The sequence below is a fragment of the Bombina bombina genome, chromosome 2, assembly GCF_027579735.1.
Source record: "Bombina bombina isolate aBomBom1 chromosome 2, aBomBom1.pri, whole genome shotgun sequence".
NCBI lineage: Eukaryota > Metazoa > Chordata > Amphibia > Anura > Bombinatoridae > Bombina > Bombina bombina.
This window is the reverse complement of record NC_069500.1, coordinates 451,445,666-451,517,754: the sequence shown is the minus strand read 5'-3', so window position 1 is coordinate 451,517,754 and position 72,089 is coordinate 451,445,666.

The window sequence follows — 72,089 nt, the reverse complement described above, 5'->3', positions numbered from 1 at the left end:
TTCTTATCTGTCAGAGCAAAGAGTAATGTTAACACGAATAAGTATATTGACTCTATTGAAACGGAATCTTCTTGTGTGTCCCTAGTAGATTAAATGCATAAAATAGCTTGATATCAAAAATCTATATGTAAGATTTATGAATAATATCACGTAATGCGTATCACATTTCAAATAGCAAACCAAAAAAGGGGGGACATTGTTTGCAATATTTCAGCCAATATTATCACTATAGTGCAGATCCTGCCCATAAGTGGATTAACCAAATTTAATTGCATTTTTTCAACAAACGATAATAAAAGAATAATGTCAACACTAATCCACCAATTGACTTAAATTGAACACACTATTCTTATTTATAAAAGCAAAGAGTATTGTTATACAATCATAAGATGAAATATGCTAAAGTGTATCTCTTATTACAGTGGTTAGAATCATAATTTATTTTGTACTGTAATTTCCCAAACGTCATCTGCTACAAGTATAGGACTATCATTCATGCCAGTATGGTAGTTTATCCCTATATAAGTTATTACAATAGTGTTACTGTTCCTTCTGTCATGGATTATTGATCTATATGCACATTAAAAGTCACCTATTGTTCATTTACAGGAATGCCGCAAATCCATCCTGTTCGTTAATCCCATTGGGTGTAAGGGTATTAAGCCAAAAAATCCAGCGGTATTCAGATTGGAGCAGCATTTGTTCTATATCTCCTCCTCTTATGCCTCTCCATGTATATTGATAGAAAATTTAAATTTTAATTGCGTTTTTCAAAAAACGATCATGAGAGAATGATGTCAAAACTCATTCACAAATTGACTTAAATAAGACACACTCTTCTTATCTGTCAGAGCAAAGAGTAATGTTAACACGAATAAGTATATTGACTCTATTGAAACAGAATCTTCTTGTGTGTCCCTAGTAGATTAAATGCATAAAATAGCTTGATATCAAAAATCTATATGGAAGATTTATGAATAATATCACGTAATGCGTATCACATTTCAAATAGAAAACCAAAAAAGGGGGGACATTGTTTGCAATATTTCAGCCAATATTATCACTATAGTGCAGATCCTGCCCATTAGTGGATTAACCAAATTTAATTGCCTTTTTCAACAAACGATAATAAAAGAATAATGTCAACACTAATCCACCAATTGACTTAAATTGAACACACTATTCTTATTTATTAAAGCGAAGAGTATTGTTATGCAATCATAAGATGAAATATGCTAAAGTGTATCTCTTATTACAGTGGTTATAATCATAATTTATTTTGTACTGTAATTTCCCAAACGTCATCTGCTACAAGTATAAGACTATCATTCGTGCCAGTATGGTAGTTTATCCCTATATGAGTTATTACAATAGTGTTACTGTTCTTTCTGTCATGGATTATTGATCTATATGCACATTAAAAGTCACCTATTGTTCATTTACAGGAATGCCGCAAATCCATCCTGTTCGTTAATCCCATTGGGTGTAAGGGTATTAAGCCAAAAAATCCAGCGGCATTCAGATTGGAGCAGCATTTGTTCTATATCTCCTCCTCTTATGCCTGGTTTTATAACCTGTAATACAGAGACTTTTAGTTGTGGTCTAGGACCATGTTTCTTTAAGTAATGTCTTGCTACCGGAGTGAATGTTTTATTTTTACCTATATCAGTAATGCAATTTTTAATGCTATTGATATGTTCACCTATTCTGGTGCGTAGTTCTCTGGTCGTAATACCCACATATCTCAAACCACATTCACATAGTAAACAGTAGACCACATTTTTGGTCCTACAATTAGCGAAACCAAGCATCCGTTTGGTTCCAGCACGTGTAGAAAATTCTCTTTCATCATGTATATATTCGCAGAAGCTACATGAGCCACAAGCATAAGTTCCACATAATCTTTTGGTACTTGGTTTTTTCCTAATAAAATGACTCTGTACCAGTTTGTTCCCTATTGTTGGTGCTCTGCGCTAGCTGGTGTTAATTATTTGGCCTATACAATTAGCTAACACTGGATCTGATTTCAAGATGTTAACATGTTTATTAAGTATCTCATGAATGTGCTGATGTTCTGAGTTATAGGGTTATAGGTTGTAACGAATCTTACAGTATCATCAAGTTTTGTATTTTTCTTTTTAGGTATGAGTAAGGAGTCTCTTGAGGTTCTTTTGGCATGTTGGAATGCCAATCTTATAATTTTTCTTGTATAACCTCTCTCCTTCAGACGCAATTTGAGCTCTTTCGCTCTTTTCATGAAAACAACATCATCTGTACAATTCCTCCTGATTCTGAGGAATTCCCCAGTAGGAATTGCTCTTTTAGTTTGTGTAGTATGACAGCTGTCATATTGTAGCAAAGAATTTGTTGCTGTCTTTTTTCTAAATAGATCAGTTTTCAGCATATTTCTCTCATCTTTATAGATCATGACATCCAAGAATTCAACTTTGGACTCACTTGTATTATAGGTCAATCTTAAATTTAGATCATTAGTATTTAAAATTGATATGAATTCTTTAAATTTATTTATGCTGCCTGTCCAGATGATAAACAAATCATCTATATAGCGACTCCACATGCTTATGTACTGTGTGTACTGTGACATATCCTCTCCAAAAACTATTTCACGCTCCCACCACCCCAAATAGATGTTCGCATATGTGGGGGCACAGCTAGAACCCATAGTGGTCCCCTGTGTCTGTAAGTAAAATCTGTCATTGAATACAAAGTAATTGTGTTTGAGGACAAAGTGTAATAATTTTATTATAAAATCATTACGTTCTTTTTGTCATTAGCTTGCATGTCCAAGAAATATTTTACTGCATCACAGCCTTTGTCGTGTTTGATAGACGTATAGAGTGACTCGACATCACAGGTTATTAATAGAGTTTCTGTGTCAACTGTTATGTCATTTATCTTCCCAAGTATGCCCATTGTGTCCCTGGTATAGGAAGGGAGGGAAGTCACTATATCTCATAAATATAGGTCAAGAAATCTACTCGCTTGTTCACATAGACTCCCTATACTCGAGACTATAGGTCTGCCTGGTGGTTTTGTTCTATTTTTGTGAACCTTAGGTAAGAGATATAGTGTTGCAATTTTCGGATTCTTTACTTCTAAGAAGCAATATTCCTTTTAACTAATAGTGCCGTTCATTTTGGCTTCTGTTATTAAGCTCTTATAATTGTCAGGAATTGGATTGTAGGGTTTGAGAATAACAATTTATAACATTTCTTATCACTAAGTTGTTTGTTAGCCTCCTGTATATACTCCTCCTTGTCCCAGATAACTACATTCCCAACCTAGGGACATTTTATGCTTGATATGCTATTAAGGGTATGATCCATCCCATTGCAGAACTGCTTAGCCTGGATGCAAACTATATACTGGTATCTCCAGATGTAGTCCAAATGGGCTTTGTGTAGAAATAAAAAAATAGCTGAACTAGTCACTCTCCAAACAAACTTTGAGACCTTTCCATTAAAATAAAGTGGACAAAGCAGTGCTATTTATTGGCAAAGTGCACAATAATACCTTAGTCTAATGAGTTTACTATGTATTTACCTGTATTTATCAGAGAGTACTAAATTGTCTTTATCTGCTAGATAGAACTTTGTGCATAACTATATCTTAACTTGTTTAAATAGAGCTCTTTTAAATGTTTGATATACATTTTTTTGAATGTAATGTTTCTCTAAAGCCTGGGATAAAAGCTGGACTATAATATACAACAAGCTATTAGAAATATCTATGACTATATACCTACAGCAGCAGTCATTTTCAACATCAACAGGCAAATATAGGCCGGGATTTTAACTTCTTGGGGGCCTCAGTTAAACTATAGTTTCATTTGGGTAAAGGGTCTATAGTTTATCACAGGTCAGAGATTTACTTTATTCCAGATGCTAACATGGCACATATTTATCCAACTGTGCAGAAACAAAATTTAGAGAAACAATTGATGATGATAATCAGCTAAACAGTTCAACATGATAAACCTTTTATTCCCTTATCATCTGTTGTTTCTGCACACTTGCTGATTTCAGTGTCAATTTTACTTGTGATTAGTTTGTAACAACCAAAAGGCAGGATGCTTCATCTGCCAGATCTCTACAGTTGAAGCAAGGTTTATATCTCTATGGATCATTTGAGTTCTGTGATTTAATTCTGCTATGAATCTGTGACTCGTTGAAAAGAAATGCAATACAAATGTATGTTTTTATTCCTCTGTGTGTGTATAGATTACAAGTGGAGTGTAATCAATAGCTCAAGGTGCGCTATCCATATCGCAACCCTGCACTAAAAATAGTGCACAATCTGCTTTTACATGTCAATGGTTGACAGAAAATCTTAATGCAGCTGACATTTTTCTAACGTACCCTAGGTCAGATAACAAGTGACACCTTTTTTTTTTTACAATATATATCTTTAACTATATAGCTATATGAATATATAGGTTGGTGTATATAAATATATATATATATATATAAATATAAATAAATAACACTTTCTTCTAAGTGAATAACATTGTAATGTAAAGTATTTACAGTAAAAACACAGTTAAAAACATTGAATATTAAAATTGTCAAAAAACAAGAATTTTCAATTGTTAAGATATTCGAGTGGGAAGTAGTCATGTCCCGAATAGTTCGCTGGCGAATAGTTCCCGGCGAACATAGCTTGTTCGCATTCGCCGGGGCGGGCGAACATATGCGATGTTCGGTCCACTCCCTATTCGTCATCATTGAGTAAACTTTGACCCTGTACCTCACAGTCAGCAGATACATTCCAGCCAATCAGCAGCAGACCCTCCCTCCCAGACCCTCCCACTTCCTGGACAGCATCCATTTTAGATTCATTCGGAAGCTGCATTCTTAGTGAGAGGAGGGACAGTGTAGCTGCTGCTGATTTAATAGGGAAATCGATAGCTAGGCTAGTGTATTCAGTGTCCACTACAGTCCTGAAGGACTCATCTGATGTCTGCTGTAAGGACAGCACCCCAAAAAGCCCTTTTTAGGTCTAGAACATCAGTCTGCTTTTTTTTTTTTCCTGTGTAATCTAATTGCAGTTGCCTGCCTGCCAGCGTGTGTGTCAGGCTCACAGCGTATACTGTGCCCACTTGCCCAGTGCCACCACTCATATCTGGTGTAACAGTAGTGTACATTTAAAAAAAAACAACACTTTTTTGACTGTGAAATAATAGCAGTCAGTTTCCTTCACACGTGTGCGTTTCAGGGCCTGCCAGGGCACAGTGTCACACCAGTGCAACTCATATCTGGTATAACAGTAGTGTACATTTAAAAAAAAAAACACTTTTTTGACTGTGAAATAATAGCAGTCAGTTTCCTTCACACGTGTGCATTTCAGGGCCTGCCAGGGCAAAGTGTCACACCAGTGCAACTCATATCTGGTGTAACAGTAGTGTACATTAACCCCTTAACGACCGAGGACGTGCAGGGTACATCCTCAAAAAAAGGCAGTTAACACCTGAGGACGTACCCTGAACGTCCTCGTCTGAAAAGCAGTTGGAAGCGATCCTGCCTTTTTTTGAGGATGTACACTGCACGTCCTCGGTCGTTAAGGGGTTAATGTACACTACTGTTACACCAGATATGAGTTGCACTGGGAGGGGGGGAGGGTTAGAGAGCTGTTTTGGGGGGGATCAGGGAGGTTGGGGGCTAAGGGGGGATGCTACACCACAGCATATGTAAAATATGCAAAACTTTTATTTTAGTACTGGCAGACTTTCTGCCAGTACTTAAGATGGCGGGGACAATTGTAGGGTGAGGGAGGGAAGGGAGCTGTTTGGGAGGGATCAGGGGTCTGATGTGTCAGGTGGGAGGCTGATCTCTACACTAAAGCTAAAATTAACCCTGCAAGCTCCCTACAAACTACCTAATTAACCCCTTCACTGCTAACCATAATACAAGTGTGATGCGCAGCAGCATTTAGCGGCCTTCTAATTACCAGAAAGCAACGCCAAAGTCATATATGTCTGCTATTTCTGAACAAAGGGGATCCCAGAGAAGCATTTACAACCATTTGTGCCATAATTGCACAAGCTGTTTGTAAATTATTTCAGTGAGAATACTAAAATTGTGAAAAACTTTAAGTTTTTTTTTTAATTTGATCGCATTTGGCGGTGAAATGGTGGAATGAAATATACCAAAATGGGCCTAGATCAATAATTGGGGTTGTCTACTAACCTACACTAAAGCTAAAATTACCTCAAAAAGCTCCCTACATGCTCCCTAATTAACCCCTTCACTGCTGGGCATAATACACGTGTGGTGCACAGTGGCATTTAGCAGCCTTCTAATTACCAAAAAGCAACGCCAAAGCCATATATGTCTGCTATTTCTGAACAAAGGGGATCACAGAGAAGAATTTACAACCATTTATGCCATAATTGCACAAGCTGATTGTAAATAATTTCAGTGAGAAACCGAAAGTTTGTGAAAAAGTGAACGAATTTTTGTTTTTGATCGTATTTGGTGGGGAAAAGATGGCATGAAATATACCAAAATTGGCCTAGATCAATACTTTGGGATGTCTTCTAAAAAATATATATATACATATCAATGGATATTCAGGGATTCCTGAAAGATTTTAGTGTTCCAATGTAACTAGCACTAATTTTGAAAAAAAGTGGTTTGGAAATAGCAAAGTGCTACTTGTATTTATGGCCCTATAACTTGCAAAAAAGCATAGAACATGTAAACATTGGGTATTTCTGAACTCAGGACAACATTTAGAAACTATTTAGCATGTTTTTTTTTTGGTGGTTGTAGATGTGTAACAGATTTTGGGGGTCAAAGTTAAAAAAAGTGTGTTTTTTTCCATTTCCATTTTTTCCTCATATTGTATAAAAAAAAATTATGGTAAATTATAAGATATGATGAAAATAATGGTCCATTTAATGGCGAGAAAAACGTTATATAATATGTGTGGGTACAGTAAATGAGTAAGAGGAAAATTACAGCTAAACACAAACACTGCAAAAATGTAAAAATAGCCTTGGTCCCAAACGGACAGAAAATGGAAAAGTGCTGTGGTCATTAAGGCCTAGATTTGGAGTTCGGCAGTAGAAGGGCTGTTAACGCTCCGCGGGCTTTTTTCTGGCCGCACCATAAATTTAACTCTGGTATCGAGAGTTCAAACAAATGCTGCGTTAGGCTCCAAAAAAGGAGCGTAGAGCATTTTTACCGCAAATGCAACTCTCGATACCAGAGTTGCTTACGGATGCGGCCAGCCTCAAAAACGTGCTCGTGCACGATATCCCCATAGGAAACAATGGGGCTGTTTGAGCTGAAAAAAAACCTAACACCTGCAAAAAAGCAGCGTTCAGCTCCTAACGCAGCCCCATTGTTTCCTATGGGGAAACACTTCCTACGTCTGCACCTAACACTCTAACATACGTACCCCGAGTCTAAACACCCCTAACCTTACACTTATTAACCCCTAATCTGCCGCCCCTGCTATCGCTGACCCCTGCATATTATTTTTAACCCCTAATCTGCCGCTCCGTAAACCGACGCAACCTACGTTATCCCTATGTACCCCTAATCTGCTGCCCTAACATCGCCGACCCCTATATTATATTTATTAACCCCTAATCTGCCCCCCACAACGTCGCCGACACCTGCCTACACTTATTAACCCCTAATCTGCCGAGCGGACCTGAGCGCTACTATAATAAATGTATTAACCCCTAATCCGCCTCACTAACCCTATCATAAATAGTATTAACCCCTAATCTGCCCTCCCTAACATCGCCGACACCTAACTTCAATTATTAACCCCTAATCTGACGACCGGAGCTCACCGCTACTATAATAAATGGATTAACCCCTAAAGCTAAGTCTAACCCTAACACTAACACCCCCCTAAATTAAATATAATTTAAATCTAACGAAATAAATTAACTCTTATTAAATAAATTATTCCTATTTAAAGCTAAATACTTACCTGTAAAATAAACCCTAATATAGCTACAATATAAATTATAATTATATTATAGCTATTTTAGGATTTATATTTATTTTACAGGCAACTTGGTAATTATTTTAACCAGGTACAATAGCTATTTAATAGTTACCTAGTTAAAATAATAACAAATTTACCTGTAAAATAAATCCTAACCTAAGATATAATTAAACCTAACACTACCCTATCAATAAATTAATTAAATAAACTACCTACAATTACCTACAATTAACCTAACACTACACTATCAATAAATTAATTAAACACAATTGCTACAAATAAATACAATTACATAAACTAGCTAAAGTACAAAAAATAAAAAAGAACTAAGTTACAAAAAATAAAAAAATATTTACAAACATAAGAAAAATATTACAACAATTTTAAACTAATTACACCTACTCTAAGCCCCCTAATAAAATAACAAAGCCCCCCAAAATAAAAAATTCCCTACCCTATTCTAAATTAAAAAAGGTAAAAGCTCTTTTACCTTACCAGCCCTGAACAGGGCCCTTTGCGGGGCATGCCCCAAGAATTTCAGCTCTTTTGCCTGTAAAAAAAAACATACAATACCCCCCCCAACATTACAACCCACCACCCACATACCCCTAATCTAACCCAAACCCCCCTTAAATAAACCTAACACTAAGCCCCTGAAGATCTTCCTACCTTGTCTTCACCATCCAGGTTCACCGATCCGTCCTGAAGAGCTCCTCCGATGTCCTGATCCAAGCCCAAGCGGGGGGCTGAAGAGGTCCATGATCCGGTCAAAGTCTTCATCCAAGCGGGGCAGAAGAGGATCTTCCATCCGATTGAAGTCTTCATCCAAGCAGCATCCATCCGGAGCGAAGCGGCAGGATCCTGAAGACCTCCAGCGCGGAACATCCATCCGGCCGACGACTGAACGACGAATGACTGTTCCTTTAAGGGACGTCATCCAAGATGGCGTCCCTCGAATTCCGATTGGCTGATAGGATTCTATCAGCCAATCGGAATTAAGGTAGGAATTTTCTGATTGGCTGATGGAATCAGCCAATCAGAATCAAGTTCAATCCGATTGGCTGATCCAATCAGCCAATCAGATTGAGCTTGCATTCTATTGGCTGTTCCGATCAGCCAATAGAATGCGAGCTCAATCTGATTGGCTGATCGGATCAGCCAATCGGATTGAACTTGATTCTGATTGGCTGATTCCATCAGCCAATCAGAAAATTCCTACCTTAATTCCGATTGGCTGATAGAATCCTATCAGCCAATCGGAATTCGAGGGACGCCATCTTGGATGACGTCCCTTAAAGGAACAGTCATTCGTCGTTCAGTCGTCGGGCCGGATGGATGTTCCGCGCTGGAGGTCTTCAGGATCCTGCCGCTTCACTCCGGATGGATGCTGCTTGGATGAAGACTTCAATCGGATGGAAGATCCTCTTCTGCCCCGCTTGGATGAAGACTTTGACCGGATCATGGACCTCTTCAGCCCCCCGCTTGGGCTTGGATCAGGACATCGGAGGAGCTCTTCAGGACGGATCGGTGAACCTGGATGGTGAAGACAAGGTAGGAAGATCTTCAGGGGCTTAGTGTTAGGTTTATTTAAGGGGGGTTTGGGTTAGATTAGGGGTATGTGGGTGGTGGGTTGTAATGTTGGGGGGGGGTATTGTATGTTTTTTTTTACAGGCAAAAGAGCTGAAATTCTTGGGGCATGCCCCACAAAGGGCCCTGTTCAGGGCTGGTAAGGTAAAAGAGCTTTTACCTTTTTTAATTTAGAATAGGGTAGGGAATTTTTTATTTTGGGGGGCTTTGTTATTTTATTAGGGGGCTTAGAGTAGGTGTAATTAGTTTAAAATTGTTGTAATATTTTTCTTATGTTTGTAAATATTTTTTTATTTTTTGTAACTTAGTTCTTTTTTATTTTTTGTACTTTAGCTAGTTTATGTAATTGTATTTATTTCTAGCAATTGTGTTTAATTAATTTATTGATAGTGTAGTGTTAGGTTAATTGTAGGTAATTGTAGGTAGTTTATTTAATTAATTTATTGATAGGGTAGTGTTAGGTTTAATTATATCTTAGGTTAGGATTTATTTTACAGGTAAATTTGTTATTATTTTAACTAGGTAACTATTAAATAGCTATTGTACCTGGTTAAAATAATTACCAAGTTGCCTGTAAAATAAATATAAATCCTAAAATAGCTATAATATAATTATAATTTATATTGTAGCTATATTAGGATGTATTCTACAGGTAAGTATTTAGCTTTAAATAGGAATAATTTATTTAATAAGAGTTAATTTATTTCGTTAGATTTAAATTATATTTAACTTAGGGGGGTGTTAGAGTTAGGATTAGACTTAGCTTTAGGGGTTAATCCATTTATTATAGTAGCGGTGAGCTCCGGTCGTCAGATTAGGGGTTAATAATTGAAGTTAGGTGTCGACGATGTTAGGGAGGGCAGATTAGGGGTTAATACTATTTATTATAGGGTTAGTGAGGCGGATTAGGGGTTAATACATTTATTATAGTAGCGCTCAGGTCCGCTCGGCAGATTAGGGGTTAATAAGTGTAGGCAGGTGTCGGCGACGTTGAGGGGGGCAGATTAGGGGTTAATAAATATAATATAGGGGTCGGCGGTGTTAGGGGCAGCAGATTAGGGGTACATAGGGATAACGTAGGTGGCGGCGCTTTGCGGTCGGAAGATTAGGGGTTAATTATTTTAAGTAGCTGGCGGCGACATTGTGGGGGGCAGGTTAGGGGTTAATAAATGTAATACAGGGGTCGGCGGGGTTAGGGGCAGCAGATTAGGGGTACATAAGTATAACGTAGGTGGCGGTCGGCAGATTAGGGGTTAAAAAATTTTAATCGAGTGGCGGCGATGTGGGGGGACCTCGGTTTAGGGGTACATAGGTAGTTTATGCGTGTTAGTGTACTTTAGGGTACAGTAGTTAAGAGCTTTATGAACCGGCGTTAGCCCAGAAAGCTCTTAACTACTGCTATTTTCCTGCGACTGGAGTTTTGTCGTTAGAGCTCTAGCGCTCACTTCAGAAACGACTCTAAATACCGGCGTTAGGAAGATCCCATTGAAAAGATAGGATACGCAATTGACGTAAGGGGATCTGCGGTATGGAAAAGTCGCGGCTGAAAAGTGAGCGTTAGACCCTTTAATCTCTGACTCCAAATACCAGCGGGCGGCCAAAACCAGCGTTAGGAGCCTCTAACGCTGGTTTTCACGGCTAACGCCAAACTCCAAATCTAGGCCTAAGGGATTAAAATAAAACCTAGAAATTTGACTGTGAAATAATAGCAGTCAGTTTCCTTCACACGTGTGCGTTTCAGGGCCTGCCAGGGCACAGTGTCACACCAGTGCAACTCATATCTGGGGCGCGATCCGATATAGATCGTAGTTTGCGGTGCAAGCGAGAGAACCCCCGCTGCCCGTAGTTTCAGCTCGCAACTCGAGCTATCCTATATACCCCGCCATCAGAGGCTAAAGTGCCGTATGCCTGACAAACCAGCGATGTCCACAAATCTGCGTAAGTACAAATTTCTGGAGTCGCCAGTGACTTACGGCACTTTAGAAACTGCCGGCGCCTACAAAACCTGACTAAGTTATAAAATCACCCGTACTGTCTAACATGCCTCCCAAACATAGCCCAACACGTCTAACCCTCTATCCGCTATCCCCCCCCACTATCCTAACAATAAAAAATATATTAACCCCTAAACCGCCGCTCCCGGACCCCGCCGCAATCCCGAATAAAGTTATTAACCGCTAAACCGCCGCTCCCGGACCCCGCCGCCAGCTATATTAAATCTATATCCCCCTAATGTGAGCCCTTACCCTGCCGCCATCTACCTTACCTACCCCCTAAAGTGAGCCCCTTACACCGCCACCATCTACCTTACCTACCCCCTAAAGTGAGCCCCTCACACCGCCGCCATCTACCTTACCTACCCCCTAAAGTGAGCCCCTTACACCGCCGCCATCTACCTTACCTACCCCCTAAAGTGAGCTCCTACCCCGCCGCCATCTATTTTAAAATTATTAACCCCTAATTTAATCCCCCTACACCCCCGCCAGCTATATTAACTATATTAACCCTAATTATATTAGGGTTAATATAGTTAATATCATTATTATATTATATATATTAACTATATTAACCCTAATTATGTTATGCTGCGGAGCACTGAAGGAGAGAGGTGTGATCACATTATGATGTCAGTTTCACTGAGCTAAGTGCTAAAGCAAGAGACTTTGTAGTTACAGACTTTGTTGTCCACATGCTTCTTTTATATAAATGAATCCCACATGGGACTCCAATAGAGAACAGTCTCTGCCTCCTAAATAACTCCCTTAGGAGCTACAAACCATCAGCCTGTGAGACAACTGAGAAATACCCTGAGACGAAAACACTACCATATTGCAAAGATTCATCGAAGCACAAGATACAGGAAGTTCCTAACCCAGGACTACCATACACAAGGCTGCACAAAAAGAACAAGCACAGACAGCGGCGGACCACAGATCCACACCTATACCACATGACTACTCATTACCTCATATGATTGAGGTACCTTCCGGTAAGAAGACAGTAATACTACTTTTTTTGCCTGGGATTTACTGCTTATGAATTAAGAGCATTGACCTTTCTTATATATATATTGTTCATAATGACTCAATATCACAGACTATAAAATCATTTCTCTATTAGATTGTATTTTAAAGGGTAATACCTGTTTGAAGCTGCGCAGAAGTACTTTGATTTTTTCTCTTTCATCGCCATTAATATAGTTAATATTGTTATTATATTATATATATATTAAGTATAATAACCCTATCTAACTCTAACATCCCTAACTAAATTCTTATTAAAATAAATCTAATTAATATTAATATTATTAATTAAAATATTCCTATTTAAATCTAAATACTTACCTATAAAATAAACCCTAATTAATAATTACATTGTAGCTATTTTATGGTTTATATTTATTTTACAGGTAACTCGGTATTTATTTTAGCTAGGTACAATAGCTATTAAATAGTTAATAACTATTTAATAGCTACCTAGTTAAAATAATTACCAATTTACCTGTAAAATAAATCCTAACCTAAGTTACAAATACACCTACACTATCAATAAATTAAATAAACTACAAATATCTAAACTAAAATACAATTAAATAAACTAAACTAAATTACAAAAAATAAAAAAAAGATTAAAAGATTTTTAAGCTAATTACACCTATTCTAAGCCCCCTAATAAAATAATAAAGCCCCCCACAATAAAAAAAATTCCCTACCCTATTCTAAAATACAAAAGTTAACAGCTCTATTACCTTACCAGCCCAGGGCCAGGGCCTTTGCGGGGCATGCCCCAAAGAAATAAGCTCTTTTGCCTGTAAAAAAACAAACACAATACCACCCCCAACATTACAACCCACCACCCACATACCCCTACTCTAACCCAAACCCCCCTTAAATAAACCTAACACTACCCCCCTGAAGATCTCCCTACCTTGTCTTCACCCAGCCGGGCAGAACTCTTCATCCGATCCGGGCGATGTCTTCAATCAAGCGGCAGAGAAGTCTTCTTCCATCCGGGCGATGTCTTCAAGCAAGCGGCAGAGAAGTCTTCTTCCATCCGGGCGATGTCTTCAAGCAAGCGGCAGAGAAGTCTTCTTCCATCCGGCGATGTCTTCAAGCAAAGCGGCATCTTCAATCTTCTTTCTTCGCTCCTCCGCCGCAGAGCATCCATCCGGCACGATGACTGAAGGAGGAATGAGGTACCTTTAAATGACGTCATCCAAGATGGCGTCCTCAAATTCTGGTTGGCTGATAGGATTCTATCAGCCAATCGGAATTAAGGTAGAAAAATCTGATTGGCTGACTGAATCAGCCAATCAGATTCAAGTTCAATCCGATTGGCTGATCGAGATTGAGCTTTCGCATCTGAGAAATACGTCATAGTGAAGGGTGTTATGCTGTAAGGACTTTGGCTACAATACGGATACACTGTTGCAATCCATTGCCATCCTGCTAAAATAACAGAGTGTAACTTGTAAATAGTAACAATCTTGCACTGTAAACCCGAATGACCATTATTTCTAGATTGTATTTTTTGATTTTATATATTTTATATTAAAAATATTTTAATTGGAAGCGGTTCCAGTTTGGTTCGTTAAGGCTTTACCTGATAGCCTAATAATTCGGGTCTGTGTTGAAAGAGGAGCTTGATATCAGCTCCCACAAAGTGTGAGTAATATTTCAAATATCGATACCGGAGTTTTAGATATATAAACAATATCACACTATTTTCTTATTTCTTTTCCTCGGAGATCCGGGAGTGTGTGAACGAACATCCAGATATCAACTCAGCTGATCCTGACAGCTTTGTACTCAGGACTGCCATTATACCTCAGCTGGTGATAGCTCAGGCATATGTGAGTAGACATTTGCACATGTCATTATAATTGTTAATAATCTAACAATACTACTCTATGTTCTGTTTTTCTTCTTTTTTGAGGAACTGAAGATTATTTTATAGGTATTTAGATTTAAATAGGAATATTTTAATTAATAATATTAATATTAATTAGATTTATTTTAATAAGAATTTAGTTAGGGATGTTAGAGTTAGAAAGGGTTATTATACTTAATATATATATAATATAATAACAATATTAACTATATTAACCCTAATATAATTAGGGTTAATATAGTTAATATATATAATATAATAACTATATTAACTATATTAACCCTAATATAATTAGGGTTAATATAGTTAATATAGCTGGCGGCGGTGTAGGGGGATTAGATTAGGGGTTAATGTGTTTAATATAGGTGGCGGCGGTGTAGGGGGATTAAATTAGGGGTTAATAATTTTAAAATAGATGGCGGCGGGGTAGGAGCTCACTTTAGGGGGTAGGTAAGGTAGATGACGGCGGTGTAAGGGGCTCACTTTAGGGGGTAGGTAAGGTAGATGGCGGCGGTGTAAGGGGCTCACTTTAGGGGGTAGGTAAGGTAGATGGCGGCAGTGTAAGGGGCTCACTTTAGGGGGTAGGTAAGGTAGATGGCGGCGGTGTAAGGGGCTCACATTAGGGGGTAGTTTAATATAGCTGGCGGTGGGGTAGGAGCTCACATTAGGGGGTATGTAATGTAGCTGGCAACGGTAAAGGGGGATCACATTAGGGGGTTATACTTTTAATGTAGGTGGCGGCGGGGTCCGGGAGCGGTGGTTTAGGGGTTAAATACTTTATTAGGGATTGCGGCGGGGGAACGCGGTTGACAGGTAGATAGACATTGCGCATGCGTTAGGTGTTAGTTTTTTTTTAGCAGGTAGTTTAGGGAGTTACGGGGCTCCAATAGACAGCGTAAGGCTTACTACGCCTGCATTTTGTGGCGAGGATAAAATGGAGTAGAATTTCTCCATTTTTGCCACGTAAGTCCTTACGCTGTATATTGGATACCAAACTGCGCGGGTTTGGTATACCTGCCTATGGCCCAAAAAACTACGGGCGAAGGCAGAAATATACGAGCGTAACCTCTAGGTTACGCCATATATAGGATACCAAACCCGTGCAAAATTCGGCGTCGCCAGCTTTTGCGGGCGACACTGCATATCGGATTGGGCCCCTGGTGTAACAGTAGTGTACATTTAAAAAAAAACTAGAAATTGGACTGTGAAATAATAGCAGTCAGTTTCCTTCACGCGTGTGCGTTTCAGGGCCATCCAGGGCATAGTGTCACACCAGTGCAACTCATTATCTGGTGTAACAGTAGTGTACATAAAAAAAAAACCTAGAAATTTTACTGTGAAATAATAGCAGTCAGTTTCCTTCACATGTGTGCGTTTCAGGGCCTGCCAGGGCACAGTGTCACACCAGTGCAACTCATATCTGGTGTAACAGTAATGTACATTAAAAAAAAAACTAGAAATTTGATTGTGAAATAATAGCAGTCAGTTTCTTTCACACGTGTGCATTTCAGGGCCTGCCAGGGCACAGTGTCACACCAGTTCAACTCATATCTGGTGTAACAGTAGTGTACATTAAAAAAAAAAACTAGAAATTTGACTGTGAAATAATAGCAGTCAGTTTCCTTCACGCGTGTGCGTTTCAGGGCCTGCCAGGGCACAGTGTCACACCAGTGCAACTCATATCTGGTGTAACAGTAGTGTACATTAAAAAAAAAACTAGAAATTGGACTGTGAAATAATAGCAGTCAGTTTCCTTCACACGTGTGCGTTTCAGGTCCTGCCAGGGCACAGTGTCACACCAGTGCAACTCATATCTGGTGTAACAGTAGTGTACATTAAAAAAAAAACTAGAAATTTGACTGTGAAATAATAGCAGTCAGTTTCCTTCACGCGTGTGCGTTTCAGGGCCTGCCAGGGCACAGTGTCACACCAGTGCAACTCATATCTGGTGTAACAGTAGTGTACATTAAAAAAAAACCTAGAAATTGGACTGTGAAATAATAGCAGTCAGTTTCCTTCACGCGTGTGCGTTTCAGGGCCTGCCAGGGCACAGTGTCACACCAGTGCAACTCATATCTGGTGTAACAGTAGTGTACATTAAAAAAAAAAAACTAGAAATTTGACTGTGAAATAATAGCAGTCAGTTTCCCTCACGCGTGTGCGTTTCAGGACCATCCAGGGCACAGTGTCACACCAGTGCAACTCATATCTGGTGCAACAGTAGTGTACATTAAAAAGAAAACTAGAAATTTGACTGTGAAATAATAGCAATCAGTTTCCTTCACGCGTGTGCATTTCAGGGCCTGCCAGGGCACAGTGTCACACAAGTGCAACTCATAACTGATGTAACAGTAGTGTACATTAAAAAAAAAAAACTAGAAATTTGACTGTGAAATAATAGCAGTCAGTTTCCTTCACACATGTGCATTTCACGGCCTGCCAGGGCACAGTATCACACCAGTGCAACTCATATCTGGTGTAACAGTAGTGTACATTTAAAAAAAAAAATACAATTTTGACTGTAATAGATTGAATAGCAGTTAGTTATCTGCAAGCGTGTGTGTCAGGCCTACAGCGTCTACTCTGCCAACTTCTGCCAGTGCACAGTGCTACTCATATCTGTTGTCACAGTAGCTTGCATGCATAGTACCACTAATCAAAAAAAAAATGACAGGCAGAGGCAGGCCACCCCGCAGGGGCCGTCGTGGTGCTGTGATTCCCTTTGGCCCTAGAATAATGCCCAGTGTTCAGAGGCCATGCACTCTGAACTCGAAAAGTTCTGAGGACATAGTTGACTGGCTAACACAGGACACCCAATCTTCTACAGCCTTCGCTCGGAACCTTGACGCACCATCCTCCTCTATCTTAGCTTCGGGCACCTCTCAAGTTACCACTCGCCCGCCTGCCGCCACCACCAACACTAGCACCACAGCCGCTTCGATTGATCTGTCAGAGGAGTTATTTACACATCAGTTGGAAGAAATGAGTGATGTGCAACCATTATTGCCAGAGGATTTAGATAACAGGGATATGTCTCAGTCAGGCAGCATTACAAACATGGACATACAGTGTGATGATGATGATGTTGTACCCGCTGCTGCTTCCTTTGCTGAGTTGTCAGATACAAGTGAAGCGGTTGATGATGACGATGCATCCGTGGATGTCACGTGGGTGCCCGCTAGAAGAGAAGAAGAACAGGGGGAAAGTTCAGATGGGGAGACAGAGAGGAGGAGGAGATGAGTTGGAAGCAGGGGGAGGTCGTCGCAAGGAGCTAGTGGCACAGTCAGACAGCATGCATCGGCACCCGGGGTCAGCCAGACAGCACGCAATCAACGCATGCTGTTGCCACCACCAGAATGCCGTCATTGCAGAGCTCAGCAGTGTGGCAGTTTTTTTGTGTGTCTGCCTCTGACAACAGCAATGCCCTTTGCAACCTGAGAAACGGAGTCGTGGGAAGTCCAACACCCACCTTGGTACAACTGCTTTGCGAAGGCAAATGATCGCACATCAAAAACGCCTATGGGATCAACACATGAGTACAAGCAGAACAGAAACTCAAAGCCGCCATCCTCCTCCTGGTCCAGCATCTTCAGCCAGGTCAACCACTGCTGTCCTCCTTGCCCCCTCTCAACCATCCGCCACTCCGTTTCTCGCCTTGAGCAGTTCCTGTTCATCTGCCCACAGTCAGGTGTCTGTCAAGGACATGTTTGAGCGTAAGAAGCCAATGTCACAAAGTCACCCCCTTGCCCGGCATCTGACAGCTGGCTTGTCTCAACTTTTAGCCTGCCAGCTTTTACCATACAATCTGGTGGAGTCTGTGGCGTTCCAAAAATTGGTAGCTATTGGGACACCACAGTGGAAGGTACCCGGCCGAAATTTCTTTGCACAAAAGGCAATCCCCAACCTGTACTCGATTGTGCAAAAGGAAGTAATGGCATGTCTGGCACACAGTGTTGGGGCAAGGGTCCATCTGACCACTGATACCTGGTCTGCAAAGCATGGTCAGGGCAGGTATATCACCTACACTGCACATTGGGTAAACCTGCTGACGGCTGCCAAGCATGGAATGCGTGGCTCTGCAGAGGAGTTGGTGACACCGCCACGACTTGCAGACAGGCCTGCTGCCACCTCCTCTACTCCTCCTACTCCATCCTCTTCCATAACCTCCTCGGCTGACTCCTCTTCTGATGCTGTGTCTAGCTCCACATCAACGGCACCCCCCCCCCAGCTCCCCAGGTACTATTCCACATCCCGGATACGGCAGTGTCACGCCGTCTTGGGGTTGACTTGCCTGAAAGCAGATAGTCACACTGGAACAGCACTCTTGTCCACCCTGAACGCACTAGTGGATCAGTGGCTGACTCCGCACCAACTGGAGATCGGCAAAGTGGTTTGTGACAACCGAAGAAATTTGTTGGTGGCATTGAATTTGGGCAAGTTGACACATGTGCAATGCATGGCACATGTGTGTAATCTGATCATACAAAGCATTGTGCATAAGTACCCAGGCTTACAGGATGTCCTGAAGCAGGCCAGGAAGGTGTGTGGCCATTTTAGGCGTTCCTACACGGCCATGGCGTACTTTTCAGATATCCAGCGGCGAAACAACATGCCAGTGAGGTGCTTGATTTGCGACAGCCCAACACATTGGAATTCAACACTCCTAATGTTTGACCGCCTACTCCAACAAGAAAAAGCCGTTAACGACTATTTGTATGACCGGGGTGCTAGGACAGCCTCTGTGGAGCTGGGATTTTTTTTCCACGTTACTGGACGCTCATGCGCAATGCCTGTAGGCTCATGCATCCTTTTGAGGAGGTGACAAACCTAGTCAGTCGCACCGAAGGCACCATCAGCGACATCATACCATTTGTTTTCTTCCTGGAGCGTGCCCTGCGAAGAGTGCTGGATCAGGCCGTAGATGAGCATGAAGAGGAAGAGTTGTGGTCACCATCACCACCAGAAAAGCCTTATCAGCATCGCTTGCTGGACCTGCGGCAACGCTGGAAGAGGATTGTGAGGAAGAGGAGTCAGAGGAGGAATGTGGCTTTGAGGAGGAGGAGGAAGACCAACCACAACAGGCATCCCAGGGTGCTCGTTGTCACCTATCTGGTACCCGTGGTGTTGTACGTGGCTGGGCGGAAGAACATACCTTCAGTGAGATCACTGAGGACAAGAACGGGACATGAGTAACTCGGCATCCAACCTTGTGCAAATGGGGTCTTTCATGCTGTCGTGCCTGTTGAGGGACTCTCGTATAAAAAGGCTGAAGGAGAACGACCTGTACTAAGTGTCCACGCTACTAGACCCCCGGTATAAGCAGAAAGTGCCTGAAATGTTACCGAATTACCGCAAGTCGGAAATGATGCAGCAGTTCCAAAATAAATTAAAAAGTATGCTTTACACAGTGTATAAGGGTGATGTCACAGCACAATGGGAATCTAACAGGGGAAGAGGTGAAAGTAATCCTCCTCCTCCCACGACCACGCCAGCAAGGACAGGACACTTTACAGATGTGTTGTTGATGGAGGACATGCAGAGCTTTTTAAGTCCTACGCATCACCAAAGCCCTTCGGTGTCCACCCTCAGAGAACGACTCGACCGACAGGTAGTAGACTACCTCGCCTTAACTGCAGATATCGACACTCTGAGGAGCGATGAACCCCTTGACTACTGGGTGTGCAGGCTTGATCTGTAGCCTGAGCTATCCCAATTTGCAATAGAACTTCTGGCCCACCCCGCTTCAAGTGTCCTGTCAAAAAGGACCTTCAGTGCAGCAGGAGGTATTGTCACTGAGAAGAGAAGTCACCTAGGTCAAAAAAGTCTAGATTACCTCACCTTTATTCAGATGAATGAGGGATGGATCCCGAAGGGACTGACAGTGGGCGATACAATCGACTAAAAAAGGCCTGATGAGATGAGCTGCCTTGGTCTAAAAATGGTCCACACGCTGCTGTATTTTATTTCTGAATGCCGGATGACTTGCGAGACTTATCTGCCACCAACTAGGGTTCAAGCCACAATGTTTTAGGGCACTTTCTGCCTGGGAAACAAACATCAATTTTTCTGGCTGCTGCTACAGCAGCAGCTGCAACAATACCTAATTTTTCAGGCATGTATCCATGCCTAATTTTTTTGCTGCACTGTGGCTTCAAAAACCAAACCAAAAAAAAGACACATAACAGGGATTAAACTGATAGGAATAGTACTACTTAATACACCACTCCTATCTGGTGGCACACTAGATTGCACACGCAGTGCCCCAAATTTGAAGTAGGAGGTCCGACCAAGCATCTTTTTCCATCTCCCAGTTCCTAAAATCGATGCCATATACACGTCCCCTGATAGGGGACGTAACAGGGATTAAACTGATAAGAATAGTACTACTTAACACACCTTATAATAATGCAGAGAGAGGCAATGCAGAGAGAGGAGTCTGAAGAAGAGGAGTCAGAGGAGGAAGGTGGCTTTCAGGAGGTGGAAGACCAAACACAGCAGACATCCCAGGGGGCTTGTTGTCACCTTTTGGGGACCCTTGGTGTTGTACATGGCTGGGTGGAGGAATAGACCTTCAATGACATCAGTGAGGACAAGGAATGGGACATGGCTAGCTTGGTATCCAACCTTGTGCAAATGGGGAGTTTGCGGTTGTGCAAATGGACTGTTTGCGGTTGTTTGCGGTGCGTTAAACGGGGAGTTTGGTCTGTCACTGTGAAGCAGGCATAACCCTTACACTACCTGATCGATACAACATCATACCTGATGTTTTAAAGCACGTTATTCCAAACAATTTAGGAATGTTAGGTGATTTATGCCCTTTATGGATTAAAACCAGACTCTGCATCAACTATGTAATTTTACATGGGAGTTTTGCCATGGATCCCCCTCTGGCATGCCACAGTCCAGGTGTTAGTACACTTAAAACAACTTTTCCATCACTATTGTGGCCAGAAAGAGTCCCTGTGGGTTTTAAAATTCGCCTGCCTATTGAAGTCTATGGCGGTTCGCCCGGTTCGCCCGTTCGCGAACATTTGAGGAAATCTGCGTTCGCCATTCGCGAACGGAAAATTTTATGTTTGCGACATCACTAGTGGGAAGTGCTCTAAAGTGTTTATATATATATATATATATATATATATATACATACAGGGCTCAACATTTCAAGTCCTATGCTACTAACCAGGCCAAAATGTTACTCGCCACTTCTGGTGCCACCCAGTACCTGCCCACACCACACCCACTACTCCCCTCCCTCTATGCATATGTTTAGCCATTGTGAAACATCTTATTGTAGAAAAATTATGTTTTTGGAACTGAGAGTATGCTGGCAGTCATGGAAGATCATAGCAAACCTGGAGAATTTTTTTTTTTAATAATTACCATATTTTCCTTAAATTATTTTCTCCACTACGTCCTCTCTTCAGTCTTTATTTTTACCCTCTCCATATTTTCTCTTTACACACTTTCTTTCCCCTCTCTCACAACGCTTCACTCTTTCTATGTTTTTTTCTTCACTCTCCCTTAAATCTATCTTCTCCACTTTTACTTTTCCACTCCAATCTCTCTCTCTTTCTGCCACCGTTTACTCTCTCCTAACTAACAGTCTAAGCACTAATGGGTGCCCTACAGCCCTAGAGGAATAACATAACCTTGTCCTTTCATGGATAAATATAATATCCCTTTAGATAATATTGTTTAGCATGTAGTCCAAAATGTGTGTTTCTCAGTGATGCAATATGAGTGTACGTTTTGCAAATACAGTGTGCTAACTTTGCCACTACAACACACCACCAGACTTTGGACAGTGAGTGAGTGAATGTTGATTCAACATTCACTCACTAAATTTCCCTCACCACCGTTAACTTTCCACTCACCAATGACTTGTTGGCAAGTGAAAATGTTGAGCCCTGTTTATATGTATATAGAGGTACGTGCAGGAAAGAAAATTTCATTTTGTTGAAATTTTCATTTTAAATATTTGGGAAAATTTGTTTCCCCGAATATTCATTGCCTCCACTATTCTGTTTTCATTTAGTTGAATTTTTGTTAAACATTTACATTCATTTTTAAATGTCAATGTTTTAAAGCTATAGGTTACAATACTTACCTTAATGTGCTCTCCAGAGCATGAAGAGGATGTTAAAGTAAGTATTAAGCCCTTCAAAATAAATAAAGGAAATTGGAGCGGTGTTGTTTTTATTTTCCTTCCCTACATTTCTGCTAACTGCCGTGGGATCCCGGAATGATGACATCCTTCCCACTCTGGACCGGAGCATAAATTGATTAGGATCTCTCTGAATCTTCACCAGATTTTCATTGTTGTGGTGTGGACATGGCCTCCTCTCCTCCGACTCTCTCCTTACCTCATATGATTGAGGGTTATTCTTGTAAGTAGGATCTCTCTCTACTTTCCGGGTGCAGATGAATGTGTCTGGTATACCACATGCTTTGCTGACTTTGGGACTCTTTTAGACCCATACCTGTGGTTTTATATTTGCTTTGGGTCTCTATTTTGGAATTGATGCATTTCTTTTTTGTTTATTGCTTTTATTGTCTTAAATAGCTGGATACTATTGGGTTGTTGATATTAACTATCATTGTATTTTTACCATTCCACTGCTGTATTCTGATTTTATTTACTGCAACAGGGAACAGTAGTGTCCGCTGTGTATTATTCATCTGTCTTATTTATGTCTTTTGTTTTTACAGGTGGTCCCCCTTAACTCGACAGTGTGCTTGACTCTTTCTTTTTCTTGTTTTTTTTGCACCTGGGTTGGTTCTGTACCCAGGGCTTGTCATCTATAGCTGCCGTTTTGAGTTTAGGGGTTTTCATCTTGTGTGTTTGAGCGTTTTCCCCTTGCTTCCCTATATATATATATATATATATATATATATATATATATATATATATATATATATATATATATATGAGCAGAGAAGATGGATGTAGGTGTGGCGCTGTAAGAACACCCTAAAAATATATATTCTGATGTGACTAAAGTGTTAGATTTGCTGCCTATGAATATCTATCTAGAGAAAACTGTGCCCCCAGGGACAGTGAACCTGATAGAATAAAATGTATAATGGAATAGGGAGAAGGGGAATAAGGAATATTCAAAATGGCACAACACTCAAAAAATGAGATCTTAAATATGGGTAATATACACAATTTACTGTGTTGGAATATAGTAAGCAATATAAATGTTCTGGCCACGTAACTGGTATAATTCCCACTGAATAGTATATGACAGATTTGGTACACAAAGATATATATCAAAATGCAGCCATCTGTTTCAGGAATAACCTAAATGTTGGCAGATGTGACTACGCTTGGTATTTTAAATATTATAATAACAACAGCCTAAGCGTACCATATGTGGTGATAAAAATAATGATAATGATAAAGCAATTTCAATATTGAATTTGGATCACAAATAATAACCCAATAAAGTGCAAATTATAAGTCCAATGTTGGTGGAAAACTTCAATAGCTGTAGGTAGATGCGAGTAATGCAAATGTTTAGGCAAATGAAACAATGTATCCACGTTCCACAACGAGCCCGTTGGGAGTATACTTACACTCTGTTACCTCAATCTAATGAGGTAAGTGCCGCGCAGTGTATAGGTAGTTCTCCCTCCTGGTATCTGTGGTGTAGTGGAGCGGTGTCCTCTTATAATCCAGAGATCTCTTAGGTGTTCTCTCTCGAATTTGGCTCAATCGTGTAAAAGAAAAAGGTTCCTGTTCAGGAATCAAAGAACAAAGAAAACCTTTTTATCAATGCTTTTAATTACCTCATATTATTGAGGTCATTTGATGTAAGCGCACAATTGTTAAACAAATAAAAGAAGTGTGATATTTCCATACAATGTTGCACTATTGTATGTCCTTTCTTTTACATGATTGAGCCAAATTCGAGAGAGAACACCTAAGAGATCTCTGGATTATAAGAGGACACCGCTCCACTATACCACAGATACCAGGAGGGAGAACTACCTATACACTGCGCGGCACTTACCTCATTAGATTGAGGTAACAGAGTGTAAGTATACTCCCAACGGGCTCGTTGTGGAACGTGGATACATTGTTTCATTTGCCTAAACATTTGCATTACTCGCATCTACCTACAGCTATTGAAGTTTTCCACCAACATTGGACTTATAATTTGCACTTTATTGGGTTATTATTTGTGATCCAAATTCAATATTGAAATTGCTTTATCATTATCATTATTTTTATCACCACATATGGTACGCTTAGGCTGTTGTTATTATAATATTTAAAATACCAAGCGTAGTCACATCTGCCAACATTTAGGTTATTCCTGAAACAGATGGCTGCATTTTGATATATATCTTTGTGTACCAAATCTGTCATATACTATTCAGTGGGAATTATACCAGTTACGTGGCCAGAACATTTATATTGCTTACTATATTCCAACACAGTAAATTGTGTATATTGTATACATTCATTTTTAGATACCATATGTTATCCAACTATAGAATAGCTTATAATAGTGTTACTAAATAATCACTGTTATCCCTTTTTCTTTTTCTTTTACTCATCCACAGTATTTTTTTTTTTAATTTGGAGACTTAGACACATATATTAACCGGTTGTTTTATTCCAGCAAACTGGGTTTTTTAAAGTTACTTATAATTAGACACCCATATTTAAGATCTAATTTTTTGAGTGTTGCGCCATTTTGAATATTCCTTATTCCCCTTCTCCCTATTCCATTATATATATATATATATATATATATATATATATATATATATATATATATATATATATATATATACAGAAACAAAAACCTTACCTGAGCGCCACAGAGCACAACTCACCTAAGTGTCTCACTCCTCTCTGAAGACTCGGCGTGGTCCGTTGTGACCTCTGACCGGCACATTGGAGAGTGGGTGGATGCAGGGAGGCTTAGAACTGCTGCAGCAAATTGTTCTGAGTGTCTGCAAACACTCATATGAAAAATATAGAAAACCAGTAGGAAAATAAGCGCAAAACAGTCCACAGACACCTGCTCAATAAAAGATAAAAAAATCTTTATTCTGTAAATCCAAGTAAAAGTCACATCGTAGCAACAAGAAAAATAGAGTTAAAAAGGTTAACTCAGTGTGTACAGAGACACCAGTTTGCAAACATGTTTCGTGCCTCAGCACTTGATCACTGCATATGGAAACACCTGTGCACACCTTCTATTTAAAGAGAAAAATGAGGAAATACTAGCACCTATATTCTTAAAGGTATATCAACCTCAATAAAGGACCAAAAGGAAATGACAAAATATGTAAAGGCCACTGACTAGTACCTATTTGCTAAAGTATACTTTCATTTATGATTTAATTCTGAAACAATACTTTTACATTAGACAGAGAATTATTAAGAAATCATTATAGTTTCTGAAATCTGTAGAGGAAAATAAAAAGGAATACTTAAGTATGCATGAAGAAACAAAGAACTAGAATGTCCATACCCAAGCACTCTGTAGGAACAACAATATTAATGTATAGGAATAGTCAAAATATCATCTGAACTTGTAAAAGACAATCTGTCAAAGTATAAGAATATGCAAAATTACTATGGAGGCTTGAAATATGTATATGCACTGTTTAGTAGAGACAGCATTACTTAGGTAAAGGTATCTAGATCTCTTCTGATATTTAGGCCTTGAGGACTACTGGTGTTAAGTGAAAACATCCAGTAAATTTCTCTTTTGTTTAATTTATTTTCCCTGTCTCCTCCTCTTTTCCAACATGGGACATGGTCAATGCCCTGTACAGCTAGTTTAGATACATACAAAAGATAGATTTTTACAACATTTGAGATCTATAGAAGATGAGGATTGTGACACTCCTGTCGCAAGACATTTTAGAGAACTACATAACTCTGATGTATCTAAACTAGCTGTACAGGGCATTGACCATGTCTCATGGAAAAGAGGAGGAGACAGGGAAAATAAATTAAACAAAAGAGAAATCTACTGGATGTTTTCACTTAACACCAGTAGTCCTCAAGGCCTTTCCTCCTTTTTCTCTTTAAATAGAAGGTGTGCACAGGTGTTTCCATATGCAGTGATCAAGTGCTGAGGCACGAAACATGTTTGCAAACTGGTGTCTCTGTACACACTGAGTTAACCTTTTTAACTCTATTTTTCTTGTTGCTACTATGTGACTTTTACTTGGATTTACAGAATAAAGATTTTTTATCTTTTATTAAGCAGGTGTCTGTGGACTGTTTTGCGCTTATTTTCCTACTGGTTTTATATATATATATATATATATATATATATATATATATATATATATATATATATATATATATATATATAGATAGATAATTATGTCCATGTATTTGTATTTGTGCATGTATATATGTTTATGCATGTGTATATATGTTTTTATATATAAACACATACATACAAATATTATATACATACATGTCTATATCTAAATCTATTTAAAAAGATACATAGCTTTAGATTTGTATTTATATATATATAGTAGAGGAAAAGATAGGCAGACTAAAAATGGCATAACGTTTTGGGATTCTTACAATCCCTTTGTCAAATGCCCAAAATATGATCCACCGCAGTTTTCCATGTTGATGCTTAATATTTTGGGCGTTGTTTGGTTGACAGAACCTCTCCCATATGTGTGATGCTTGTGAAACTGTACTTTGTTTACTTGTCTATTCGCTCACTTGTTTTTATGAAAATTTCAGCACCGGCTACACACTGCCCCGGATGCTCACTCCGACGGAAGGGGCGGAGCTACTGGGGAGAACGTTGTGTCGGCATGTTGATTCACATGAGTGGTTATAAGTCTGGTGTTGCGTAAGTGTTTTGTCTTGTTTCACTGTTTGTCTGAGGACGGTTTTGTTAAAACCGAAAACGTTCACAATAAAGTGACTATTCTAATTCAAGACCTGTGGAGTGCGCTTTCTGTCCGGAGCTATCTTTATTATTTGGCTGCACCCAAGGCTGTTGTCCTTATTATTCAGGAGTGCACACTGTCTAAAAATATATATATAGTAGAGGAAAAGATAGGCAGTCTCTTGACTAAAAAATGGCATAATGTTTTGGGATTCTTACAATCCCTTTGTCAAATGCCCAAAATATGATCCACCGCAGTGAATCTAAAAACATATATATTTTGGGCATTTGACAAAGAGATTGTAAGAATCCCAAAACGTTATGCCGTTTTTAGTCTGATTTAATAAAGGTTACTTTTTTTTAAAAGTCCAGAGAGTGCCTATTTTTTCCTCTACTACTATGCTGTTCTTTTGATGTGCACCCTGTTTAATGGTCATTTAATATAATGTACGTTTTTAAGAGTTTTCTCTCTACCTCAGATATAAAGCAATACTGATCAATATGATGGAATCTACAGATAAGATATATCTTGAAACACAGGATGTTTAAAAGGTCAGAAAGTGTTAAAATTGAGTACAGGGAGAGGAGGTGGTGTTGTAAAATCACAAAGGGGTCATAGGTAAAGGTGTAAAGAGGCTGAGAATAGCCTGTGAAAAAAAACAGGAGAAATATATAACTATACTTAGAGCAGCATATACTGAAATTTGCTATATTTCTATATGGTTTTAAGATGTATAAACATTTAAATTTTTGCATACAGAGGGGGAATATAAAAGTGCTATGCAGACAGCTACATAAACACATTTATGCTCATACATTAATATTCTATTGGGCATATTTACTTGCCGTGTTTCCGGCAAGCTTGAAGAAGTTATGAAGCAGTGGTCTAAAGACGCTGCTCCATAACCTGTCTGCATGCTCTGAGGCGGTGGAGAGAAATCAACAGATTGGCCGCGAATCTGCAGGGGAGGCATTGCACCAACAGTTAACAAGAACTGCTAGTGCAATTATAAATGCAGAGAGCGTATGCTGTCGGCATTTATCGATGTGCAGCAGACATTATCCGCTAAATCGGATCATGTCCGCTCGCACCTTCATAAATAGGCCCCAATGTATACACTCAAAAGGAAGATGAAAAAAATGACATGGTATGGACATAAGCTTACCTGTGTAGGTATTTATGAAAAGTGTGGAATATTAAATACAAATTTCATATGAGAGTAAATTACAAAAAAAAATGTGGTAATGTGTCAAGAGTCAGAATTTAGTCCAGTATGTAAAATGTTGAAGTGCATTATCATTTTCATTTTAAATGTTTTTCTTTAAAGAGTCTTTTTGAAGTTACCTCTGAGAAACTTGATTTTGAGGTTTTGAATAGATTGGTCAATCTGAGTGAAATGGTGTCCAACAGAAGTGCAGCATTTTGTTTCCCTATGATTTGGGATTGAGTGTCTGTGCAAGTTCATTAGAAGGTGCAGTTTTTCGATTGTTTTTCCAACATAACATCACACATCACATGCAGTGCAATGCATCATGTATACCACATTTGCAAATATATAAGATTTATTGTTGTGATTTGATGTGCTAATTTCACACATGTGTTGCAGAGTTTCCAGATAGGTTCATTGCAGTGTTTTGTGCCATTTGTGCTATTCTGTTTTCTTTCTCAAGGTTTAGTTTATTTGGACCAGTTATTAGGGTAGGTGGTTGTCTGAAAGCCAATGTGACTGGTTGTGGAAATATTTTTTTGTGTGTGGTATACTCTCTGAATAGTAGATGTTCTTTTATAAAAAAAAATCCCCTTTCTTCTCTCTGTATTGTAATAGATTTTCATATGGGGTATTGAGGCAGAGTTTTTTATTATTATTTATAACTTTTGTTTTGTAGCCTTTTTTGTTTGAATGATTGGGACAGTATAATAAGGTTTTTATCACGGTCCTTTGTATCGGAGCAAATTATATGATATCTGGTATCTTGACTTTAGATCATGGATTTTGTTACTGTGGCTAGAGTCACCAGTCGATTGTAAGTGCTGCTATTATTGTGAAGTGGAAGCGTCTAGTAATAACAACAGCCCAGCCACAAAGTGATAGACCAGGCTGTCAAGTGCATGTAGCCCTTAGAAATTGCCTAAAATCTGTTGGAATCTTCTGGAAGCAACACCAGCACAAAAACTGTGCATCAGGATCTTCATGAAATAGGTTTTCATGGCTGAGTAGCTGTACATGTGCCCTATAGCAATATGTGTAATGCTAAGTGTTGGCTGGAGTGGTGTAAAGTACGCTGTTACTGGACTCTGGAGAAGTGGAAACATTCCCTGGAGTAATAAATCACTCTTCACTACATGGCAGTCTAATGGAAGACTCTACATGTAGTGGATGCCAGGAGAACACTACCTACTGCGATGCATAGTCCCTACTGTAAAGTCTGGTGTAGGAGGGACAATGGTCTAGGGCTATTTCCCTAAGAAGACCTGTATTTATGCTTATGTTCCTGATCTTCTTGTTTTGAACCTTGTCTGCTAGTGAACTTTGCTTCTCACTTTCCCTGACCATCACTGTTTATTAAGCACTGATTTACCTGTTGTTGACCCCTGATATTTGTGACTTTGATTATTCTTCTGCATTTCCTTGTTTTTTTACACCTGGGTTCTATGGACCACCTGGTTCCTAACTTTATCCTGTTCTCCATATATACACTTCTAAGAGTTCCCTGAGTTTTGATGCACTGATCCTGTACACAATTCTGGTTTTGACATCAGCCTTTTCCTGAGATTAATTTGCAGATCATCTCTTTATTTTCTTGCAACCACCCTAGGTACATGTTTGTGCTCATTTATATACAACAAACTTATTGATAGAATTTATATTTAAAGTCAATACTACACAGTAAAGCCATGTTCAGTAGAGTGAGAATGTGAATTTTTAACAAGATTTAAGTTGCACCATTGTTTCAATTAAGCAAATATTGTAACTTTATATTTTGACAATGTACAGTGTGCAAACTATTTGAATCCTTCTATAGTAGATCTTAGAAGCTGTGGCCACTTTCTTCTGTAAGTTATTTTCCTGCACAATTTTTCTTGATTGTAGACTAAAATTGAGCAAAAATGAAATAGACATTATACTATATCAATTAAGAACAAAGAATGTACAATATACATTCAAAGTATTCTCAATATAAATAAGCAATTCAATATACCTGCCCACTACAACCGTAATGCCCCTGTTAAATTGGTTTTATTATTCTTTAAAATATATTGCTATGGTTATGGAGCACAAGATGTTAATTTCACACATATTACTTATTCATCATATCACACACAGTACAAAGTTATCAGTCAAAAAACCTCTAATGTAATATTTAAAACTGCATAGTGGCCTTTATATTTATTATTTTCTTTTGCATTGCAATTTTGTGTGATAATTTCAAGCACCTAACAAAATATGTTTTCATATGGCTTTTGGTAGAAAACCTATTCTCAGCCGAGGCCTTTTATCGCAGAAGCAATTTAGCATTATGATTACTAAAGAAAAAACATGTTGACAGTATCAAAGAAAGCCACAAATATAAAAGAGATTGTTATCAAGGCTCAAGATTAGGAAGTAAGTCACATGAGGAAAAACAGAGGAGAAAAGAGCAAATTCAAATTTAGACTTTAGGGCAATTTTATCAATGTGCGAGCGGACATGATACGAAGTAGAGTATCATGTCCAACAGCAGATGAAGGGGTCAATTTATTAAGGTGCAGACAGACATGATACGCTGTATCGTATCATGTCCTGCCGCACATTGATAATGCCGCCCCCTGCAGATTTGTGGCCAATCGGCAGTTAGCAGGGGGTGTCAATCAACCCGATTGTATCCGATCTGGCTGATTGCTGTCCGCCACCTCAGAGGTAGTGGATGAGTTAAGGATCTGAAGTGGAGTGGGTTGGAAGCAGCATCCACTGCTTCATAAATCGATCCCAAAGTCTGTTACCGAAAAATATTATATTATATCAAACTATATCATTCAGTTATGGTAGGATAAATCATAATAGTAATGACAATAATAATGATAATGAAAATACTTCTTCCAAAATCCAAGTCGGTATGCCACTTTTGGGCCAAAGCTTCCTTATAACTATTGGCCCTTGTTTGTTTGGAAAAAAAATTCAGAGTACCTTATTACTAGTCCAAACGAAAATCTTTCCGATGCTAAGAAAAGTTCTGGATCCAAGGATCTGTCCCCCAGTATAAATGGTGCCTCTCAGGTGCTGCCTTTGTCCAGCCAGGTGTTCCCTTCCTTGGCTCAGTATATAGCAATTATAAAAAAGAGAAGAAAAAGCACACACAGGGCACGACTCAAGTGAAGATTTATTAACACACAACATTCATTCAATGTGGAATTAAAATGACAGAACTTTATTTACAAGTGTGTTTAGTTTTTAGAGGCTTTATGTCTGGTTTTATGTCTGATTTATTTATTATTTTATTTTAAGTAATTTTTGTATGTAATATAGCGTATAATTTGCACGCATAGTTTGATAAATTAATAACCATGTTGCTATTTTTTGTATGTATATAGAAATCTTATAAATAGATATTCAAAATAGTGTCTAAATGAAATGTATAGATCCCAATGAACTCTATGTATATAGATAGGAATTGTGGAAATGTAATGTTTTTAAAGATGTTTAAATTTTAAGAATCGTAATGAATTTAGATAATTTTAAAAGGTTTTAAGCCAACAAAGAACCCAACCAATCAGATGAGCTGTAGAGGCAACACACCCCTGTAACAAGGGAGGTGTATCATAGACGTGCCTTTAAATGTAGGAGGGCGCAATCTTTCAAAACATCTGTTTGCTATCCTGTTGAAAAAGCCCGGCCGCTGACTAGGAGAAACGCTTAGAGGTAGAATCTTCACGGCTTACGGAAAAGACTGCAGTGTGTGTTCCGGAAAACGTGTAGAGACTTTGGTTGTGGTAAGGAGCAAACCAACTGTGCTCAGTTACGGTCCTGTGGGAGTGTTACCATCATTTTATATTTGGAGGCTTGTTTTTAACTGAAAATTAGTAAGTGCAACAATGTGTGTTGCATGTTTATGTGTCTAATAAATCTTCACTTGAGTTGTGCCTTGTGTGCACTTTTACTTCTCTTTTTCATATTAGCGCATCATTTCTGCCGCACATTGAAAAATGCCGACAACATACGATAAATGCCGACAGCATTTCTTGTAAACTGCTGGTGCAATGCCACCCTCTGCAGATTCGCAGCCAATCAGCCGCTAGCAGGGGGTCTCAATCAACCCGATCGTGTTCGATTGGATTGATTTCTGTCTGCGGCCTCAGAGCAGGCGTACAAGTTATGGAGCAGCGGGGCATCAAGCTCCATACGGAGCATGATAAATATACCCCTTTAAGCAATGTTTTATGTCTCCGCTCAAAAGAAAAATCATGTTTTTTAATTTTCGAATTAGACAGTAATTATAATAAAGTCTCCCTATTTTCATGCTTAAATTTTGGCATATTTAGATCAGAAACATTTTTTTGTTTACATTTTGCAAAGAAATTAGAGCCAGATTACAAGTAGAGAGCAAGCAATTGCGCGCATGGGATAAGGGGTTTATTGTGGGTGTTTGCACCCGTCGGGTTTATCAATCTTATAAAAAGGTGAAAGTAAATGCAATCGCTTGAGCGCAATTCAAGTTAACGCTTTTCGGGTTACCACGTCCTCAGAGCTGTGGTTAACTGTTTCGCAAAACAAAAAAGTGTCACAAAACACATCAAAAATACATTACACAATACAGTTACACTCATAATAACACAATCTAATAAAAATATATTTTTTAAAAATTGCACTAAAAAGTTATAAGGTCTATAAATGGCTGCCTAGCTCCACCCACTAATGACATCACAATCTGGGCTGCATATGGCTTCCAACCACAAAAGTCTCACTAGTTGGATTCACAGTAGTAAAAATATATAACACCTTCCTCAAGATGTAATAAAATAAAGAAACGACATACAGTATAGGTGAGCACTAAAAGAAAAGCAAAACTGAGATAAGGGCTATAATAAAATAACGGTGTGATAAACCCAAGATGGATAATAAAACAGCTTTAATAATACATGTATACACTTTAATATGAGAACAAATTAATATAAAAACATATACCAATATAATATACACCAATACAATATACCTTGCAAGGTTGTATAAAAAATAATCATAACATGCTAGTTACACTTATAAAGATGACTAAACATCTTGTGATCTGTGCCGAGGACTTCTATTGAAATGTATAGCAAATTGTTCCAACATGAAACAGCTCTTATAGCAAAAAACAAAGTTCCAAGCAAGGGAGGGCTATTCAAAGGTGGTGAGGATCCAAGTAAGTCAGTGAACTCTACCGGTTTTGGCCCAGGTGGCCTTTATAGATTAATGCACAAAATTAAGGGACTGGGAATAGCTGAAAATGTTAGATCATGGATAAATAACTGGATAAAAGATAGGGAGCAATGAGTAGTAGTAAATGGCTCATACTCAGATTGGACAAAGGTAATCAGAGGAGTCCCCCAGGGATCAGTACTGGGCCCTGTTCTTTTTAATATTTTTATAAATGACTTGGAGCAAGGATTAAATAGCGACATCTCTATTTTTGCAAAAGGACCTGCAAAAATAAGAAGTATGGGCAAATAAATAGAAAATGAGATTTAATACGGTAAAATGCAAGGTTCTACATTTTGGAAGTAAAAATAAGCAGGCAGCATATTATTTAAATGGGACAAGACTTAGCCAAACACAGGATGAAAGGGATTTGGTATTAGTAATAGATAACAAGCTAAAGATGGTTGCACAATGCAGGGCAGCGACTTCAAAGGCTAATAAGATACTAGCATGTATTAAAAGAGGAATTGATTCAAGGGAGGAACGCATAATTCTGTCACTATATAAAGCCCTGGTAAGACCTCACCTTGAGTATGGAGTGCAGTTCTGGGGACCAATCTCAAAAAAAGATATTGCAGAGCTAGAAAAAGTTCAGAGAAGGGCCACAAAGCTAATAAGAGGATTGGAGAATTTAAGCTATGAGGAGAGGCTAGCCAAACTGGGTCTGTTTTCTTTAGAAAAAAGGTGCTTGAAAGGTGACATAATTACATTATATAAATATATTCAAGGCCCATATACAGAGATGGCAGAAGCTCTGTTTATTCCAAGAAAATTTTTTGTAACAAGAGGTCACAATTTAAGGTTGGAGGAAAGGAGATTTAATCTCCTGAAACGGAAAGGTTTTTTCACTGTAAGAGCAATACAATTGTGGAATTCATTACCAAAGGAGGTGGTGAATGTTAATACCCTAGATACATTTAAAAATTGTTCAGATACATTTCTGTCTATAAATAAAATTCATAGATATGATTGCCAGTATTAAATGGGTCACCTTTTAGTGAGGTTATTTAAGCTGAACTGGAGCTTTTTGTAAGTATTTTAGATTTGTATAGGTTGAACTTGATGGACTTCGGTCTTTTTTCAACCTCATCTACTATGTTACTATGTTACTATGTATATATTTAAGTGTATAAATTATTTAACGTACCTTACATAAGCTGTTTTATTAGCCATCTTGGGTTTATCACACCGTTATTTTATTATAGCCCTTATCTCAATTTTGCTTTTCATTTAGCGCTCACCTATACTGTATGTCATCACTAGTTGGATTCAACAGTCAATGCTATGTAGCAGAGTACCTAGACATAGCCCAGATCATGATGACATCAGTGGGCAGAGCTTGGCAGCCATTTTAAAGAGGCCAGAAACAATATTAATTTTAAAATAACTTTTTTGCCGTTCATGCTGTAGGATACAGAAAGGGCTGCAGGAGGCCCAAGGTGTATACTGTCGCTTTAACTTAATCTTTTTGCTGAAAAACATGTTTATGTATGTTAAATTCTTTCATATGTATGATTTTTTTTTCTGAGTTGAATGTTCCTTTAAGTTCCACTTTTTCTAAATATATTATCAGGCTACTTAATTTAATGAGCTATTAAAAAAATATTAGGATATTTCACTATGATAATCACAATTTTGTTTAGTATTATTATAATGATTGGTTGCACAAGGACATTATTTTAACTCTGTTGCAATTTTCACAATGACAACCCCTTATATCGTTTTTTTTGGATGTCACATGGGTATTCTGCAGGCATGAAAGGGCATCTGGGGTCATGCATTTGATGTGAGGTTTCATTTGTACATAAAGCTATCTACGTGTTGCCTCCAGGTCTGGTTTCTCTCACTGTATTTCCAAGGTTTCTGGCTATCACTAGATTGCAAGTGTTGTGGTACGGCTATACTGCTAAAAAATTGGCCATTGTGCGTGTTCAAATCAGCCAATAGGATTTCAGGAGCTCTCATCCTATTGGCTGTTTTGAACAGCCAATAGGATTTCAGAAGCTCTCATCCTATTGGCTGATTTGAATTTGAAGAATCAAATCAGCCAATAGGAATCCAAGGTATGACATTTTGAAATGGGTACCTTGCATTTAACTTCAGTGTACGGCAGTGATCGTATGAAGATGACGCTCCGTGCAGGATGTCAACGCCGTCCAAGATAGCTCCGCGTTGCTCTGCCGGGATTTAGATAGAAGACGTCCCCAAGATGGATGAAGGTGTCGCTGCCTGGATGAAGAATTCTCACCTCTTAGATGAGGATGGATGACTGGACTTCAGGAGTAGATTTTCAGGGATTAGTGTTTTTTATTGTTTTTTAATTTTTTTGGGTGTTTCATCGGGTTTAATGGGCAGTGTAAAAAAGCTGAATGCCCTTTTAAGGGCAATGCCCATACAAATGGGTAGCTTAGGGTTTTTTTATTTTGGGGGATTGGTTGGGTGGTGGGTTTTACTGTTGGGGGGACTTTGTATTTTTTTCTAGGTAAAAGAGCTGTTTGTTTAATTTAGAGCAATACCCTACAAAAGGCCCTTTTAAGGGCTATTGGTAGTTTATTGTAGGTTAGGGGGTGTTTTTATTTTGGGGGGGGGCTTTTTTATTTTATAGGGCTATTAGAATTGGTGTAGTTGTTTTTATTTTTGATAATTTTGTTTATTATTTTTTGTAATCTTAGAGTTTTTTATTTCTCGTAATTTCAGAGTTTATCATTTTTTGTAATCTTAGATTTTTTTAATTTTTTCGCAGTATTAGTTTTTTTTAAGTTTATAATTTAGGTTTTTAATTTTTTCATAGTGTTAGTTTTTTTTAATCATGTCATTTAGGATTTTTAATTGGTAGTTTTTTTTAATTTTATTATAATAGATATGTTAGGTTAATTTATAGTTTAACTTAGTTTTTTTATTTCACAGGAAAGTTTTTATTTATTTAAAGATAGTTATATTGTAATTTTAATTTAAAGTTAGGGGGTGTTAGGTTTAGGGGTTAATAGTTTAATTTAGTGGTTTGCAATGTGGGGGGTCGACGGTTTAGGGGTTAATAGTATTAGTTTAGTAGTTACAATGTGGGGGGCTGGCGGTTTACAGGTTATTAGGTTTATTTAGTGTCAGCAATGTCTGGGAGCGGCAGATTATGGGTTAATAACTTTATTTAGCATCGACGATGTCCGGGAGTGGCACATTAGGGGTTAATAATTTTATTTACTGTCGGCGACGTTGGGGGCGGTGGATTAGGGGTGTTTAGACTTAGGGTCTATGTTAGGGTGTTAGGTCTAAACGTAACTTTCTTTCCCCTATAGACATCAATAGGGTTGCGTTACAGCGATTTGGCATTCCACGATCGCAGGTGTTATTTTTTATTCTAACACTTTCTCCCCATTGATGTCTATGGGGGAAAGCATGCAGCAATGTCTTGGAGTGCGGATTAGGGGTTAATAACTTTATTTAGTGTTGGCGATGTCAGGAAGTGGCAGATTAGGGGTTAATCATTTTATTTACTGTCGGCGACGTCAGGGGCGGTGGATTAGGGGTGTTTAGACTTGGGGTTTTTGTTAGGGTGTTAGGTTTATTTAGTGTCAGCAATGTCTGGGAGCGGCGGATTAGGGGTTAATAACTTTATTTAAAGTCGGCGATGTTGGGAGTGGCAGATTAGGGGTTAATAATTTTATTTACTGTCGGCGACGTTGGGGGCGGTGGATTAGGGGTGTTTAGATGTTTAGACTTGGGGTTTATGCTAGGGTGTTAGGTCTAAACATAACTTTCTTTCCCCCATAGACATCATTGGGGTTGTGTTACGGCAATTTGCCATTCCTAGATCGCAGGTGTTATTTTTTATTCTAACACTTTCTCCCTATTGATGTGTATGGGGAAAGCGTGCACGAGCACGTAAACTCAGCCCTTGGCTTTTGTGCGGTATGGAGATTAACACACCATAACTCACAGCACAAGGAGGTTTTTTAGTAACTCATAATGGCAGCGCTATGGAAAGTGCAATTACTCAAATTTTTTGGCGTTTTTTTCGCACCCTGTTTAGCCCAAAACTTCTAATCTAGGTAACTATTAGTTATTATGAGTACTCATATTCATTACTTCCACTACTGCACATAGATGAGTTTATGTATGAGCATGTGTACGACTAAAGCAGCAATACACTTTTTATAATAATGTTATAGCTTACTTTTGCAAGTACTGGAGGAAGCTAGTTCTGATGTTTTTATTATTAATTAAAAAGTGGCGAAGTGTTTTTGAATAAATAATTACTCATACCTGAATAATTAGAACATGTAAATTTAACAAATGTTTTGTTTTACTCCTAGACCTAGATTTAATAAAACTCATTTGTGAAACTAATCTTGCTGAAAAAAATTAGTTGCAACCCAAACATTGCAGAATGCAGACATTTGTATGTACTTTTGCTTACAGTCACAATTTGCAAGATCAGCTCTATATGGTGATATTTATAAAGCTGTGAGATGCAGCTTTATGTAGCTTCGGTGCAGGCTCACATAAGCGAGCCTTGCAGTCGATAGTTAAGAAGTATCGGCCATTAGACCACTGCTTCCTAACCTGCATGCCAGCTCTCATTTTAAAATCACCCTGGACAAATCCGACCGGGGTGATTGACAACCTCTACTGACACACAGTTGAGTGGCACACAGTTGGGGGCATATGGAAGGCCAGTCATTATGCCCACCCTGCCCTTTGCAACCCCATTGGTCACATAGAAAAAGTTCCACAGGCAAGGATACATGCATCACAAAAAATGCCTTAAAAATATTACTAAACGAACAAATTTAAAATGACACAAAAAAATACCTCTATAAACAATCCCCTTTAACATATGCACAGAAGACAACTTAAAAGCAGTAATAAACGAAAAATGAGACAACCTTGTCAGAAATTTTACAAACGTTATAGAGTGTTAATGAATTTCACATGTTTAAATTACATTTTGGTGAATACCTCAACCACACCTCTAAACCACCCCAGAATGCCAGGTTTCTGATGTGCCTCTTTTATCCAGCAAAACTGCTTTACACTAATAAAACAGAACTGTGAATATTGTACAATTATATGCATTTGCATTAGTGATTTATCAATTGTGTTTCCAAGTGTTACAGGTTGTAATTATTTTTCCAAATTTCTAGCAGTTCACATTTGATGAGCCATATATGTTACTGTTAACTAACTACAGGAGAAAAAGGTGAAGTGAGACTCCATGAATGTTATAAGTGATCTTGCCTTAAACAGCCATAAAACCCAAATGTTTAAACGCTTGAAAGTGATGCAGTGTAGCTGTAAAAAGCTGACTAGAAAATATCACCTGAACATCTCTATGTAAAAAAGAAAGATATTTTACCTCAAAAATTTCTCAGTAGCCACATCCCATTGTGAAGGACTTCTAAGCACCAAATCAGTATGTCTGTCCCGGGACAGCAGAAGGACCGAGCTTTTGTGCATACTCATCTTATTTGCCTATTCAGTGTAAGGAAGTTTACAATGAAATCTCATGAGAGTTACGTCAAATATCATGAGATCACAGTAAAAGAGTTCATTACCTCAGCACTGCTGATGCTCATTGGCTGCTGTTCATTTCTTCATTTTTTTTTATTTTTTTTTTTACCTGCAGCTGGGCTGCAGCTGAGTATAACTTTTTACACAGAACTTACTCTGCTAAGCTGAGGAAATTGTAAGGTAAAATATCTTCCTTTTTTACATAGAGATGCTCAGGTGATATTTTCCTGTCAGCTTTTTACAGTTATACTGCATCAGTTTCAAGTGATTTAGCATATGAGTATTATGTCCCTTTAACAAGAGAGCCTCTTGTAGCCTAACCAGAATTTATTAAACTAGTCCATTAAGCCACAGTGATATACTTGGTTGTTGTTTTATCTTTAAGGGCTAGATTACAAGTGGAGCGCAAAATAATAATGTTTGCGCTCCAATTATTAATACTAGCATTCACAAATGTGAGCTGGTACTACAAGTTAGGTGCAATGTGCGTTCAGAACACACTTCCATAGGCTCTAATGGGAGCTTCGTTCTCTTGCCGTGAGACATTTCTTGAGGGGGGAAATCATGCAGCGATGGGCAGCAAATCTATATATTCATAAACATATATATTTACATATATATTTATGTGTTTATATGTGTATATACACATATTAACACATAGATATATATGTATATAAAAATATACATATATATTTATAGAGAACACACAGTTCCCCATAGACTGCTATATAAAGTAACTTTTCAGAGCCGTTTATTTTCTAACATCCCAGACCCGCGTACTTTATCCCCTAACAGCTGCAGTTTAAAAAAAAAAAAAAAGATAAACGATGCTCCATTTTTTTTTATTTTAAAAAAGGGAACTCACATATTATTTTGGGGGCAATTGAGGGGCATTTGACCTCTGGTTAATTTTTTAAGCGCTTAATGCTACTGCGAGCTTGTATTGTATTGGCTGATTATTTATTGCACACCCATAAACAGGCAAATTTGCCCATTTACGGGCGCAAGATACATTTGCGCTCCACTTGTAATCTAGCCCAAAATCTTTAATTTTTTTTATTTTTTTTAAATGAAATTGTAATGAATTTGGTAACAGTTTTGCATTACTCTAGCAAAATGCATTATTAAAATAATATGGATACAAATATAAAATGCTGAACAAAATGGCAATATCAAAGCTTCTAAATTAACTTTTTTATTTGCAGATGATCTAAAAAATGTTTGTTTTGTTTTTTAATTTCCTTCTTCAAATGTTTAAATATATGGGATTATAACAATTGTATGTACTAGTTGTATGAACTGCAAGTTACATTTTTCAGTTTTCCTTACTTCAGTATGGTTGCTTACCACAGCTTGTAATTTCTTTGTGCCTACAACTTCAGTTTGATCAATCCGCTTTTCCGTGCAGTACTTGAAAAACAAACACGTACAGAATGACAGTAAGAAAAAATATATAATGAAGATGTTGATTAGCATTTGATACCAGCTGGGCCTCTCTAAGCTATAGCAATGGAATTCCTTGGCAATCCTTAATAAGGAATAATTTGATTAGATCAGTTCTTCAGCCAACTGCATTTACTGAGATAAATCCAACAAATGCTGTCTAGAGTAACTTTTCTGCTCTAAATCTTATGGAATTTTTATTTTCTTTCAAATTATTTTTCAGACTTCATCACCTTGTTATCATCGTTGTTCATTGTTCAATTTATTACAAAGAAAGCTGTGCCTTTTGGATTTTAATCTTTACAGTTCATTCTGAATTCTCAGTTCAGTTTAGATCTTTCATTTTTTCGTATCTATTTACTTTCTCATATCTCTTATTTAGGGCATATTTTCAATCTTGCTATAGTTCTGTTTACATCCTCTCTCTTTGCTTAGGAACAATTATTTTTAATGTACAAAATAGCAAATTTTCATTACAGATGTATTGCACTCAGTAAAATTAGTTTAGAAACAGAAACAGTGGTAAAATTAACTGAAGTCAAATACTCATAATTCTATATTTAGTTTAATTTACTTTCATGATTCAGGGGCATATGTATCAAGCTCCGAAAGGAGCTTGATGCCCCGTGTTTCTGGCGAGTCATCACAAAGACCGCTGCTCCATAACCTGTCTGCCTGCTCGAGTACGATCGGGTTGATTGACACCCCCCCTGCTGGTGGCCTATTGGCCGCGAGTCTGCAGGGGGCGGCGTTGCACCACCAGCTCTTGTGAGCTGCTGGTGCAATGATGAATATGGCGAGCGTATTGCTTGCCGTATTCAGCGAGGTCTGGCGGACCTGATCCGCTAGACTTTCAGAACTTTCATAACTAGAGGCCCCAGTCTCAGATCAGTATATATATCAGTGACGTGCAGTGAGGTCAGAGGCTGGTGAGGCACTAGATATGATACGCCGGAGAAACACATGTACAGAGGGCCGCAAGTACCCCCAACAGGGCAGGTTTAAATGATAGCTGAACCAGTGCACAGGTGACATAATCAGGTGATGGGTGAGAGCAAGTTAGTAACCACTGAGTTACTGATCAGCTGATTACTTCACCTGTGCACTGATTCAGCTATAATGAAAACCTGGCCTGTTGGGGGTACTTGAGGACCATTGTTGAGAAACACTGCACTAAAGCACCAGTTCATTGGAAATGTATTGATTACCTGGAGAATAAAGCACACATACTCTGCTCACTGACACCCACACACACTCTGCTCACATACACACTCACACAATTCTGTGGCACAGTACCAGTTACTAAGCAATTAGAATGATACACAATCTCTTCTCTACTCACTACTGTATTGTAAAAATAGAAATAATTTACCATACAAGTTTTACACAAAGGACAAGTTATCAATACTGCCAACACAGCTGCTACAATATGGTGTTCAAGAAACGCACGTGCACATCCCACTTAGGTATGCTCTTCAACAAAGGACACCAAAGGATACCAAAAGAATGAAGTACATAATAATAAAAATAAAATAGAAAGTTTATTTATTTATTTTTTTTGTGCAATTTCTATCTGAATGATGGAAATGTAATTATGACATAATTTGATTTGCTGACATGGGGCCAGTAACAGTTGATGCTAATTCTCAAAATATAAATAACTAGAAAAGTCTATTAAAATAGCATGCTCTACCTCAATCATGAAAGTTTAATTTTAAACGTTTCCCTTTGACTATGTGTTTAACCAGTTACATTACAGTGGCATTATTTCTAAAAACATTTAACTGCAATAATTACATATATTTTTTAAATGACTCATTATCTCCTTTTTATTAATATAAACTTGTATAAAAGCAGCACGTATTAAAAACACAATGCAACAGCTTTCAATTGATTTGTGAATTACAAGTTAACAGCGGTATTTAAATAAATAGAGGGGCAGAGAAAAATAAAAAGAGATACTGCATCCTCTGACTGAACAGACATAACATATATGGAGTTTGTACCTAATTAAATCAAATAACCATGAAAAAGGGAGGCTTAGCAATATTCAATGTCAAAAACTTTAATTTAAATAATGTGGACACTGCACACTTAACTTCAAACTCTGGGTTTTAAATTATGGATTTAAATTTGAATTGACCCTTTGACTTCCTGTTAATGAGCTGCATCTGAACACAATTTGTGAATCACAAGACATGTAGAATACTACTTTACTCTTCTGCTTGGTGTCATCTGTTCTTAGGTTACCTCAGCTTCCAGTTGTGTCACATGACCCTGCTCACTGCATCCTCCTTCTGATTAATCTATATATCCTTCACTTGCTAGGAGGCATCAAGAGGGGTGCCTCCTATTGGTACCAATTTCTGCTGCTAATATATTGACAGAACACAGGTGGTGCTGAAGCACAGCTTTTCCTTTGACCCATGTACTGCAATGGAGAGAAGCGTTCCTGTACCTGCCTCTCCATAGCATTACATGGCCACTGCCTCCCCTGCCTCCTATGAGTGCACGTCCCTGATATATATATATATATATATATATATATATATATATATATATATATATATATATATATATATATATATATATATATATATAGTATAAAGTTACACAGGTCTTTGTAATTTCCATAAGCACATATAAAACACAGAAATGAACTGCACTCTCAGACCGGGTTGTGTACACATCCTAAGTCACTGTAAAACCTACAGCCCCAAATACTTACAGACAGCACTGTTTCCAGCAACTCAGGCAGATAACCCCGACTAGTCTGGGTGACAAGACCATAGGTAAAAATTACAAAAGAAGATTATCAACATACAGAGAACCTGGTAAAGTAGGATGTTAACCAAATCCGGTCTGAGAGTTCATTCCATTTCTGTGTTATATGCAAACAAACACACACACACACGAACACACAGAAAAAAAAAAATCTTAGTCTAGTATAATATATTTCTGCATGCAAAAACAAGTAAAAAAAACCCTTTAAGTAATATATTGAGTAATAAATCATGAGAATTATGAGAATTTTTTAGATATTGAATGATCATAAAAGTGAAGATTTGTTTGACAAAAGACAATGGTCTTGTTTTCTTTAGAAGTCCTTAAAACTCATTCATTGTATTATTGAAAGTATTTTCACCATCAAAAAGTATGTATATTTCCAGAAAAGTATAAACACTTATTTATTGTTACCGGTTACCAGCTTGGAGTAGATTATTTTAGCCAAATTGTGCTTTTCACAGAGGAAAGCTTTCCTGACGTATATCTGTTTGATCCACCTAACAAGGTCAATCCAATCCTGAAATACCAGGCAAGCTACTCCTAGGTGGTAACTGGGCATAGAACAATCCACTAAGCTGTTGTTTATTCCTGGCAGACTGCTTATCTTTCCTGGGGAATGTCTCCCTAAAATGATGGGGGAAACCAGACGTGGACTCCTTGACCAATGTGCCTAGTGGGATATGGCTACACCTCATTGAAGAGGCCTACAGAAGGATGAAACGATCATCTTAGGTTGCTTCTCAGGCATTTGGATTAGATCAAGTACAATTTTCTGTCCTTAGTCTTGGCTAAAATATTTGCTGCCTGGAGACCTGTCCTTTGGCCTGGGGTCTTTTCCCTTCCAGGTTTAGGCTCCTGCTGCTATAGGGGAGGGGTCACTACTCCTAGGCATAGGGCAACTGAGTACCAGGGCCATCCCCTTGGCCTTGTGGGGGTATTTCGAAATCCAGCCTAAAGATGCGATAGGGAAATTATGGCCACCAATGTGCCTAACATTCCCCTTAAACTTCGGTTGTTGATTGCTGAGGACCTCCGCAAGAAGATTTGTTTGGCTCATGTCCAGCAGGTTGTTTTGGAGGGTGTTTTAAAGATGCCAAGAGCAAGTTTGTACTGTGTTCAGGGATTTTTTATGTGACTTTCATTGATGTTTAGAGACCTGATATCAATGGACTATTGATATGGCTGCTGCTCCAGAGTTGGAGGACATGACATTTTTTGCCTGCGTGCAAAGGGAGAGAAGAATCCTGGTGACAGTACATATGTTCAATCCGTGGGTCACTAATGTGGAAATTCGTCTGTTTCTTTATCGCTAGTTTGATGATGTTGAAGGAGGTAGCAAGCTGAAGAACCAGTTTGGGACTTTCAGTGGAAAGTGCAGGTTCTGCGCCCAGTTTGTGCCAGATAAATTTGGTATTTGTGAAAAGAAACACCCTCCACAGACTTTTGCCATTGGTGGAAATAGAGGTTCCCTATACTATGATGACATGCCTCTTTTTTTGCAGTAGTTGCAACCTGTTTGGTCAGATTACTGAGAACTGTCCAGGTGCCAGATGCCAAAATTGTGTTGAGGTGGATCATCTTGTTGCCCACTGTAGTAAACAGCAGATCTGTGACCTGTGTGGTTCTTCAAGTCATCTATGCAGTATGTGTACTTTGAAGATGTTGCAGGGACTTGATGGAGTGAAGCATTCCTATGCTGATGTTGCACAAAAACAGTCTGGTGTGGTTGAGCCATCTGTGAATGATAAGGAGGTCTCTGATGAGGCTTTGAAGTCTATATTACCTTTTTTGCATAAGAAGCCTGCAGTTGGGGTCTCTGTCTGAGATGTGTCTGATGCTCCTGTGGTGGTTCCTGTGGCTGAGAAGGTGGAGGAAGGCCAATCTAATCTTCAGGAGGAAGATCTTGCTACTAAGATCTAATGTGTTAACTGCTTCTGATGTTCTGGAAGCTCTGTTGCCCACCTCTATGGAGGATACAATTGCTGTTCTTGGGACAGAGGATGAAGGGGAGAACATTGACTGGTCTGCTATTGTGTCCCTTGGTTGTGAGGAGGATATTGTCACTGCAAAAAATAAACCTGCCTCCAAACTGAAAAAAGTGTGGATTCTAATGGATAGGAGAGTCCTGATTTAGTAGTTAAGAGAGCAGATCCAGCTTTTGTTTTCTGGGGAGGGTTTTACTTTCTTTAGTGATAGTGGTGAGATAAAATCTATAATTTATTTTTGTCTTTTATCTAAATTTCTAGGTGATGTTGATTTTTCTTTTAAGCAGAAGCCCTTTACGGAACATGTCCCTTTGATGTGTAAGGTAATTTGTGATTTGAAGATGAAGTATTGTAAGGGTGATTGGAAACTGAATGTGAGTTTGTTAGAAGATGAGAAGATTTAGGGGCCGATTTATCAAGCTCCGTATGGTGCTTGATGTCCTTGTTTCTGTGCTAACTTCTGGCTCGCCGGAAACAGAAGTTATGATGCAGCGGTCTAAAGACCGCTGCTCCATAACTTGTCCGCCTGCTTTGAGGCAATGGACAGAAATCAACCTGATCGAATATGATCGGGTTGATTGACATCCCCTGCTAGCTGCTGATTGGCCGCAAATCTGCAGGGGGCAGCAAAGCACCAACAGTTCGCAAGAACTGCTGGTGCAATGTTTAATGCCAACAGTGTATGCTGTCGGCATTTATTGATGTGCAGCAGACATGATACGCTACATGGTAAGAAATAAAAAAAGATGTGAGATGGCTAGATTAAAAGGGAGTTGTATGATAAATGGAATTTTAGGTTTTTTTTGTATGAACTGAGAAATTGTGGTATTGATGTACATAAGGAAATTTCGGAAAGCAACAAAAATAATTAAAATATGTATGAGTGAAAAAGGAAAGACAATTGTTTTTATGTCAAGATTGGAGAAAATGGAAAAGGAGGAGTCTTAGGGGCATATTTATCAAAGTGTGAAAGGACATGATACGATGTAGCGTATCATGTCCGCTGCACATCAATAAATCATAAATTCATAAATTATCATTGCACAAGCAGTTTACCAGAATAGACAAGAGGATACATTTTAGGACTACTACGGATTACCAAGAAAGACCCCAAGATTCAACCAGCTCCACTCCAGCCCCTTGTGTGGACTCTTATACAGCTTAGGAAAAAAAAGCCAGGACAAGGTCCAGGGAGTACAGAGCAGCAATTGGAAGTATTGGAACTGATGGCTCCTTTCTGTCATCATTGTAACGCGTGTGCTGATTTCAGACACTAAAAGGAGAAGAAAGAGACACTAAGCCTATATTGGGGAAAGAGGCTTTATTTTACTTGAAGAACCTAATAATACCTGCTAATAATTGTCACCGAAGTATAAAGGTTAAAAGAGTCCCTTTGCTACAAACTGGACTGCTTCTTCACAATGTAATTCTCGGCACCGGATTGGCCAAGACATCTCAGAGGAGAGGTGTGTTACCCTACAAACAATAGAATTGGAGGTGTGTCATCCGAAGTTAGCCACAAAGTATACAGATTAGCCGTTAGGCGTTCCACAACACTGCATACAGAGACTTGCTACGGAAACCTTTGTTTTAACCATATGGATCAGGAGTAAGGTACCTTACACATTTTTAGACTGTCAGCGCTCATTACATTTAGCGGTCTGAGTCCTTTATCAGCGCTTCTTTTTATCTTTTGTCTTTTACATAGGGAGACGTCCCTACCTCATATATTAAGCCTTTCATGTGTACTTAATTTATCTTTTTTTAACATTGTTATTTGTGAGTCTTATTGACTCTGGTTTTAGACATATTATTTTAAGTTTTTGAATAAATATTTGTGATTTCATCCCTAATAGAGAATTATGTAATTCTTTATAAAATGGTCTCAAACTATAATAAAGATTTTTTTATACTTGGTGCTACATGAGTGTTTAGCTTATATAAGCTTTTTGTATATCAGTGTAATTTATATTCCAGCTATTTTATAGCGCCAGTTCTATTTTTTATTTTGATCATTTCAATTTTATTGATTGACTACTGGGGAGGAGTAGTTGTTCATAGATCTTGGCCATTTTGGATATATTGTTAGCGCCAACTATCACCACTCTTACTCACTCATTGTGATATTGTTAGTCCGGTTCAGGTTAATGTCTTTTTGACTGAGGAATTTCGAGTTAAATCTGGAGTGCTTCAAGGTTGTCTTTTGTCTCCTGCGTTATTTGTATGCATGATTGAGCCATTGTTTGAGGAAGGTTAAATTAGTTAGAGGTGTGTGTTCCTGGCAGTAAGGTGTTTGAAGTGATTTGGTATATGGATGTTGTGAGTGTGGTATGTGAGACTCAGGCTGGTTTGAGGATGGTGAAAACTTTGGGTTAATGTTTTTGTATGGCTAGGGGTTTCAGAGTTAATCGGAATAAGTGTAAAATTAAAGTCTTTAGTAATTATAGAGAGATTGATTTGTGTGGATGGCCTGTAACTGATGGTGCAATTAAGGTGTTGGATGTGACATTTAATGTGGATTTGAAAGGCTTGAAAGTTGGGAGAATGTTTTGGATAAAGTGAGTAGAAAACTTCAGTTTTGGTCTTTAACCCCTTAACGACCAAGGACGTGCAGGGTACGTCCTCAAAAAAAAGGCAGTTAACGCCTGAGGACGCACCCTGCACGTCCTCGGTGTGGAAAGCAGCTGGAAGCGATCCTGCTCGCTTCCAGCTGCTTTCTGGTTATTGCAGTGATGCCTCGATATGGAGGCATCCTGCAATAACCGTTTTAAGCCATCCGGTGCAGAGAGAGCCACTCTGTGGCCCTCTCTGCACCGGAGATTGGTAGCTTACAGCGTTGGTGGGTGGGAGCCGGACCGGGAGGCGGGTGGCGGCCATCGATGGCCCTAGTGGTGTGGAGGGGGGCGGGATCGTGGGTGGGGATGCCAGGGGGCGCGCACTGACGCACGCACGTGCACGGGAGGGTGGGGGCGGGCACGTGCACGGGGAGGGAGCGGGTGTGAACAGCTACACACAGAAAAAAAGTGTAGCAAAATGGAAAAAAATTGTATAAAAAAAATAAACAAATCGGATAAAAAAAGAAATCAGTTAGGTGGTGGGGGTTGGTCTGTGGGGAGGGGGAAGCTACACTACAGAAAAACCGGGCAAAAAGTAAAAAAAACCCATATTTTTTTGCAAACTGGGTACTTGCAGACAGCTGCCAGTACCCAAGATGGCCCCCAATAAGGCAGAGGGGAGGGTTAGAGATCGGTTTTGGGGGGGATCAGGGAGGTTGGGGGCTAAGGGGGGATCCTACACAGTAGCATATGTAAATATGCTAAAAAAAGTTTATTATTTTTAAAAACCCTTTTATTTTAGTACTGGCAGACTTTCTGCCAGTACTTAAGATGGCAGGGACAATTGTGGGGTGGGGGAGGGAATGGAGCTGTTTGGGAGGGATCAGGGGGTGGGATGTGTCAGGTGGGAGGCTGATCTCTACACTAAAGCTAAAATTAACCCTGCAAGCTCCCTACAAACTCCCTAATTAACCCCTTCACTGCTAGCCATAATACACGTGTGAGGCGCAGCAGCATTTAGCGGCCTTCTAATTACCAGAAAGCAACGCCAAAGTCATATATGTCTGCTATTTCTGAACAAAGGGGATCCCAGAGAAGCATTTACAACCATTTGTGCCATAATTGCACAAGCTGTTTGTAAATGATTTCATTGAGAAACCTAAAATTGTGAAACATTTTACGTTTTTTTTTTATTTAATCGCATTTGGTGGTGAAATGGCGGCATGAAATATACCAAAATGGGCCTAGATCAATACTTGGGGTCGTCTACTACACTACACTAAAGCTAAAATTAACCCTACAAGCTCCCTAAAAGCTCCCTAATTAACCCCTTAACTGCTGGGCATAATACACGTGTGGTGCGCAGTGGCATTTAGCGGCCTTCTAATTACCAAAAAGCAACGCCAAAGCCATATATGCCTGCTATTTCTGAACAAAGGGGATCCCAAAGAAGAATTTACAACCATTTATGCCATAATTGCACAAGCTGTTTGTAAATAATTTCAGTGAGAAACTGAAAGTTTGTGAAAAAATTTGTGAAAAAGTGAACGATTTTTTGTATTTGATCGCATTTGGCGGTGAAATGGTGGTATGAAATATACCAAAATTGACGTAGATCAATACTTTGGGATACAAAAGTCAATGAATGTGTGAGCACCTATTTAATCGCCCAGTCAATTTAGTGGTCATGATGAATAATCCCAAACTTGTAAAACACCAAGATGGAGATGTCTCAATAAATTGACTCACCCCTGGCTGTAGACAGTGACTTGATTTATGCCTCCTTCCGCTACTCGCAGAGTCTGGCCCGTCCTCAGAGAGCTGGCTTTATCTCCGGGGTAGTGGGTATGTATACAACAGAGCCCCTTCCTTGCTGCCTCCGGCTTGTATTCCGCTCTCCTCCTGGGTCCCGCTCCACTTGCGGTAACTTGGCGTCTGACATCACCGACTACTTCCTTCTCAGCTGTTCAATCAGCTGTTAGAACCATGAGATGGGCGCTGGCTGGATCAGTCGTAGTGATAGCGGTTACAAGCTACCTCTGTGCAGGCTCCGTTTCAAAGAATTCAGGATAACAAAGTGATGAGCTGCACCAGGGTACTTGTTAAAAACTTTTATTGTAGGTTACAATATCTTCTTTCCAGAAGCATCATTACACAACAATAATGGACATTGTGGTGTGTATAGAAATCACCCAAAGAGCTTATTGCTGACGCGTTTCAGCCTATACCGGCCGTAATCGTAGCATAATGCTCATAATCCCAATTCACCTTTAAATCCCTTGTGCTAAATTGTGATTGGATAAAACAATTATCCTGGGCGGTTTCTAGGAACACACCTGTTGTATATACACCAATGTAAACTGTTATTCATATATGTTTTTGTAAACAATAGTAAGTAATATTAACATTATACATTTGCTTGTGATCAGATGTACTCGTGCTATTAGGACCAAATAATGCCATTTAGCTTTAAAGTTATGATTCTAGCTAATTATTTTGGCTTTGTAACACAATGAACTTTCATACTTTTTGTAATTAGTTTTTCTTACTGAGCTTTTTGGTCCATTACTCCAATGAGTAATAATTGTATAAAGAATGAGTCAATAACAAAACAAAACAAAACAGAAAAGAACTGCTCAAAAATATAGTAACTTTCAAAATCTTCTTTGCATGAATTGTTGTGGCTATTCTATTACTAGGAAATAATGTTGCCAGACTATATCCAAATATTGATAAAAATAAAAATAAAAATAAATAAATGGATTATTATATATACTTTCTCCAAATATATGTTTGTTAAATTTTTATCTCTCATCAAATCCAAATACGGATTTTAATATTCACTTTTGAATTTTAAATTTTAAATTAGAAATTTCAAATTCCAAACTTTAAATCTCAAACAATGAAATTCAAATAATGAACTTCGTATCTCTGGATCTTTGATTATACTCTGATGGTGCTTTCGGACACACAGACCCCAGACCCTTCATTCCCAAAAATTAATTATGTCAAATTCCGAATTTAGACCTGTGGGGATTCTGGTTTTGAGTCTGTGTATCCAAAAGGCTTCTCTTTTGGCTAGGAGTTTGTCTCTGTCTCCACCCCTTGCCTTACAGGTTACTTGTTCAATAATTGTCCACCTCATTGTATCTATACTTTTGTTGTGTATCATTTTAAAATGCTGCACTAATGGTGTTGTTAATTTCCCTGCTTTTATATTAGTTACATGTTCACGTATTCTGTCCCGTGTTTCTCTAGTTGTGAGTCCTGTATATTGGACTCCACACTGTACACAGGTCAGCAAATAGACTACATAAGTTGCTCGACAATTCAGGCATGAAAAATGCCTGAAATGTTCACCTGTTGTTGTACTTGAGAAGCCTTCGCCGCACTGTAAAAGTCCACATGCTATACAAGATGTATAGCTACATTTAAAGACCCCTTTAAATCTTAACCATGATGATTGATCCGGTTTTGTGGTACTTATTTGGGTGGGAGCTAAAATGTTAGCTAAACTTTTTCCTTTTTTAAATGCATACCTGCACCCCTTTGATATAATCTCACTGAGATCATCATCAGCCGATAACATACGAAAATGTTTTCTTATGATGTTGCAGATCTGATGATATTGATTACTATATCTAGTGATAAAGGAAACACCTTCGTAGGTTTCTCTGAATTTAGAAATTGTGACCTGTTAGTTTTGGCTATCTCTACTCTAGAAATAGATACTTCCTTTTTCTTGTACCCTCTTTGACATAAACGGTCCTCTAATTCTGAAGCTTGTATATCAAATTCCTCCTGTGTTGTACAATTACGTCTTAAACGTATAAACTGCCCCTTTGTAACCGATCGAAAAACCCTCTTAGAGTGGTTACTTCTCGCATGGAGCAGTGTGTTTCCTGAAATGGGTTTTCTAAACACCTTTGTGTACACTTTATGCTCTCTGCTCATTAGTGTTACATCCAAATAGTTGAGCTGTGCAACATTAAACTCATGTGTTAGCTTTATCCCCACTGTGTTATTATTGAGATACTTTAGGAAGTTCTCAGCTTCTGTTTCACTTCCTTCCCAGATGATCAGAAGATCATCTATATATCTCCTGTAGTAGTTGATCTTAGCTTTCCAGGGTCCACTATCTCCATAGATGTGGGACAGCTCCCACCAACCCATAAATAGGTTGGCATAGGAGGGGGCAAATTTAGCCCCCATCGCTGTCCCACATCTCTGGAGATAGTGGTCCGCCTCAAACATAAAAAAATTATGGGTTAATAAAAACTCAGTGACTCTCAGGATGTAACTGCAAAATGGGGGAATATACTCTGTTGTCGCAAGATCCGACTGCAAGATTCAAACGTGAATTATTGCATTTGATTGATGATGGAAGGGAAGCAGGTTTTGTAGCTTTTATCCATGACAACCACGGACCCACCCTTATCCGCTGATCTAATCACCAGATTGGTATCTCTTTTGAGATCGTTTAGTGCTGAAAATTCACTTTTATCTAAATTTGGATGTTCATTTTGTCTGGCAACATATGCTAAATTCGTTAGGTCCCTCTCCACTCTTTTCTGAAATTTTTCAAGAATATTTCCCCTTATATGTAAGGGATAAAATTTAGAGGCACTTGAAAACTGTGGGCCACTTGATACTTTATTTGTATCCATGTACATCTCGTTGTTACCGCTTTCACAGTATAAATTTTCCAGTGTCTCCAAATCACATACCTCTTGAAATGATAATGTAGTGTTTGATTGGGATTCAATTTCAGTTATGTTATGACTCATCCCTGTACCACCTTTAGCAAAATATTTCTTTACTGTGAGATTCCTGATCAATCTGTTCACGTCCACCAAGGTTTGGAATAAATTAAATGTGTCAGCTGGCACAAAGCTTAGGCCATAGTTTAAGACCTTAGTCTCAATGGCACTTAGTGGACGCGAAGACAGATTAATCACAGAATTTATTGATACTTGGTTTTTGATCTGCCTCTCCTGGGGGGTTGGCGTTGTTGTAATGGATTCCCTTTTAGAATCCCTTTCCCTTTTATAGCGTCCCCCCCCCCCTTCGAATCCTTCTGGGACCTTTGAAAAAACCTGTGCTACCTCTGATCTTTCTTCCTCCCTAAAGGTTGTAGGACTTGCTTCATTTGCATAATTTTGTTGATACCTTGTGGTGCTCATTTCTGTGTTACCCTTAGCTATGGGGGCTACTGTTTGCTCTGAATTACAAGTAATAACCCTGTCCCTGGCCCTGTCCTCTTCTTCTCCTGAAGTGGAACAATCCCCAGAGGACTCAGCCTCACTCTCATTAAAGGTTACTTTCTTAGATTTAAAAGCTTGTTTATTTTGTTTTCTGCCTGATTTTTTACCTTTGGGGAACCTTTTCTGATCATTCTCCCTTCTGTAGCTTGTTCTTAGTTTTCTGTTCCAAATATAAATTTTATTATTTTCGTAATCACTCAAATCCCTCAAATATTTATCGTGTTTAATTTCCATAATTAATGCTTTTGATTCTGCTAATGTAACCTGCAGAATTGAGTCAAATTTCTTAAATTGTAACTCTTTGCTACGCACATTTAACTCTATTTGCAAAACATCAATTTCTTTTGAAACAGTGACTAACAGCTTGGATTTAAATTCAATTAACATTCCCATCAGTTTAAGCGAACAATCTGAAAGCACCCCATTCCAAACTCTTATGAACTCTTCATCTTCCACCACAAAGGTGGGAAATTTATTGACCCTTAGGCCTCTGGGTATCATGCCCTGATTCAAATACTTTTGCAATGTCCAAATGTCCCATTTGAGTCTTATTTCTTTTTCTAGGAGAGACTCCATATGCTCAAACAGTTTGCTTAATGTGTAGGTGGAAAAATCAGAGGAAAATACATTCTCAATCTCTGACGTGTTCTCCACACGTTCATCTGACTTCCGCAATGAATAAAATTTAATTACTTCAATGTCCCTTAACTCTTGTTCCATGTTGTGATACTTGTAACCTATGCCGCTTGCCAGAAACGTTAATTAGTGCTCAACCACAGATAACAGGAAACACACTGTATGGTACACAAAAGTCAATGAATGTGTGAGCACCTATTTAATCGCCCAGTCAATTTAGTGGTTATGATGAATAATCCCAAACTTGTAAAACACCAAGATGGAGATGTCTCAATAAATTGACTCACCCCTGGCTGTAGACAGTGACTTGATTTATGCCTCCTTCCGCTACTCGCAGAGTCTGGCCCGTCCTCAGAGAGCTGGCTTTATCTCCGGGGTAGTGGGTATGTATACAACAGAGCCCCTTCCTTGCTGCCTCCGGCTTGTATTCCGCTCTCCTCCTGGGTCCCGCTCCACTTGCGGTAACTTGGCGTCTGACGTCACCGACTACTTCCTTCTCAGCTGTTCAATCAGCTGTTAGAACCATGAGATGGGCGCTGGCTGGATCAGTCGTAGTGATAGCGGTTACAAGCTACCTCTGTGCAGGCTCCGTTTCAAAGAATTCAGGATAACAAAGTGATGAGCTGCACCAGGGTACTTGTTAAAAACTTTTATTGTAGGTTACAATATCTTCTTTCCAGAAGCATCATTACACAACATTACACAATTATCCTGGGCGGTTTCTAGGAACACACCTGTTGTATATACACCAATGTAAACTGTTATTCATATATGTTTAATTGTTTTATCCAATCACAATTTAGCACAAGGGATTTAAAGGTGAATTGGGATTATGAGCATTATGCTACGATTACGGCCGGTATAGGCTGAAACGCGTCAGCAATAAGCTCTTTGGGTGATTTCTATACACACCACAATGTCCATTATTGTTGTGTAATGATGCTTCTGGAAAGAAGATATTGTAACCTACAATAAAAGTTTTTAACAAGTACCCTGGTGCAGCTCATCACTTTGTTATCCTGAATTCTTTGAAACGGAGCCTGCACAGAGGTAGCTTGTAACCGCTATCACTACGACTGATCCAGCCAGCGCCCATCTCATGGTTCTAACAGCTGATTGAACAGCTGAGAAGGAAGTAGTCGGTGACGTCAGACGCCAAGTTACCGCAAGTGGAGCGGGACCCAGGAGGAGAGCGGAATACAAGCCGGAGGCAGCAAGGAAGGGGCTCTGTTGTATACATACCCACTACCCCGGAGATAAAGCCAGCTCTCTGAGGACGGGCCAGACTCTGCGAGTAGCGGAAGGAGGCATAAATCAAGTCACTGTCTACAGCCAGGGGTGAGTCAATTTATTGAGACATCTCCATCTTGGTGTTTTACAAGTTTGGGATTATTCATCATAACCACTAAATTGACTGGGCGATTAAATAGGTGCTCACACATTCATTGACTTTTGTGTACCATACAGTGTGTTTCCTGTTATCTGTGGTTGAGCACTAATTAACGTTTCTGGCAAGCGGCATAGGTTACAAGTATCACAACATGGAACAAGAGTTAAGGGACATTGAAGTAATTCAATTTTATTCATTGCGGAGGTCAGATGAACGTGTGGAGAACACGTCAGAGATTGAGAATGTATTTTCCTCTGATTTTTCCACCTACACATTAAGCAAACTGTTTGAGCATATGGAGTCTCTCCTAGAAAAAGAAATAAGACTCAAATGGGACATTTGGACATTGCAAAAGTATTTGAATCAGGGCATGATACCCAGAGGCCTAAGGGTCAATAAATTTCCCACCTTTGTGGTGGAAGATGAAGAGTTCATAAGAGTTTGGAATGGGGTGCTTTCAGATTGTTCGCTTAAACTGATGGGAATGTTAATTGAATTTAAATCCAAGCTGTTAGTCACTGTTTCAAAAGAAATTGATGTTTTGCAAATAGAGTTAAATGTGCGTAGCAAAGAGTTACAATTTAAGAAATTTGACTCAATTCTGCAGGTTACATTAGCAGAATCAAAAGCATTAATTATGGAAATTAAACACGATAAATATTTGAGGGATTTGAGTGATTACGAAAATAATAAAATTTATATTTGGAACAGAAAACTAAGAACAAGCTACAGAAGGGAGAATGATCAGAAAAGGTTCCCCAAAGGTAAAAAATCAGGCAGAAAACAAAATAAACAAGCTTTTAAATCTAAGAAAGTAACCTTTAATGAGAGTGAGGCTGAGTCCTCTGGGGATTGTTCCACTTCAGGAGAAGAAGAGGACAGGGCCAGGGACAGGGTTATTACTTGTAATTCAGAGCAAACAGTAGCCCCCATAGCTAAGGGTAACACAGAAATGAGCACCACAAGGTATCAACAAAATTATGCAAATGAAGCAAGTCCTACAACCTTTAGGGAGGAAGAAAGATCAGAGGTAGCACAGGTTTTTTCAAAGGTCCCAGAAGGATTCGAAGGGGGGGGGGGGACGCTATAAAAGGGAAAGGGATTCTAAAAGGGAATCCATTACAACAACGCCAACCCCCCAGGAGAGGCAGATCAAAAACCAAGTATCAATAAATTCTGTGATTAATCTGTCTTCACGTCCACTAAGTGCCATTGAGACTAAGGTCTTAAACTATGGCCTAAGCTTTGTGCCAGCTGACACATTTAATTTATTCCAAACCTTGGTGGACGTGAACAGATTGATCAGGAATCTCACAGTAAAGAAATATTTTGCTAAAGGTGGTACAGGGATGAGTCATAACATAACTGAAATTGAATCCCAATCAAACACTACATTATCATTTCAAGAGGTATGTGATTTGGAGACACTGGAAAATTTATACTGTGAAAGCGGTAACAACGAGATGTACATGGATACAAATAAAGTATCAAGTGGCCCACAGTTTTCAAGTGCCTCTAAATTTTATCCCTTACATATAAGGGGAAATATTCTTGAACAATTTCAGAAAAGAGTGGAGAGGGACCTAACGAATTTAGCATATGTTGCCAGACAAAATGAACATCCAAATTTAGATAAAAGTGAATTTTCAGCACTAAACGATCTCAAAAGAGATACCAATCTGGTGATTAGATCAGCGGATAAGGGTGGGTCCGTGGTTGTCATGGATAAAAGCTTCTTTGTTCAAGAAGCATTACGACAACTATCGGACCCACTCCAATATACTCTGTTGTCGCAAGATCCGACTGCAAGATTCAAACGTGAATTATTGCATTTGATTGATGATGGAAGGGAAGCAGTTTTTGTAGATGAGAAAACTAGTGAGTTTTTGATAGTAGATTAACCGATAAAGCCTGTTTTCAATTTCCTTCCTAAAGTACACAAGTCCTTAACAGAAGTTAAGGGCCGTCCCATTATTAGTGGCATAGGATCTATATTAGAGCCTATGTCACAATGGCTAGACTCCATCCTACAGCCAATGGTCTCTAAGTTGCCTAGTTACTTAAGGGATACTAAGCAACTTTTGATTGAACTCGAATCAGTCGTTTGGCAAAGCCATTACAGTTGGCTGTCAATAGATGTAACATCCCTGTATTCATCTATACCCCATGACAAGGGTCTGGAAGCAATATCTTTTTTCCTGAAAAGGATGACTGAGTATAGTCCCCCATTTTGCAGTTACATCCTGAGAGTCACTGAGTTTTTGTTAACCCATAATTTTTTTATGTTTGAGGAGGACCACTATCTCCAGAGATGTGGGACAGCGATGGGGGCTAAATTTGCCCCCTCCTATGCCAACCTATTTATGGGTTGGTGGGAGCTGTCCCACATCTATGGAGATAGTGGACCCTGGAAAGCTAAGATCAACTACTACAGGAGATATATAGATGATCTTCTGATCATCTGGGAAGGAAGTGAAACAGAAGCTGAGAACTTCCTAAAGTATCTCAATAATAACACAGTGGGGATAAAGCTAACACATGAGTTTAATGTTGCACAGCTCAACTATTTGGATGTAACACTAATGAGCAGAGAGCATAAAGTGTACACAAAGGTGTTTAGAAAACCCATTTCAGGAAACACACTGCTCCATGCGAGAAGTAACCACTTTAAGAGGGTTTTTCGATCGGTTACAAAGGGGCAGTTTATACGTTTAAGACGTAATTGTACAACACAGGAGGAATTTGATATACAAGCTTCAGAATTAGAGGACCGTTTATGTCAAAGAGGGTACAAGAAAAAGGAAGTATCTATTTCTAGAGTAGAGATAGCCAAAACTAACAGGTCACAATTTCTAAATTCAGAGAAACCTACGAAAAAGGATCATTTTGAAGGTGTTTCCTTTATCACTAGATATAGTAATCAATATCATCAGATCTGCAACATCATAAGAAAACATTTTCGTATGTTATCGGCTGATGATGATCTCAGTGAGATTATATCAAAGGGGTGCAGGTATGCATTTAAAAAAGGAAAAAGTTTAGCTAACATTTTAGCTCCCACCCAAATAAGTACCACAAAACCGGATCAATCATCATGGTTAAGATTTAAAGGGGTCTTTAAATGTAGCTATACATCTTGTATAGCATGTGGACTTTTACAGTGCGGCGAAGGCTTCTCAAGTACAACAACAGGTGAACATTTCAGGCATTTTTCATGCCTGAATTGTCGAGCAACTTATGTAGTCTATTTGCTGACCTGTGTACAGTGTGGAGTCCAATATACAGGACTCACAACTAGAGAAACACGGGACAGAATACGTGAACATGTAACTAATATAAAAGCAGGGAAATTAACAACACCATTAGTGCAGCATTTTAAAATGATACACAACAAAAGTATAGATACAATGAGGTGGACAATTATTGAACAAGTAACCTGTAAGGCAAGGGGTGGAGACAGAGACAAACTCCTAGCCAAAAGAGAAGCCTTTTGGATACACAGACTCAAAACCAGAATCCCCACAGGTCTAAATTCGGAATTTGACATAATTAATTTTTGGGAATGAAGGGTCTGGGGTCTGTGTGTCCGAAAGCACCATCAGAGTATAATCAAAGATCCAGAGATACGAAGTTCATTATTTGAATTTCATTGTTTGAGATTTAAAGTTTGGAATTTGAAATGTCTAATTTAAAATTTAAAATTCAAAAGTGAATATTAAAATCCGTATTTGGATTTGATGAGAGATAAAAATTTAACAAACATATATTTGGAGAAAGTATATATAATAATCCATTTATTTATTTTTATTTTTATTTTTATCAATATTTGGATATAGTCTGGCAACATTATTTCCTAGTAATAGAATAGCCACAACAATTCATGCAAAGAAGATTTTGAAAGTTACTATATTTTTGAGCAGTTCTTTTCTGTTTTGTTTTGTTTTGTTATTGACTCATTCTTTATACAATTATTACTCATTGGAGTAATGGACCAAAAAGCTCAGTAAGAAAAACTAATTACAAAAAGTATGAAAGTTCATTGTGTTACAAAGCCAAAATAATTAGCTAGAATCATAACTTTAAAGCTAAATGGCATTATTTGGTCCTAATAGCACGAGTACATCTGATCACAAGCAAATGTATAATGTTAATATTACTTACTATTGTTTACAAAAACATATATGAATAACAGTTTACATTGGTGTATATACAACAGGTGTGTTCCTAGAAACCGCCCAGGATAATTGTTTTATCCAATCACAATTTAGCACAAGGGATTTAAAGGTGAATTGGGATTATGAGCATTATGCTACGATTATGGCCGGTATAGGCTGAAACGCGTCAGCAATAAGCTCTTTGGGTGATTTCTATACACACCACAATGTCCATTATTGTTGTGTAAGGATGCTTCTGGAAAGAAGATATTGTAACCTACAATAAAAGTTTTTAACAAGTACCCTGGTGCAGCTCATCACTTTGTTATCCTCAATACTTTGGGATGTCTACTAAAAAAATATATATACATGTCAAGGGATATTCAGGGATTCCTGAAAGATATTAGTGTACTAACGTAACTTGCGCTAATTTTGAAAAAAGTGGTTTGGAAATAGCAAAGTGCTACTTGTATTTATGGCCCTATAACTTGCAAAAAAAGCAAAGAACATGTAAACATTGGGTATTTCTAAACTCAGGACAAAATTTAGAAACTATTTAGCATGGGTGTTTTTTGGTGGTTGTAAATGTGTAACAGATTTTGGGGGTCAAAGTTAGAAAAAGTGTGTGTTTTTTTCAATCTTTCCTCATATTTTATAATTTTTTTATAGTAAATTATAAGATATGATGAAAATAATGGTATCTTTAGAAAGTGCATTTAATGGAAAGAAAAATGGTGTATAATATGTGTGGGTACAGTAAATGAGTAAGAGGAAAATTACAGCTAAACACAAACACCGCAAAAATGTAAAAATAGCCTTGGTCCCAAACGGACAGAAAATGGAAAAGTGCTGTGGTCATTAAGGGGTTAAGGATTTTATCTTTGGAAGAAAAAATGGCAGTTTTTAAATCAGTTTTGTCTCTATTATTTTATATTTTGTTGAAGTAGTATTTGGGGAAACAAATTTCCCCAAATATTCCTTCAGAAACATTTGGATGATCCAAATGTTTAGGTGCTGCACAAGTCTATGAGGAAGGTAAGCCAATTATACAGGAATGCAGATTTGAAGTGTTTATAAATGATTAGTGACCTGAAGCATTATCAAGAATGGACAATGCTTTTGGATCAGGGTTGTGCTCCTACAATAGTATTTCAAAACAAAACAAAAATACATCAGCCCTTTGGGTGAAGACAGAGAGCGGCCTATTCAAGGATTGGGGGACACTTGAGGATATTTGCTGGACTTTCCAGATCTGGTTTGCCCAGATTATAGATTTGTATCAACCAATCTCCTGAACTAACATATAGTATTTTAGAATCCAATATATTTTGTATGGTTATATATTGTTCTAAATATTTTGTATAGTTATATATTGTTCTAAATATTTTGTATGGTTATATATTGTTCTAAATATTTTGTATGGTTATATATTGTTGTAAATATTGACACTTGTCCCTTTCCCATTCGACACTCCTTTATAAGAGTATATATATATATATTTATATATATATATATATATATATATATATATATATATATATTTTTATATATATATATATATATATATATATATATATATATATATATATATATATATATATATATATATATATATATATATATATACGTAAGAGTTAAGCTCTTCCTATAGAAGCCTAGTGATTGTTTTCATCACGGTGACTTCTTTATTGTTTTACAATAGTATTTCAAAGGTTAGCAAAAATGTAGGACAAAATTATTTTGAAAAATATTGTCTCCCAAGCCTTCTTGTTTGTTTCCCAAACCACTGATTTTATTTTGAGATGCCTGTTGTGGCTCAGAGTGTTAAAGAATGATACACAAATAAAAATATTTAACCGTTAGCATTGCCTCCTGTATTTTATATACTGGCCTGTTTCAGACATAATGGGTGAATATGCATACATGCACACATCACGCACAATTTTGCACACAAAAATAAGCATGCAGAAAAAACACATATGGCTACATTTATTGAGATGGGAATCATGCAGCTTTTTAGACCCAGTATTTCAGCCTCACTCAAGTAAGCACGAAACACTAGTTAAGCCGCTGTGGTCATAAAACCGCTGCTACTTAATCTCTCTGCCACCAAAAGTGTTGCAGATTTCAACCATACCAATCCAATCTGATCAGGATGACTGACAGCCCTTGCTGTCAACCCCAATGGCTTGTGCAATATTAAATGTAGGCAGAAGATGATGCCCACTCTCCGCGAAGCTGGGCAGGTGAGATTTATTATAGCAAATCTTGTCTCCCTAGCCCTTGATAAATAGAGCCCATACAATCAGGCTTCCATATTTACAAAAATGTGAATAGATGCGCACACACAAACACATGCATGTATGCATTTGCACACAACACACATAAACGTGTGTGCACATATGCAAACAAGCTTATACTATATGTATGCATATAGACACACAAGTTCACACATTAATACAAGCACACGTACACACATGGATGCATAAACACAAAGATTCACACACTTATGCATACGCAAAGGCTCCCAGACATTTATGCCTACACATTTTAGAATATATAAAACACATTCAAGTCTATTATTAGTAATTGAATAGAATAATAATTTAAATGTAATTTGATTTCTTCGTGATAACATGAGTAACCCTCTTCTGTAATAAATACTAAGCAACCGCAGCCTACTTTTTCAGTGTGCGATTCTAGCATTGAACATTTTCATCCTTCTGTCACCTTCCATGCCATAAACAGATTTGTAAAAACTGCTTTTGACGCCCCAGCTGCCATTAGCCACTTAAAATCCTATAATTATCATCCTATCATGGGCCTGTTAATGAGCAGTAAAAATAAGGCCATTGAATATGGTAATTTATTCTGGAATTAGTCTAATGAGAATAGGTTTCCGTTACTGTTTACTTTCAAGCAGCTTATTCCAGCAGCCTACACAGGAATAGGAAACCTGTTTGCTAAGCTATACAATTTTTCTCTTGGGTAGTCTTCACAGCTTCTTTAATAGAGTAGATTTGTTCAATTAAGGTTATTCTACATACTTTACCACATTTGGGTTTTCAGAACAGCTTTGTTTTTGTTTTATTTATTTACTTTTTTGTTGCTATTTTCTTTTCTTTTTTATTATTGTCTTTCACATATGCTAATACTAATGTTTACGCTTAACTTATTGACCCTTGGCTGCAATCCATTGAAAATTTGGCCATGTTTCAGATAATAATCGGCTCATCTTGGCCAAAGCATGAGATTTCTGACTGATGTACTTTTCTACACCATTTATGTTAATATTTATACACTAATATAAAATAAATTATTAAATCATTGAAAAATTATATTTACACACAATAACAAACTGTTTTAGTCACAATAACAATAAAATTACTTTGTTTTCACATTTTAATGTCATTTTGTATAATAGCAAACTTTTTAAAGCCTGATGTTATGTAGTTGTCAATTACTAAAAATTTAGCTCCATGGGAGGTTAAATGGCTGTTCATATTCACATTCATTAATGTAACAGATGTAACCATGGTAACGTTTTAATGTTAATTAATTAATATGCAGGCTGAATTTAAGGACAGAATTCAGTATCACAAATGACAAGTGAAATTATTAAAATTCTTATGAGCATTAAGCTACTTCTGCTGAAATTCCGCTGTTTGTTTTTAAATGAAATTTAAGGGCTGTCTTCTAAAATGTATTGAGAAAAAGGTAATTCAAATGTATAAAACTGAAGATAACATTTTGAATAAAGAAATGTACAAAAAGAAAAAAAATGAACACTTTTAAACAAAGTAAGCTTAACAATGCAGGAACATATTTAAGCCATTGATATTTAATAATTATATCACACCACACAAAAGATGAGTCATAATGAATTATTAATGAATTATTAAAGGGACACTAAAACCAAAACATTTCTTTCATGATTCAGACAGAGAATACAATTTAAAACAACATTCTAATTTACTTCTATTATCTAATTTGCTTCATCATTTAGATATCCTTTATTAAAGAAATGCCAATGCTCATGGGTTACCCAATCACATGAGGCATCTATGTGCAGCCACCAATCAGCAACTACTGTGCATATCTAGATATGCTTTTCAGGACAGAATATCAAGAGAATGAAGCAAATTAGATAATAGAAGTAAATTAGAAAGTTGTTTTAAATGATATTCTCTATCCGAATCATGAAAGAAAAAATTAGGGTTTAATGTCCCTTTAAGTAATTAAAAAATACTTGTGATAAGTATAAGCTACATAAAAATAAAAGTTATAATCAACCCATTTAAACAGTGTCTGAAATTTCACAGTATATTAAATGTCTAATCTTCATTAAGCTATTCATATCCTCTGTAAATTTATATTGGCCACTGTCATGGAGACTAAAGTGAAAAATATTTTCATCAATTTGCAATATGTAGCATAAACCTCTTGAAGAAATTATCTTCCCTGAAAGTTTAAAATAAATACAAATTATTTAAAGAAACAGTGTAAAATATATGTTTCACATTGTTTCTTATTAAAGAAAATGTTATACACACAAGCGCGCTAACACAAAAGTTTTTTTGCACTAAACATTTGCTGTAATTGTATTTGTACATTTTAAAATATAAATGAAATTTAAAAAAAAAAGAAGATTCAGTAGGTTTTAATGATTCAAATAAATATAGATATGGAGAAGTGATTTACACAATATTTTGACCTATTTTCTATTTTGTACAGCTTCTGATCTGATCTCTGACCATGCCTCAAGGTTTTCCTTTATGGTAGGGAAAACTAAGGTTATACAATTGTTTCTCCAACACAAAAGATCAAGAAGCGAGTCATATTTTACTTAACTGCAGAGCTGTCATATCTTGTTATTATTAAATTGTTTTAAAAATGATATGTCTGCAAAATATACAAATAATACTTAAGTGAACAAAAAGTTAACTATCATAGCTAGTGAAAGATTCCACAGATAAAAATGCTACGTGGGAATTAATTTTAATATGGCAAAATAATATCAGTTGTATTTAGAGATTGAAGTATAATTATGAATTTAAAATATTAGAAAATGACATGTTTAAAACCTTTCCTATTAATATCTTTCTGCCAATTGCAACATGGCTGGGTTAAGTGGCAATAAAAAAACACTCAACCAAAAAGTTAGGGTGAAACTTTGTATTTCTACAGTCTATTTTATTAGTACTAATTGATCTTAATTAAATTTAATGATTTGAGTATGTAGGGTCAAGCTGATTTGGAAAAGTTGAAAGCTGTTTAAATATTTAAAAGTCAATATAATGTAAAAAATATCAATTATGCTATGATGATGTTTTTTTAAAAGATCATCTGTATATGTAGACCTACTAAATAATACTAAATACAGAATGTCATATAAGTAACATACAAAAAAATCTGTAAATCTAATATGCAAATATAAAATTTAATATAAAAATATAAAAAAAATCAAATAAAGACATTTAAAAAAGTAAAACTAAATATAGATTAATGGTTTTAACATAAACAAATTATTACAAGTTGAAAGTAAAGGCGATTGAGTGAGCGCAAATGTGAATTATGCTACAATCATTACCACATTCTCAGAGTTGTGGTTATCTGTTTCATAAAAATAAAAAAGTTTCACAAAACACATCAAAAATACATTACAAAGAGCACTGACACTTATAATAACACTGTATAATAAAAATTATTAGCAAAAAATATTGCACAAAATTTTTTGTAAGGGCGCAAAGATATGAGATCTCATTGTTAGAGAAAAAAGCAAGCAAAGGGTTTTAACATAGAGATACATAGATATACATGTCTAAAGATGTCTATGTATGTATGAATATATATATCTTCCCTCAAAGTCGAGGGTGCTGTAAAGTTTTCAATTCTCCAACAGACTTACAAGCACTCACTGAACTTAAAACTGGACATGAAAATGAAAGTTACATCTGCTAATTTAAGTCCAGTGAGTGCTTGTAAGTCTATTGGAGTATATATATATATATATATATATATATATATATATATATATATATATATATATATATATATATATATATATATATATATATATATATATATATATATATACAATATATATATTTATGTGTGTTTATATATATATGGTATATATATATGGTATATATATATGGTATATATATATATATATATATATATATGCCATATATATATATATATATATATATATATATATATATATATATATATATATATATATATATATATATATATATGGTATATATATATATATATATATATATATATATATATGTGTGTGTGTGTATATATATATATATGTGTGCATAAGCATTTATGTATTTATATGTGTATATATGTATTTACAGACATACAGTATATACATATATAAACACATAAATGTATGTATACATATACGGACATATATATATATATATATATAAGTGCCTTGGAACCCGTTGCCATTAAAGGGACAGTATACTCCGGAATTTAAACTTCAAATTTACATTTGCATGATGTATTAAACATAAGTTTCATTCATCACTTTTTATATAATACTTTTTTTAGCCTATTAATCCCAAATCTTAGCCCCCTTGTATGTTAACTGTCCGCCTACCGCTCCTCCACTTTTTAAAAAATATTTGTAAGTAATGTCCATCCACCTATTGTAAAAATATCTGTCACGTTATAGACAAGATTTGTAAACGCGTCACATTGACATAATTATTTCCTGGTTTCTTCTTTACACAGGTATGCGCATGCGCAACTTCTGACGTTCCGGTGAAGCGATCGATGCTTAGAACATCAGGTATAAGAAAGCATGCATGCACAGTCGATTCTTGATAAGACGCAACAGCCGCTCTGTAGAGACATAAGCGTGAGCGAACTTTAGTGGGAGGAAATGTAGGTGTGTAAATATTTTGCATGTGGGAAGAACAGAATTTCTCTATACCGCCCATCTTAGATATGTCATTGAGGGGTTGGAGAACGAACGGCAATTAACGGTTGCAGACAAAAAAGTAAGATGAAATAAAACATTTAAATATGAATATTTATTGAAAATAAATAATGCGGTTTCAATGTAATGCTACCAATGAACATTGCAGAAGATTTTCTTAACTGTGAATTTACTGACCTTTTAAATAGAGGAAAACATGTAAAAACATATTAATGCAATATTAATTTTTAATAAAGGCTTTAACTATGTGTTTACTGTAAATATTTTACATTCCATTGTTCTGCACATAGCAGAATATTATCTAAGGATTTATGAATAGATATTTATAAATATATCTGTTTATATCTATACCTGTATATAATTATATTTATATATATATATATATATGTTTAAATATATATTTGTGCAAATAAATAATCAGATATATGTAGAAATATTTATTTAGAAATACATAGGACATATTATGTTATGTGAAGAACATTGGAGCGTGAAATATTCATATTTTAATTTTTAAATCCAAGCTTTATTGAGTTTGACAAGAATTAACATCAGCAGCAGAAATAAGAAAAGATATACAATATTTACAGATTCTCTATGTTATGATCTTGATAACATGCAAAAGTTAAGGATTAGCGTACATTTCCGTATCATTACTATTACATCGGTTTTGATGCATAAATTAAGAAAATAGTAATAAAATAAAAGAAGAAAACAAATATAAGATATCAAGTATGTAAAAGTTCAAAGTTTCTCTTGTCAATATATTGTGTCCAGGGTTACTGCATTAGTCTTTACGCTTGGTTCTACGACCTATAAGCTCGTGGCGTTAAATATTCAAGATAAACAGATTATTGATAAACTTAGGTAATTGACATCAGATGATTAAACAAAAATATACGTGTTGGCTTTCAGCTTACTTGCTTCATACCGCTGAAAGTTTCCTATGATCTGATGTCGCTACCCATAGAGGGTAGCATGAACAGAGAGAGAGACAAGGTAGGAAAAGAGTAGGTTGGAGTATTATAAAGGAGGAAAAGGAAGTGGGGGAGAGAGGAGGAAGAGAAAAGAAGAAGAAAAAAAAAAAAAGGAGATGGGGGAAGGGAAGGAGAGAGGGTGCGGAAACCCCTGAGGGAGCGTCCCCATTTTGGATAGTTTACAGTTCTTTACCTTCCCAAGTTAAGGTCATCATTTCATGAGTGGCTAGCCTCCCCGTCTTGAGGAAGTGATATCGCTCTAGTCTGAGTATATCCCCCACCTTGCTCTTCCATTCTGGTACAGTGGGGGTCTGAGAGCTTTTCCAGTGCGCTGGGATAAGTCCCTTCGCACTGTTCAGCATCAAGAGGAAAAGCAAATGCCTTTCCAATCCCACTATCTTGGGAAGCCCATGATATATCAAGTATGTCGGATTGGGAGGTATTATGACTTTGAGAATTTTGCTCATTTCTCCCAGCACTCCTCTCCAGAAAGGCTCTATCTGTGGGCATGTCCACCAAATATGCAGATAGGAGCCCTCTCCTCCGCAGCCCCTCCAGCATCCCCCGTCCGTGTGGGGGTAGATCCTTCGCAGTCTCTGGGGTGTTAAGTACCATCTACTGAGGAACTTATAGTGCATTTCTTGTACTCTCGCGGATATAGAGGCCTTCCTGGATTTTTTGAAGATTTTCAACCATTCCCTTTCTGATATTTCCAGCCCTAGTTCTTCTTGCCATCTAATGACATATTCCGGAAGGGTGGTGCCCCCCTTGCCCACCAATAGCCGATATAAGTGTGAGATAAGGTGTGTTGGTGTTTGTTGCATGATACACAGTGTCTCGAAAGACGTTCTGTGTCTAGTTAGTGTGCCTCGATCGCTACAAGTGTTAAAGTAATGTGTAATCTGCATCACCCTATACCAGGACGCAAAGGTCCTCCGGTCCCACTCAAACAGTTCCGCCTGTGTCTTAAGTTTATCCTGTTGCAGAGCGTTGGAAAAGGCTATATCAGCAAGAGCCTGAGTTTCTCCCACAACACGCTTTGGGAGCTCAATTCCCAGATCAGGGTTTTCCCATATCGGGATGTTTGGTGAAGTGGGTGTGGAAATATAAGCACCCTCCTCCAATATTCTATCCCAAACCTTAAATGTATCATTTATCATTGGATACTTCGCGATTTGCTCCGGACGTTTTTTAATTGTGATCCAGGCCAGTGAACCAACATTCCTACGCTGCAAAATTTCATTATCAATTTGGATCCATAATTTGTTGCGGGAGTTACGGTTCCATTCCACAATCCTCTGCAGAAATATAGCTCTTTGATAATCTCTCAAGAGCGGAACCCCCAGGCCTCCTCGATCTCTAGACATATAAATAGTGGACCTTTTGATACGGGGCCTGATACCGTTCAAGATATATGTTTCAATGCCCTTTTGAATTTGTTGGAGGTATTGAGAGGCCGAGTTTGTTGGAATAGTCTGCATAATGTAAAGGATTCTTGGTAAGACATTCATCTTAACTATTCCTATTCTCCCCATCCATGAAATTGTTTTCTTCTTCCAATTAGAGAGATCCCTAAGAATTTCATTGCAAATGTTTTTATAATTCAGGTCAATTATTTCTTGTGGGTTTGGGGAAACCATGATTCCCAAATATTTTATGTTTTGGCTGGCTATTTTTATTGGGCAGTTTTTAGTTGAGGTCGCAAACTGTTCCGGGGGTTCAGTGATATTTAAGATTTCAGATTTCAGAGGATTAAGGAGGAATTTTGAGACATGCCCATAACTATTAAATTCTTTTAACACCTCCTTAAGCGATGTGGCAGAGTCCGATAACGTAAGAAGAACGTCATCGGCATACATCGAGAGTTTATGTTCGGTGTCGCCAATTAAGAATCCTCTCACCGCCGAGTTAGACCTGATCCTACTAGCGAGTACCTCAATTGTGAGGGCAAATAGGAGTGGAGACAGAGGACACCCCTGCCTGGTTCCATTATTGATCAAGAATGTGTCTGAGAGAGTCCCATTTACTCTTACTCTCGCGTTCGGCGCTGAATATAAGGACATTACAATATTAATGAAGCCCGGCCCAAAGCCAAACTTTGCAAGCGTTGACCGGATAAACTTCCAGCCGACCCGGTCAAACGCCTTCTCCGCGTCTGTTGTTACTAGTGTGAGGGGTAGTTTATTTATATGAGCATATGTGATCATTTGCTGTACTTTAAGGGTATTATCCCTAGCCTCTCGTGCAGGAATAAAGCCTACCTGGTCGGTTGAGATCAACTCAGGAAGGAGTTTGTTCAGACGTGTAGCCATGATTTTCGCAAGAATCTTCACGTCTGAGTTCAAAAGGGAAATCGGCTGAAATTTTCAGGCCTATCCGGGGATTTCCCTGGCTTAGGGATAACAGCAATGTGAGCTGCTAACATGGAACCAGGAAGTACCGGAGTCTCCAGTAGGGAAGCAAACATGCTTGTTAGTTCAGGAACAAGAATGTCCGCGTATACCTTATAATATTTCAGACCAAAGCCATCTGGCCCAGGGCTTTTACCCGCTGGTAGGTCTTTGATGGCTTTCTTGACTTCGTCTGCTGTAATCGGAAGATCTAAAGAGTTCTATCCTCTTCAGATATTTCTGGAAGGTCAGCGGTTTGCAGATATTTGAGGATTTCATCCCCTTTCTGTTGCATCGCAGGAGAAACCCCTCTATCCCATCTTGCCTGTTTCAGATTATAAAGAGACTCGTAATAGTCCTTAAAGATTCCAGCTATAGAGTCAGCGGCTGTTGCCACTGTGTCTCCCTCTCCCACCATATGGTGCACGTAAGCCTTAAGCTTTTTTCGAGCTATTGCCCTCGCCAGGAGATTACCAGGTTTGTCACCTTGTTCAAAATACAGCTGTTTTAATAGGAGAGCCTGTTTTTGATAGTCCTCCTGCAGAAACTGCAAGAGATCTTTCCTAACTTTGTTCAGCCGCTCCAGTCCCGAGTCGTCCCGCGGGTGTTTTTTATGGTCTTGTTCTGCTTTTTCAACTTGTTGTAGAAGATTTTTATACCGTTCCCTCCGCTGTTTCTTGAGCCTCGCTTTGCGCTCTATAAAGAGGCCTCTTACTGTACATTTGTGTGCTTCCCATATGGTAGGGCCCTCTAGTCCGTCATTCGCATTTAAGCGAAAAAACTCAGCTAGTGATTTCCCTATGTCTGTTCTGAACACTGGGTCGTCGAGAAGCGTATCATCAAGCCTCCACACAAATGGGGTGATAGGTATATTTGGCCATTGGATAGTACACCCGACTGGGGCGTGATCAGACCATGTGATCGCGGAAATTCTACTGCTTTTAGTGATTACTAATCCTATGGTGTCTGTGAATATATAATCAATTCTGGAGTATTTACAATGTGGATGTGAGTAAAAAGTATAGTTTTTATCTGTTGGATGATGTGTGCGCCAAACATCATGAATTGCCAATTCAGTCAATGTGGTAGATATTCGTTTAAGTGTTTTATGTGGGACACTGGAGAGGCCATTGGAGGTATCAAGAGTAGGGCTGAGAGGCGCGTTGAGGTCCCCTCCAAGAAACAATATTCCCATTCGCATCTCAAGTATTTTACGGGAAACCCTCTGGAGAAAGATGTGCTGGGAGATATTCGGGCAGTATACATTGGCTAGTGTGATGGGCCTATTGAACAAGGTGCCTGTAAGCACTATATATCTACCCTCTGGGTCCCTAAAACTACTTGAGAGCTGGAAAGGTACTCCTGCTCTAAAAATTATCCCAACTCCATTCTTCTTTTTTGGGCCTGAGGCAAAGTAAGCTACGGGGTATTGGCGGCTGTACCATTTTGGTTCATGACCTGTAGCAAAATGAGTTTCTTGTATGAGGACTATGTCCCCTCCCATCCTTTGCAAGTCCTTTAGTACTATGGATCGTTTAGAGGGACTGTTAATTCCTTTCGTATTAATAGTTATAAGTTCTATTGGATGGGGCATGTGTCTAGTGCGCTGACCTACCATGATCGCCCGGTGTAGTTAGTGATGGGGGTTGGGGAAGGGGGCAGAGGGGGATCACAGGGCAAGGAGAGGAAGAAGAGAAAAAAAAAAAAAAAAAAAAAAAAGGGGGGGGGAAGTCAAAAGAGAAGAGAATAGAAGAGAAAAAGATGAGAAAACAAAAGAGTTATGCAGAATGAGAAAAAAGGTCTTCCCTATGAAGACTAAAGTATCAATATATTGGTGTCACGTAATGCAAACTAAGCAATATAACTTTAATGAGTAATGACAAACGGTTTCTAATTCTGCAACAACAGAAAAAAGAAAACTGTAACAACTACTTAAACAATTCAGGGGTAGTTATCCCTGTGCATTTCGCATTAAACATAAACAGATAAAACATTCTTTTAGTAAAACTGATTGACCCTAAGATTCTGGTGAAATGTTCCAGAAACTCCCTTTCCCTCTCACCCTGTGCCCAGGTGGTTGAGCAGTTATTGTATAAGTGCTGTATGACCCTATTACTCTCCCATATCCTCGTCCCTCCCAGGTTTATCTGTCTCTTCTCTATTCGGTCTGCCGCAAGTAGTTTAACCTGGTAGCAATATGTTCCAGTTTCATAATGCCCTATGTTCATCCCCAACTCCTATACTATATGATTCGG